The sequence below is a fragment of the Myotis yumanensis genome, unplaced genomic scaffold, assembly GCF_028538775.1.
Source record: "Myotis yumanensis isolate MYYU_CA2020_CCGP unplaced genomic scaffold, mMyoYum1.0.hap1 SCAF_3, whole genome shotgun sequence".
In the NCBI taxonomy this organism is placed as follows: Eukaryota; Metazoa; Chordata; class Mammalia; order Chiroptera; family Vespertilionidae; genus Myotis; species Myotis yumanensis.
The window spans coordinates 160216705-160288793 of NW_027223754.1; the positions used below are offsets into that span (position 1 = coordinate 160216705).

At 37.4% G+C, this 72089-nt stretch overlaps 4 protein-coding genes across 5 annotated transcripts; all 4 read right to left on the reverse strand.

Moving 5' to 3' along the window:
* Positions 1-3217: 3217 nt before the first annotated feature.
* On the reverse strand, positions 3218-4156 carry LOC139005463 (olfactory receptor 6C75-like). Its single transcript, XM_070407692.1, has one exon. It carries the CDS (start codon positions 4154-4156, stop codon positions 3218-3220), a length of 939 nt encoding a protein of 312 aa, XP_070263793.1.
* Positions 4157-26112: 21956 nt separating this feature from the next.
* Positions 26113-27051, reverse strand: LOC139005464 (olfactory receptor 6C3-like). Its single transcript, XM_070407693.1, has one exon. It carries the CDS (start codon positions 27049-27051, stop codon positions 26113-26115), a length of 939 nt encoding a protein of 312 aa, XP_070263794.1.
* A 9140-nt stretch (positions 27052-36191) lies between these two features.
* Positions 36192-45099, reverse strand: LOC139005465 (olfactory receptor 6C75-like). Of its 2 annotated transcripts, none has more exons than XM_070407694.1 (2): positions 44398-45099; positions 36192-36428 (listed from the first exon to the last, which is right to left on the reverse strand). In XM_070407694.1, the coding sequence occupies exons 1-2, from the start codon at positions 45097-45099 to the stop codon at positions 36192-36194; spliced, it is 939 nt and encodes a 312-aa protein (XP_070263795.1). The 2 variants fall into 2 exon arrangements, with proteins under 2 accessions (XP_070263795.1, XP_070263796.1); XM_070407695.1 differs by having other exon boundaries at positions 36192-36335; positions 44305-45099.
* A 13973-nt stretch (positions 45100-59072) lies between these two features.
* On the reverse strand, positions 59073-69859 carry LOC139005466 (olfactory receptor 6C74-like). The gene is made up of 2 exons (XM_070407696.1): positions 69607-69859; positions 59073-59755 (listed from the first exon to the last, which is right to left on the reverse strand). The coding sequence occupies exons 1-2, from the start codon at positions 69857-69859 to the stop codon at positions 59073-59075; spliced, it is 936 nt and encodes a 311-aa protein (XP_070263797.1).
* Between the last annotated feature and the right edge of the window lie 2230 nt (positions 69860-72089).

Genomic DNA, 72089 nt, shown 5'->3' on the forward strand with positions numbered 1-72089 from the left:
TTTCCCCCCTATTGACCCCTTCTAGCCCACCCCTGCCCCCACCCCAGGCCTTCACCACTCTATTGTCTGTGTCCATGGGTTATGCATATATGCATACAAGTTCTTTGACTGATCTCTTCCCACCGACTTCCCCTCGCCTGCCTGCCCTCTGAGATTTGACAGTCTGTTTGGTGCTTCTATGTCTCTGGATCAATTTTGTTCATCAGTTTATTTTATTCATTAGATCCCACATATGAGTGAAATCATGTGATACTTGTATTTTTCTAACTGGCTTATTATTTTTACATCTAAGACAAAAAAAGGGTTTCCAAACTTTTCTTATTGCTTGATTGCTACTGAGATTTTGTCATCAGTAGATTTTAATAATTATAACTTTTTCTTTAGCCAGTTATCACTTGTTATTTTGATACCAAGGGACTCAACAGTCCCTAAATGATTACCACCCTGTTGAGAGCATTCTGTAATATCCAGAATTTGAGGAATGACCCTTGGGAATATGAGTTAATGAAGTTCAAATTTGCAATAATATTAATAAACTTTTATTTTAAGTGACTATTTAACTTTATGTTTGTCAGAGTCAACTTTCAAGATGATTATTCACCAATGAAAATAAATAACTTTGTTTTCTATCATCATAACATAATAATGTGACAGTAATTCCATGTAATTAAAAAGTGTTATGGCACAAATGTATTTTGTGTAATCATTACATACATATAATTTCCCTATGGTTAAAGGACGAGTATTTTTGAAATAATATAATGTGATATTAAATATGAGTATACCTTTTGAAACCCTCTAAAAACATGACTTCCAAAATATATCTGATATATTTCTCACCACACATCACATTTGTAATCAAAGCTTTATTGTTTCACAATACTTCAAAATAGTATTTTACTTTGCCCTGGCCAGTGTGGCTCAGTTGGTTAGTCATCATCCCATGCACCAAGAGGATGCCAGTTCGATTCTTGGTCAGGGCACATGCCCAGGTTGCTGGCTGGATCCTCCATAGGGGGCATGCAGGAAGCAGCCGATTGATGTTCTGCTCTCACATCAATGCTTCTCTCTCTCTCTCCCTTTCCCTTCTTCTCTCTCTAAAAATCAATAAAAACATAGCAATTTACTTTAAAGCATAAAAATAATTCTTTTGGAAAGAGTTATAGTGATTTTCATATGTCTACATTTATTGACTTAGAATATGAGAATCAACTTCTTTAGATAATTTCTTATTGATCAGCAGGATCAACTTTTCTTACCCTCTTATTTTCCTCTCTTTATTTCTCTCCTGTCTACCTACATACCCACCCTATATAATAAAACCCTATTATGCAAATTGACTGAATGGCAGAATGACCAATGGAACTACCTGTTGCTATAACGTGCACTGACCACCAGCGTGCAGACACTCAACACAGGAGCTGGTGGTCAGTGGGCTCCCACAGGGGGAGCACTGCTCAGCCAGAAGCCAGACTCATGGCTGGGGAGTGCAGCAGCTGAGGTGGGAGTCTCTCCTGCCTCCTATGCAGGCAGGTGGTAAGGGATCCCATACTGTGAGTGTCCTGGACTGGTGGGTAGGAAGCCAAAGCCGGTAGGCAGATATCCCCCGAGGGGTCCCAGTCTGTGAGAGGGCACAGGCCAGGCTGAGGGACCACCCCACTCCAGTGCATGAATTTCATGCACTGAGCCTCTAGTCTATCATATGTATCATACATTTAATGTACATTCATTTAGTTAACATTTGCATATGCTTTTCCACTCTTGATTTTCACTTTTCATGTCCATTTACTTGTTTAACCTTATAAAAGCACACTTGTACTGTTTTATTTATTTATAGATAACTCTAATATAGAATACATAATCAATTGGTTTTAATTTTCATTTTGTAGTAGTATTATGCTAAGTATGTTGGGAAAAAAATGTAACTAATTCCTTGAAAGTACAATGGTCAAAAAGAGGTGAATGCTTAAGGACATTCTTGTCTATGAGCAATAAGAGAGGACATTTCTATTGTGGACTTGGAAAATATGTAGAATTTTTTATGTTAATGTATAAATCAGACCAAGCTGCAAATCAAGAAGTCAAATTCAGTTACCCTATATCTAGTTGGAATTATATCTACTGTTCCAAGACAACCATTTTTTTTTTAGTAATTTATTAGAGTCAAGGGACTCATCAACTATAGGAACTAGATGTGAACATATTTTTTACAGTTCTCAAAATCCTCCAAGAGTCATCTTTTCAGATATGAGTGAAGGAGATAGAACTATCTGTGAAAAAGACAATGGAAAGATAAAGATAGTATTGTAGATGTGTTAATAAACAGAACAAAACAAACCTAAGGCATAAGTAATTTACATATTATGATTTCCAGGATACACCCTGGAGTCAGTATCTCACACCATTCTGGGTTCTGAGTTTCTCATTTTCTTCATGTCAATAGAAAAGATTATTTTTTGTAATATTTGAAAGAGTCTGAATATAAAGTGAATTTTATCAAGATAACTTAATTTGCCTTTATAGACCACAGTTTTCCTTTTTAAACATGATTGGCAGACATAAGGAAATCTTTAGTTAAATAATCTATTATTTTAGAAAATATTATCAAAGGGAAAAAAGGCAAATTCTGTTTCCTCTATTACACTGGAACTTCACTATTTTTTTTCTAGGAAAACAAATACAAGAATCAATACAACCTCATTTTCAATTGCAAATATAATATTTCACAGCATATTTATTTAATTTCTACTTAATTTTTCTAATGTTTCAACTATATCTCATCGATAAATTCAAGTAGACATTTTAATAATTCTTTTAATCATATAACATATTTTCTTGGGAACAGAAGAAAACATTGGAGAGTTATCAATTAATGCTCATATTTTTATTTATTTCACATAAGTTTTATATTTGTATGAGGTTTTTAGTAGGTTTCTTATATGATAGCAATTTTTAAATGTTTTTAATGAATTTATAATCTACCTTACTGTAAGAAACAATGGAGATTATTACTTCATCTAAAATATTATTACAGAGGTAAGAGATTTACCGTCATCTATATAACTTTAAAGACTTAGGACCTAGTTTTTAGGCATTGATGGTATGTAAACATATCTACCTAAAAGGAAGAATTTAGGTGCTTGAAGAATTTACCTAGAGAAGAACAGAGAATTTTAATTCAGCTTTGCTTTCAGGGGTACATATCACACAATCACTTTTATTTATTTGAAGAAAAGGCGATTCTCTGGACCATGTTCTTGAAGGCTTGCTTCACTTGCTGATTTCTGAGTGTATATATGAAAGGATTCAAGAGAGGAGCCACTGAGGTATTGAGCACAGCTACTCCTTTGCTTAAAGTCACCCTCTCCCTTGCAGAAGGTTTAATGTACATGAAAATGCAGCTACCATAAGAGAGGGAGACAACTATCATGTGGGAGGAACAAGTGGAAAAAGCTTTTTTCCTTTGGCTCATGGAAGGAATTCTCAGAATTGTCCCAATGATATATGTATAGGAGAGAGTAACTAGTGTTAAGGAGACCATGATTGTTACAACAGCTAAACAAAATGCCATGATTTCTAGAAAGCGAGTGTTTGTGCAAGAAAGCTGCAGAATTGGAGAAGAGTCACAGAGGAAATGATCAATTATGTTGGAGGCACAGAAGTCCAATTTCAGTAGCAGAATTATTGGTGGACAGATGATCAGCAATCCTATAAACCAGGAGCTTAGGACAAAGAGCATACAAACTTTGGTGCTCATGATGGCGGTGTAATGTAGAGGTTTGCAGATGGCCACATAACGGTCATAGGACATGGCAGCCAGAAAGTAAAATTCGGTCACCCCAAATAAAATATAAAAGAATAGCTGAGTCACACATCCATTATAGGAAATGGTTCTGTCCCCCGTCACAATACTGACAAGGAATCTGGGAATGCAGACTGATGTAAATAATATTTCTAGGACTGAGAAATTTCGAAGGAAGAAGTACATTGGAGTCTGCAGATGGGGATCTGAAAGGGTGAGAGCAATAATGATCAGGTTCCCAGCCACACTGAGCACGTAGTTAGCAAGGAGAAACATGAAAAGTACAACCTGCCACTGTGGGTCACTTGTCAATCCGAGAAGAATAAACTCTGTTACTTCTGTGTAATTTCTCATTGTGTTCCTGCTTCTCAATGATATTCTTAGTTTTAGCTGTAAAATAGATGAAGAAATAAGGAAGTCATGACACCAACAAGGCACACACATGCACATACACTTTTTAAAAAACTCATTGCTGCCTTTTTCTTTTAGAGAAAAATAATTTTGTAGTCCCTAGAAACAAAATACTTTAAAAATTCTTTCATGTATTATGGCATATATTAGTTCATTATTCCTATATTTTCTTCATTGTATTGTTACACATTTCAGTATACATCTTTGTCCTCTGAATATTTCGATATATTCCTGAAAACAATAAAATAAGAGGTTATTACCTACTCAAATAAAGCTCTTGAAAGTTTCCTTACCATACCACAATAGTTGTTGAAGATATATATTCTTTGTTGCTCTCTATATACTTTTTTTGTTGTTGTTATTAATCCTCACCCAAGGACATTTTTCCATTGATTTTATTTTATTTTTTAGAAAGAGTAGAAAGGAGAGAGAGAGACATAGAGAGAGAAATATCGATGTGAGAGACATATAGATCGATTGCTTCATGCATGCACCCCGGCCAGAGCTGGGGATTGAGCCTGCAACCCAGGTACGTGCTCTTGACTAGGATCGAACCTGGGACGCTTCAGTCTGTGGTCCAGCGCTCTACCCAAAGAGCCAAACTGGCGAGGGCATACATTTTTTAACTGTACTATCTTAAATAAGCATTTCTTTTCTTTTCTCCATTCAAACTTACAATCTACAGAGACAACTAAGTTGCCCACCTGATACAGTAATGTGTTTCTGATAATAGTATACAGAGATATTTAATGAATGGGAGGGTACCCAATGTATTCCAATATCTGGCATGGCAAGGTATTCTGATTCTTGTTAATAATCTGTTTAATGGTCTTTTGTAAGATTGTAAGTATATTCTTGAGTGTATTTTTATTTACCATCTACCTATCCTGCGTCTGCTCCTGATGGTAAAGCGGGACCTTTACTTGTCTTAATTTTATTTTTGTAAACTGCAAGTGTTCTTACTTATTTCTAAAATGATTTAGAACTCTGCCACAATATTGCCTGTTATTTTTTTGAGGAGACCAAAAATGAAAAAAGGTAATAGCCCAATATTAAAGTTAAGTTTTGGGGAGGCAAAGATGATTACTTTTTTCTTTTTTATTTCATGTATAGCTTTCAAGATAATTATTTTTTTTTAAATATATTTTATTGATTTTTTACAGAGAGGAAGGGAGAGAGATAGAGAGTTAGAAACATCGATGAGAGAGAAACATCGATCAGCTGCCTCCTGCACATCTCCTCCTGGGGATGTGCCCGCAACCCAGGTACATGCCCTTGACCGGAATCAAACCTGGGACCCTTCAGTCCGCAGGCCGACACTCTATCCACTGAGCCAAACCGGTTTCGGCAAGATAATTATGTTTAATTATATTTTAATACATGTGCATGGGGTATTCACATAGACATTGACAAGTCCATAAAAATTCCCAAGACAATGAGGCAACAATAGATACATAAGACATTTTTGGACAAAGGAGAAAGGTGGGGAATGGGGTATTAGATTTCAGAAGTGAGAATGGGCAGTTTACAGGTACCTGAGGAAGAGTGGAACAAGTGCTAATTCTTGATCTTATACAAGATTTGCTTAATTATTTTCCTGTTTGAAGTTATTATTTTCCATAAAAGCTTTAGATGTGTTGTTATCTAAGATCATTTTTAAAAATACTTAAATGTTTAGACAGTCTGCCTAAGTCTGTATGACTTGTTTGTTTTCTATGTTCTTCGTGGGTTTCAGAGCTTTTAAAAGGAATAATATTTTCTCAGGCTTAGCCAATTAACTTAATATGTTAATGAACTTATTCAAAATTTTATCAATAAAATTTAGGGACAGATACAAGCCCACTTTCAAACATTAATTCTCTGTGCATTGTTTCTGTCTTTTCCCTTTATATGCTTCTCTATAAGCACATTAAATAAAGTTTCTGGAATCTTGTACAAAAATGATTACATGGTGTTCTTGAATGTATCATTATTTTCAAAATATATTTTTATTTATTTCAGATAGGAAGACACATATAAAACATCAGTGATGAAAGAGAATCATTGATAGGCTGCCCCTGAACCCCCCCACTGGAGGTTGAACCCCCAATCCGGGCATGTGACCTGACCAAGATCGAACCGTGACGTCCTGGTTCACAGGTCAATGCTCAACCACTGAGCCATATCAGTGGGCTTGAATTTATTTTTAAAATGGTATTAGAAGATATCTAGATAAGAACACAAAAATCATGCAGTGTTATTAATCACAAAATATTTGTCACAATGAATAATAATGTTGCATGAAATAAGTAAATTATAGTATTTTAAAATTTGCTTCATTTATATATTTTGTAAAATTTGAGAGGTTGAGTTTCTTTTTACATAGTGTTGTACATACTTCAGATTACTTTTTAAAAGCATAAATACTAGTATACACTTTTGAGGCAAAAATATATTCCTGAAAGAAACTATCAAAGGCGTACTTACGTTTTTGGTAAATATGACTGATATTTGTCAATGTCCTTTACAATGCCTCTTTGACTTGTTTAAACATCAGTGTGCTGGGATTTTTCAAAAGCCTTCGCGATGCTTCATCTCTGTCATTTGGTTTCTAACCAAATATCCAAAATGTTGATAATAAAAAATAATTCCAAGAGCTCCCCTACAATATTAACAAGAGAGGGCATACATCAACCCATTTCTATATACAAATCCAAATTTCTCTAAGGATCTAGGGTGCCAGAATTTTCTACCTACACCACTTAAAGAAGTATGATCTTGATACGTGAAATAAGCTATAGTTGCAATGAGTGCTTATGTCATTTTCTTCCAAGCTTGGTGGGCAAGATGATGTGATCTTTTGTACAGAAATAATGTTTATTGGGCTATCCATATTTTATATGCTCCTTTTACAATGGACTCGGGGGATCAGCTGATGAATAAACAAAAGGCACCGCAGAGATGGTGTCTCAAGACACCAAGCATTAAACAGTAGTCTGAATTGCTACACAATTTAGAATAGAATATTTAAGTGCTGGTAGCCTCAAATCAGAGCAAAAAAAAAAAAATATAGAAGGATTTGCATTTTCTTAATGACCGATAATTTCACAAGAAAAAACTTAATAACAATGAAACGGACATTAGCAATTTCTAAATGGCAACACCTAGATTGTGAACAAGCGGGATTTTCTCAAATCTTAGGGAAAATATTCATCAGTAACTGTGACGTTCTAGAAAGAGGCTGAGGTCTCCATTATTCTTCACCATCAGAGGTGTCAGATTGTCTTTAATGTTTTACATCTTTCCACTGAATGATTACATGTAAAACCTGATCATGATAAGAATCATTACCATATATTCATTAAAAATTATTTGTTGGATCTTTTTTATGTGTTGCCCTCAAGCTTAGTTTCTGAGAATTCAGAGATGATAAAGACAGCTCTTTGCATAATTTATTTTTTTCATTAAAAAAATTATTTATTGTTAAAAGTATTACATATGTCTTCTTTTCCCCCCATTGATCTCTTTGGATAATTTTTAGTTCTTACAGAAAAGTGTGAGAATTCTACTTTATAGTATTTTCAAAATCCCAGATTTCCTTTTTTCTGTGTAATATGACGTCTATTCTCCCTCAGCATCATCTTATTTTTCACTGCTTTGATCTTGGAAGACGTTTGTAATAGCCCATTTATGGTACATTCATTATTTGAGACATAGCTAGATTTTACTTAATATGTGAGTTTCATAAAACATTTTTTTTTTCATGAAATAGTTTAAAATAAATAGAAATGGTGGTTATTTAATGATCTTAAATGCTAGAAACTCTCTGCACAAAGATTTTAAGGTTATTTTTACTGTTTCTTTGGGAGATAAACGAAGTTATTCAATGTATATGGTTAAGCAATACAGAATTCATACTGAAGTAGAGACTATCTACGCTAATAATATGGGAATATACAAATTGTCAGGTATGCTGTCACAGTAAAATTAATGACTGAACAGCAGGCTGTGTGGGGCAACCAGGCCAGCAGGGGGGGAAGTTAGGGGTGACCAGGCTGGCAGGGGGTTCAGTTTGGGGTGACCAGGCTAGTTGGGGTGGGCAGTTGGGGGTGACCAGGCCAGCGGAGGGGCAGTTAGGGTAGACCAGGCCAACAGGAGGGGCAGTAAGGGGTGACAAAACTGGCAGGGGGGGCAGTTAGGGGTGACCTGGCAGGTAGGCAGAGGCGGGTAGGGGTGATCAGGCTGGCAGGGGCCTGTGTCTATTGGTTAGGCTTATATACATGCAGTTAGGGGTGATCAGGCAGGCAGGCAGGTGAGCAGTTAGGTAGCCAGCGGTTCTGGATTGTGAGAGGAATGTCCGACTGCTGGTTTAGGAGCAATCCCTGGTATTGGTCCTAAACCGTCAGTTGGACATCCCCTGAGGGGTCCCAGATTGGAGAGGGTGCAGGCTGGGCTTAGGAGACCCCCCAGCCTGTGCACAAATATCATGCATTGGGCCTCTAGTTAAAGCATAATGGCTGTTTAAACTCAAAATATATTGTTTTACTAAAATCAAAATCAAGAACTTGAATAATGTGCCATAAGCATGAGGTTGAATTACAAACATTGTCACAATAGTGTTTATTTGTTTATCTGTAGGCCTTGATATTATTTAAAATTAACATTATAGAGAACCTATTATAAAATAAAGATACATGCTTTAATTTTAATTTATTTAACTTTAAATAAATTGCTTTAATATATGAGATATCATCTGAACTTGAAGACATCTGCAAAGACCCTATTTACAAATAAGGTCTTATCTACAGATTCCAGGTGAACATGAATTTTTGAAGGGAACTATACAAACCTGTACATTACCCAAAGCACATTCTTCTTTTTAAATTAAATTTATTGTGGTATCATTAGTTAATAACATTATGTAAGTTTCATATGTATAATTTTATAATTAATTATCTTTATATTTCACTGTGTGCTCACCACCCCAAATCTAATCACATTCTGTCAACATATATTTGACAAACAAATATGTTTAATAGCAATTTTAAACAATAAAATATATCTCCATTGAGCATGGCAAATTATATGTTTTCAAAATTTTTACACAATTAGCTTTTATATCAATATTTTCAATAATGGATTATAGGAACATGCATAAAGATCACCAGAATATAAATAATTACATTAATTAATTAATTTTCATTTTATTTTGGAATTCGTTTTTTCTTTATTGATTAAGGTATTATATATGTGTACTTATCAACCCATTGCCCCCCTCCCCATTCATGCCCTCACCCGCCTGGTGTCTGTGTCCATTGGTTAGGTTTATATGCATGCATACAAGTCCTTTGGTTGGTCTCTCCCCCTCACCACCACCCTCCCCTATCTTCCCTCAGGTTTGATGGTCTGATCCATGCTTCTCTGTCTCTGGATCTGTTTTTGTTCACCAGTTTATGTTGTTCATTATATTCCACAAATGATTGAGATCATGTGATATTTATCTTTCTCTGACTGGCTTATTTCACTTAGCATAATGCTCTCCAGTACCATCCACACTGTTGCAAATGGTAAGAGTTCATTTTTTTTATATACCAGCATAGTATTCCATTGTGTAGATGTACCACAGTTTTTTAATCCACTCATTTGCTGATGGGCACTTAGGCTGTTTCCAAATCTTAGCTATGGTGAATTGTGCTGCTATGAACATTGGGGTGCATATATCCTTTCTAATTGGTGTTTCTAGTTTCTTGGGATATATTCCTAGAAGTGGGATCACTGAGTCAAATGGGAGTTACATATTTAGTTTTTTGAGGAAACTCCATACTGTCTTCCATAGTGGCTGCGCCAGTCTGCATTCTACCAGCAGTGCACAAGGGTTCCTTTTCTCCCCATCCTCGCCAACACTTATTTGTTGATTTGTTAATGACAGCCATTCTGACAGGTGTGAGATTGTTATTTTGATTTGCATCTCTCAGATGATTAGTGACTTTGAGCATGTTGTCATTAGCCTTCCTTATGTCCTCTTTCGAAAAGTATTTATTTAGGTACATTGCCCATTTTTGATTGGGTTATTTATCTTTCTTTTGTTAAGTTCTATGAGTTCCCTGTAAATGTTGGAGATTAAACCCTTAACGGAAATAACATTGGCAAATATGTTCTCCTATGCAGTGGGTTTTCTTGTTGTTTTGTTGATGGTTTATTTTGCTGTACAGAAGCTTTTTATTTTGATGTAGTCCCATTTGTTTATTTTCTCCTTAGTTTCCATTGCCCTAGGAGCTGTATCAGTGAAAATATTGCTTCGGCATATGTCTGAGATTTTGCGCCTGTGGATACCTCTAATATTTTTATGGTTTCCCATCTTATGTTTAAGTCCTTTATCCATTTTGAGTTTATTTTTGTGTATGGTGTAAGTTGGTGGTCTAGTTTCATTTTTTTGCATGTATCTGTCCAATTTTCCCAGCACCATTTATTGAAGAGACTGTCTTGATGCCATTGTATGTTCTCGCCTCCCTTGTCAAATATTAATTGAGCATTGTGATTTGGGTCATTTTCTGGGTTCTCTATTCTATTCCATTGGTCTATATGTTTGTTCTTGTGCCAGTATCAGGCAGTTTTGAGAACAGTGGCTTTGTAATCTGGTATTGAGATCCCTACTATTTTGTTCTTTCTCAGGATTGCTGCAGCTATTCAGGGTCTTTTTTTATTCCAGATGAATTTTTGAAAAGTTTGTTCTAGGTCTGTGAAATATGCCATTGGTATTTTAATGGGGAGTGAATTGAATCTATAGATTGCTTTGGGTAGTATGGATGTTTTAATGATGTTGATTCTACCAATCCATGAACACGGTATATTCTTCCATCTGTTTATGTCTTCCTCTAACCTATTTTTTCAGTGTCCTGTAGTTTTCCTAGTACAGGTCTTTTACCTCCTTAGTTAAGTTTATTCCTAGGTATCTTAATTTTTTTGCTGCAATGGTAAATGGGATTGTTTTTTTTAATCTCTCTTTCTGTAAGTTCACTATTGGTGTTTAAAAATGCCATTGATTTCTTGGTGTTAATTTTTGTATCCTGCTACATTGCCCAATTCATTTATTAAGTCTAATAATTTTTTGATTGAGTCTTTAGGATTTTCTATGTACAGTATCATGTCATCTGTGAATAAGAACAGTTTTACGTCTTCTTTTCCTATTTAGATGCCTTTTATTTCTTCTTCTTGTCCGATCATTATGGCTAGCACTTCCAGTACTATGTCGAACAGGAGTGTTGAAAGTGGGCATCCTTGTCTTGTTCCTGTTCTTAGGGGAAATGGTTTTAGATTTTGTCCATTGAGTATGATGTTGGCTGTAGGTTTGTCATATAAGGCTTTTATTATGTTGAGGTATTATCCTTCTATTCCCATTTTGCTGAGGGTTTTTATCAAGAAAGGGTGTTGGATTTTGTCAAAAGCATTTTCTGCATCAATTGATATGACTATGTGGTTTTTTTCTTTCAATTTGTTTATGTGATGTATCACGTTTATTGATTTGCTGATATTGTACCATCCTTGCATCCCTGGGATTAATCCTACTTTGTCATGGTGTATGATTTTTCTGATGTAATGCTGGATCTGATTTGCTAGAATTTTGTTGAGGATTTTGGCATCTATGTTCATGAGGGATATTGGCCTGTAATTCTCTTTCATTGTGTTGTCTTTATCTGGTTTTGGTATGAGGGTGATGCTGGCTTCATAGAATGAGCTTGGAAGTGTTCCTTCCTCTTGAATTTTTTGGCATAGTCTGAGGAAGATAGGTTTTAGCTCTTTGAATGTTTGGTAAAACTCCCCTGTGAAGCCGTCTGGCCCCAGACTTTTGTTTGCTGGAAGCTTTTTGGTGAATAATTACATTTATTAAATTAAGAATAACTCAATGAATAAAATGTGATTTAATGTTTCAATACATTTTTTAAAATTGTATTGAATTTATTGGAGTGACAAGCATAATCTAAATTATATAGGTTTCAAGTGTACAATTCTGTAATACATCACATGAATATTTCATTGTGTGTTTGCTACCCAAAGCCTCCTTCCATCACCATTTATCCCACCTTTACCTACTTCAACCACCTTCACCCCTTTTTTTCTGTTTTTGAGATTGTGCTTATCTACTTTCTTCATTTCTTTTGCATGTATTAATTAGTGCTCTTTTGCAAGAAAGTTAATTCTTGTCCTGGTCAGTGTGGCTATTTGGTTGAGCACCGACCCATGAGTCAAGAGGTTGCAGTTCAATTTCCAGTCAGGGCTCACGCCTGAGTTACCAGCTTGATCCCCAGTCCGGGGCATGCATGAAACAGCTAATAGATGCTTTTCTCTCCCTCTCCCTTCCTCTCTTTCTCTCTCAAGTCAATAAAAATATATTTTAAAAACAGAAAGTTAATCCTTTCCCACTTTTAATTAATTATTCAATTATTTATAACAGTATGCACTAATGATTATTAATTTTATTTTTTGGGTTATAATTCAACTAGAGGCCTGATGCACAAAATTCATGCAAGGGGCTTGGCCCTCACAGCCGTGGCGGCTTGCCTCAGCCCTCGCAGCTCTGTCTTTGTCCAGAAGGTTGTCTGGAGGGATGTCTGGAAGGTTGTTAGGCTGTCTGGTCTAATTAGCATATTATGCTTTTATTATTATAGATACTGCATTATTTATTTTGTTTTTCAAATTCTTCAGCATTGGCCATTGGCTGCTCTTTTAAGTAATTAGCCACTGTAAACTGACCATGAGATTCATTGCATGTGTGGGGTGGAACTGCAGGGTCTTTCATAAATTGTAACAGGACACTTTGCTTCACAGAAAGTGTTCTTTTCCCAGAAACTGATTCAAATCTGGATTGTATGAAAGTTTTTTTATTCAAATCAAGGTTCCATTAATAAGATTTGTTGTTATTATTATTAGTGTTATTGCTATTATTATTGAGTAAAAATTACCTCACTAGGTTTCCCATTTATTTTTGTTCTACACTTTCATGATTAATCTCCTATAATAAAGGTACATCTCTGTGAATTACCATTTTTATTACCACTTTACACAGGCTTCTGGAAGCTATACAATAACTTGGTTCCATCATTCCAAGACTTAAGGAAGACACTATCAGGGAAGCTTCAGGGAGGCTTCAATAGCAGCATGTCCCGCTTTCATCATCAACCCCAATTCCTCTTTTCCTCAGTTATAACGAAAGAAAATGTATTTATTTCTGGATATTTTAGGGAATATAGTTTGGAGATTAATAAATAGCTTGAAAATGTTGAATGCATTCCAACCTATCTATCTCATCAATGTATTGATTTAAACCTCTATATTAACTAATATTTCAATTTTTTATTATAGGATAACTCTGAATCATTCATTTATTAATTACCTGAGGAACTAGTGGATTGCCTCCCATCTACTCAAAGATGCATAGAGAATCCACAATTTCTGATAGATGCACTAAATTCAATAATTTCAGCTCAATGTAAAATTTATGTCTGCCCTAGACATGGGATATTAGAATTCATCCAAACATAAGTTTTCATATTTCTGTTAAAATAAATGAGCAAAACTCAGACAGTGTGGTTCAGTGGTTGAGCATCAACCCATAAACCAGGATGTTACAATTAGATTTCCAGTTAGGGCATATGCCTTGGTTGCAGGCTCCATCCCCAGTAGGGGGCATGCAGGAGGCAGTCAATCAATGATTCTCTCTCATCATTGATGTTTCTAGCCTTCTCTCCCTCTCCTTTCCTCTCTGAAATTAATTAAAATGTATTTAAATAAATAAATAAACAAACAAGCAAAATCTTGTAAAACTGTTAATATGTAAACTTTTTGTTTCTTCGTTTATGCATGCTTGCCATCTTCTGGTTAATGCCCAGTTATTCTGATACATGCAATAGGTCCTAAGATAGTCTAGTAGTGGTGAATGCAAACACAAGGAGGAATTTAAAGTTAACTCCTTTCTATGAGGTAATTACAGAGTTTCTAAACAATGCCTGAACCACTTCATGAGGCAGAGGAAGATGGATCCTTCTGTTGACAAGGCAGTCAGGTTGTGCTTTCAAATTCAGGACTCATTCTAATTATCAGTCATCACTCTTTCCCAATCAACACCCCAACATTCATTCACAGAAGACATATGGAGAGCTTGTGAATTAAATCAACTTCATAATTAAGGAATCTGTAGAATCAAGATTTAATAACTGACTAAGTCACCTCTTCCGTTGTAAGATGATTGAAACATTAAAGTTATATTTTCTTTCTTTAAGCTCTCTAATGCATATGGAAGCAGCCAGGCTACTGTATTAGCTTTGCATTTATTATTTAAGTTTATTCAAACTTGCTTTTAGTAGGCATTTAATTCTAGGGAAGCTCTAACTTCCTAATGTGTGAATGTAGACTACCAGCATTTAATTTCCTAATGGAATTTTTATTGACTTCAGTTCTAACCAGGTTAATAAATTGACCCCAGATTGTGACTGCTTTCAGAGTCTGTTACCTGGAAATGCTCTTTGTATATCAAGTGAAGTTTCTGAGAGCAGAATCCACCCTAGCTCTTTAAACATAAGTCTATTTAATACAGAGTAATGAATGGCTTAAGGAATTATCAAGAAAGCTGAAGGCAAATGTTAAGATGAACTTGCTAGAATGGTCTCAAAGCAAATTCACAAAATTGAGTCTTCATTTTTGTGAGAAAGGAAATATAGTGCTATGTTAGTTCTAGTCTTCAGGAAACTAGTACTCTATTTCTATAAGGTTTAGGATCATCTGAATCTGTTATGATCTAATATATATATATATATATATATATATATATATTATATATATACTAGAGGCCCGGTGCACAAAAATTTGTGCACTCAGGGGGGAGAGGGGGTCCCTCAGCCCGGCCTGTGCCCTCTCACAGTCTGGGACCCCTCGGGAGATAACGACCTGCTGGCTTAGGCCTGCTCTCGGGTGGCAGAGGGCAGGCCCAATCCCTAGGTGCAGCCCCTGGTCGGGCTCAGAGCAGGGCCGATTGGGGAGTTGGGGCGCCGCCCCATCATGCACAGCGCAGGGCAGATCGGGAGGTTGCGATGCCACCCCTAGTCACTCTCAGGGTAGGGCCGATTGGGGGGTTGGGGCACCACCCCCTGTCACACTCAAGGCAGGGTCGATAGGGAAGTTGCGACGCCACCCCCTGCCATGTACAGAGCAGGGCCGATCAGGGGGTTGGGGCGCTGCCCCCTGTCATGCACAGAGCAGGGCCCATCAGGGGGGTTGGGGCTCCGTACCCTGTCACACACAGAGCAGGGTCGATCAGGGGTTTGGGGAGCTCCCCCCTGTCACGCACAGAGTAGGGCCAATAGGGGAGTTGGGGCACCGCCCCCTGTCACACACAGAGCAGGGCTGATCAGGGGGTTGGGGCTCCGCCACTGTCACACTCAGGGCAGGGCCAATGGGGAGGTTATGGCTCTACTCCGTCTCACATAGAGCAGGGCCCGTGGGGGGTGGGGGGTTGGGGCGCCACCCTCTATCACCCACAGAGCAGGGCCGATCAGGGGGTTGGGGTGCTGCCCCCTGTCACACACAGAGCCGCAGGGCAATCAGGGGGTTTGGGCCCTGCCCCCTGTCACGCTGATCCCGGTGCCGGGAGGCCTTGCGACTCCGCTGATCCCGCCCAGCAGGGTCACAGATCTGGGTCCCAGACCCCAGACAGCCTTGCCTGCTGCCGCCTGCCTTCAGTATGCAAATTAGCCGCCACCTTGTTGCTTCAGGGTGGGGGTCCCCACTGGGGTGCCTGGCCAGTCTGGGTGAGGGGCTGAGGGCCGTTTTCAGGCTGGCAGGCGACTGGAGCTCCAAACCTCTCCTTTTTTTCTTTTATTTTTATTCTGGCATTTATTTACCTTCTATGGCTGTCACTGGAGCTGAGAGCCGGCTTTCTCTCTGAGGCTCGGCTGAAAGCAGGTTTCTGGCCTTTGTTTTCTGTATTCGAAACAATGTTGCGACTCCAGCTCTGAGATCCTGGCTGACTGACAGGAGGTTCTGGGGTTTTGTTTATCTTCTATAAATGTTACAATGTTTCCAACTGAAGCTCAGAGGCCGGCAAGGCAGGCAGGGAACGTTGGAGTCCTCCGTCACTGAAGGAAGCAAGCCTCCCTGTTCGCATCAGCTGCCTGGCTGCCGGCCGCCATCTTGTCTGACAGTTAATTTGCATATCTTCCTGATTAACCAATGGGAAGGGTAGCAGTCGTATGCTAATTACCATGTTTCTCTATTATTAGTGTAGTTACTTGACAACTAAGTTTAAAGTTCATATCTTTTATGAATGTACCTGATTGGCAGAACTAAAATCACATTTAGAATCCTACCAAAGACAACTGAAAATGTGGTCCTTGCAATCTCTGCACATGGATACACACATTTGAAGGAATTTGGAAGATGCAAAATGAGTACATTTATAATAAAATGGTTTCAGAATAGTAATATCCAAAAGAGAAGTCTAAATTATTTCCATCAATAAATTAAGTAAACATTATTGTAATCCCCAATTTACATACATTTCAGTGGGTACACATAATATACTAAACAAGGCCAGTTGTCCTCTTGATACTATTGTGATGCACAAAGATGAATTATTTTCAGTGAATTGTATGTGGATAGCTGTATGCCATTACTTTAAAACTGTTACTCTTTAAGATAATACTAATAGTTATAATTTATTAGCCACTTGGAAGGAACCACACTTGTTTGTAAGTCCCTTTTAAGCTTTATCTAAATAAATATTGACAACTGCTACTGAAGAAATTACTATCAATCTTCCTAATTTTGATGTTAGGAAACTGACTTATTAAGAGTCCACCTATCTCCCCAAGGTCACTCAAATGGATTTGTGCTTCTGAGATTATATGGAGTAGATGAGAGAGTAGATGAGCTGCTATTCAGACTTGAGGAAGCCCACCTCAAGGAAGCCCTGGGGAGTAATGGCAAGAGATCTTTCTTAAATTAATGATATTGTTGGGTATCATTGTGATATTTTACTACTATCTATACAAAAACATCTTAACTAAAAAAACACATTTAAAGTGTGATAGCCTAGGAATGTAATCACAGGGGTGCATCTGTTATCTTAACGATTAAAACATAGGATTTTGTTCTAAATATGTCCACAGTACAGATATTAGGAGGCAGAACTGAAAAGGAAAGAGTGGTTCTGTCTGTTGAATAAGGAGTTTAAGTAGTGATTAGTATTGTTGAAGGGTTACAGACATTTTTATCTATGGTTCCAAAAAACAAGAAGTCCTAGAAAAACCCAGACATATAAGCTCATTCAAATCAGATGTTCAGAGCAAAACAATGATCATTTCAAGGCAAGATATCTTAATAGTTTAATTAGGAAGTAGGCATTTAGAGACTACCATTGATTTTGTTGATTAATAATTTTTAGTCAATACTACATTACAGTAAGCCCTTTGGTAGACAATAATGAACAAACTGTCCTCTTTGCTTGAGAGATGCTTATAGTCCATTAAGATAGTCAAGAAAAATGAAATTCCAGGGAATTATGAAATTTTCTGTCATATTGGTAAACATACCACACTGTTCCCTGATGCTCATGTAATCTTATATGGACTGTAAAATATAGCAATGCAGGTCCAATTATAGAGATGAAGCAAAAAAGGCAACTTGAGTTTGGGAATTTTAGCACAGGAGACCTAACATTAGAAACAGATATAAGGCCTGATGAACATGAAAGAGCTTTGATTGCTTAAGAATACAAAAGTTTGTGGTGACTCAAATCAGACTGATGGAGAATGACTAAGTAATATGTATGAGGTAGATAGTGATTTACCAGCCATATATTCTACAGCTGTGACTGAGATTAGTGGTGTGGATAAGTCAGTGCTCAATTCAAATATGAGAGTCTTGCCCATAAGAGACTAAATTATCATGCAGGTATATATTACATCTGAGTTACCAATAGAAGAGCTGGGGGATTCTGAGTTTCTTTGCTAAAGTGATTTTCTGTGTTTAAGTTTAGAAATATAAGTTTTTTAAAATTAAATTTATTGGGGTGACATTGGTTAACAAGATTATATAAGTTTCAAATGTACAATTCTATGTCACTCATTGCATTGTGTGCCCACTACCCAAAGTCAAATTTTCTTCCATCTTCATATATTTTACCCTCTTACTCTTTACGACCCTCCAGCCCCCTTTCCTCTAGTAACCACCATGCTACTGTCTCTGTCTATGAGTTTTAATTCAAAAAGAGTAATTGTTCTCTGAATGTTTAATTTTTGGGTATATGAAATTGTCATAAACCAAACCTTGCACTATGGATAGGCCCATTTAGTACTTTTGTGAAAGAATAAATAACCTAAATAGCATTTTATTCTGAATTTCTAAGATTCCTTTGTATTTGTTTATTTTGTAAGGTTTTTCCCCTCCCCAGAGAGTTGGTACAATGGTTTATTTGGGGAGCATAACCCTGATTTGAATCACTGTTCCAATGTTTATTTGTCACATATAAGTTCCTATGAATTTTTATGTCTCATTCTTTAAATGGAAGAGAAAAATATGTTGACTTAAAGAGACTTAAAATCTTAGAGGTATAGGTAAAATATTTATGATACTTTAAAACAATATTCACAAGAGGGAAGTGAGTATTGGTGTCATAGAATTATTTCTTTACTAGAGGCCCGATGCACAAAATTCATGCAAGAGTATTCCCTCCTTCCCCCAGCTGCTGGCACCAGCTTTCCTCTGGAACCCAGGACCCAGGCTTCCCTCACAGCCCTGACTTCGTCCAGAAGGTCATCTATAAGGATGTCTGGTATAATTAGCATATTACATTGTTATTATTATAGATTATGTTTTTATTGATTTCAGAGAGAGGAACGGAGAGGGAGAGAGGTATAGAAACATCAATGTTGATGGCTTAGAATCATTGCTTGGCTGCCTCCTGCATGCCCCTTCGACTGGGGCCATGTGCCCTGACAGGGAATCGAACCTTGATGTCCTGGTTCATGGGTTGAAGCTTAACTACTGAGCCATACCAGTTGAGCAGAATTATTATTATTTGCATAATAAATGGAATCAATAAAATGGCTCTTTCATAGAAAGGAAATAATTGTTGCTCTTCTGTTTCTTTCCACGTGATTCAACATACACTTCTCTAATTTCAACAACTGTTATTTGCCATCATGATCCTCTTTGTCCAGAATATCCATTTAATTATATTTATTATTTTACCTGGAAATTCTTACTGGATTACTGCAAATGTTGTGGGCAAACCCATCTTTTATATTGATACTAGTGTCCTGGTGCACAGATTTGTGCACATTGAAAGGAAATTAGAATATTTTAATATCGCTATTTGCCCTTTCTCTATAATAGAAGTGTCAACCACATTCATGATCAACAATGACAGATCGAAACACATGCATGTGATTGGTGCCAGGGAGAGCTTTATATGTATGGTGCATGCATGAGTCAACTTAGCCTTTTATATATAAAGAGAGAGAAACTTGCTTAATTAGACCTGCTTTCTGACTTAGCTAAACTTTTTCCAGCCCAGTGAAGCACCCCGACTTCTCTTTCAGGTAATTGTCAGTAACATAGTAGTAAATATCTACATGAAGCAGATTATTATTGTAGATCATGAAGGGAGAAAAAACGGTAAAATATTTAACTGTAGCAGTGTTTGACTATATTCTGCACAGTTAGAAAACCTGAAGTCATTTTCAAGTTAAGTTCCACCATTTCTTACTTCTTTTCAGTCGGGTCAAGTTTCTAAACTTTCTAAATCTCCATTGTCTTGCTAATGAAAAAAAATAGGATTCTACTGAATCTCCTATCTGCCTACTCCAGGACTTCTGTGAGGATCAAATGAGATGAGGCATGGGAAAACGCTTCACAAACATTTGGTTAAAGTGTATAATGTTTGCACCTGGCTATAAAGCAAGTCAGGTTCCTGGGCTGAAGAAACTCCAAGGAGGCTAGTTGCTAGGTAGAGGCAGCTTGGCATTGCTATTTCATGTCATTACCTGGTGCCCACAGTAAACATGCTGGGAACCAATTACAGCATGTCATAATTTCAAGAGTTTCATTAAAAAGTTGATGAGACTTGGGGACTCAACAGGGTTGAGTCACACATGTAGTCACTTGTTGGGAATGGCTAAAGGCATTTCCCCAAACCTGAATAGGATACATTAAACTGATTGCTGACTGCCAGACAGTTAAAGGGCATCTTAATCTACATGTTATTACCTCCTACTGGCCAAACACCTGAACAGCCGTAGGCTAATTCCCCCATTCTGACAATGGACTCTGTACCAAACCCTGACCCTTTGAAGTGTATATCTCTGCCTCCCCTCAGGACAAATTGTGTTAATAAAAAGCATGGGTCCCTGGGGATGGAGAGAACCTAAGACCTTAGACTTAAGACCTTAGATCTTAGCTCCTTTAGCTAAGCTCCTCTGACCCCCAATGCCTTTCAAAATTATCTTTTGTCTCCAGACTCTTTATTAGTCTCTGGATTTCTATGTCAACTATGCACGGCCTTTTCCAGATTCCTGAACCCTTTTTGATGCTGGGACAAGAACCCCAGCACAGATGTTTCTGGGCTGGGCTGGGCTGTGGGCCGCATTTTGCACCATGGGGTCTTGGCAGCATTGACTGTGATTTGGTGGGGTGTCGCCCTAGGGTGGTGGTGGAGCCTGTGTCCCACTTGGGGGAAGCCGAGTGTTGGTTTGTCAACGCCAGGCCCATGGTGCCATTTACTTTTAAATGGCAATGTGAGTCATGGCAGCTCCTGTGTTGAGCATCTGCCCCCTGGTGGTCATTGTGCATCTTAGTTACTGGTCAGAGGGAAGGATGAACACTTAGCCTTTTATATATATAGACTAGCGGCCCAGTGCACAAAATTTGTGCACAGGGGAGGGGGGGGTGTCCCTCAGCCTGGCCTGCACCCCTGGGGCCCCTTGGGGAATGTCTGATTGCTGGTTTAGGCCCAATCCCTGTGGCCTAAATCAGCAGTAGGACATCTCCCACACAATCCGGAACCACTGGCTCCTAACCGCTTGCCTGCCTGCTTGATTTGCCCTAACTGCTTCTGCCTGCCAGTCTGATTGCCCCTAACTGCTCCCCTGCTGGCTTGATTGCCCCTAACCACCTCTGCCTCAGCCCTGTACCCAGGACCCAGGATTCCCTCCCTCTGGCTGGCTGGCTTCAGGCACCTGGAACCGGGCCAGCTTTGTCCAGGCTGGCTGCAGCCACAGGGGATGGTGGGCAAGTGGCTTTGCCTGGGACACAGGTGCTGGCTCCCAGGACTGCGGAGCAGGTGGCTTCTCTGTCTCCCAGGCTGCAGCCAGCCACAGGCACTGGTGCCCGGGACCGGCGGCAGGTGGCTTCGCCTGGGCCCGCCTTTGTCAGGAAGGACATGTGGATAGTCGTCCGGAAGACATCTGGTCTAATTAGCATACTACTCTTTTATTAGTATAGATCATGGTGTGTTTTTCTCACCATCATTAACCATAGTAACTGTTGCTTATGTATTAAAGTTCTATTCCTGCTAAGTCTAGAAGCAGCCTCAGAATCCTCCTCACCATTCATCTTAAAACTGATGCTTAGTTAATCAGAACTAATACCTGAGGTGAAGCCTCTTACTGCAGATGTATCCCAGAATGTATGGCATCCTCTCTGCTTTATGATCCAGCTAATAATACATTGCCTCAGTCATGCTGATTGAGGTCATTTTTCCCCTTTTAGTTTCTAGTAGTAGATTACCATCTACTGCCTAGGAAGCAAAATTGACTGTCTCCATGTAGATCTCAAAATAAGATATTTTTCTCATCAATACTATTTCATTCTTATAGCATGAATAGAGTAATTTTGTCAACAACATATTGAGGTAGTAACAGTTTATAACAAATTGAGTGAATTATTGTTTCAGGCACTGTGCTGTTTCATACACAGATTTCATTTTATCTTTGCAACAACTCTATACAGTAGGTACTATAATGACACAGATGAGAACACTGAGGTACAGAGAGATCAGGTAACTTGACCAGTAAAACCTGAAAGTGGCTGACTCTTGTTTCAAATCCATGAACCATGCCCTTTAACCATTACACTCCACTCAGTATTGTGCTAGAGCCTGCTCTTTCTGGCTCACAAATTTTTAGGAATATTTCAAGCTGGTTGTTAAACATGGTCATTATTAAAAATCAAATTATATAATCTTAAAATTGAATAAATTACATGAAAACCGAAGGTAATACATACTCTAAATTCATCACTCCTCAATTATTTACTACACTTTACTGTTCTGACTCTTGACATTATTTATATCTTTTGGATCTTTCTGGTGGAATATAATAGTGTTTTATTGCATGTTTCTCCTCAGCTCTGCATTTAGTGGCATCACATTAGCAGCCGAAATCAGCCATTGATGGAGTATTTATGCCACAGAAATTGGCCGATATTATAAATCAGGGTTTTGTTTTATTTGATTGAGAGCCAGTTGTTAAACATTTATCAGCACAACACTGACCACATTGGTGGCGGTGGTCTTGTCAAAATATGTTATATTATTCAGATGAAAATCTATTTAAACAGACTTGATATAGATACTTTCAAAGATGAAAGAATTGTCCCTGTCCACTATTTTAGTTGATTCATATCTTCACTGATTGTCATCATTGCAAAGTTGTCAGTACCCACATGGATTGCTGGATATAATATGTCTTGCCCTGTCCCTGTCCCCTCCCTTCTAGCCTTAGTTACCTTCAGGACTCTAGTTTTCCATTTATATAAGTACCAACCTTACCTGCTTAAAAATGTAAGCTTTTAACATTGCTCTCTCTGTTCCCTATCCTTCCGATGAAAAGTGGAGTTGGGTTGGAGCAGCAGAGAGAAATTCAGAAGGGGAATATTGGAGTAATGACTGCAGTGGGAGAAAAGGAACCTATCTGGTGCCCTGGACCACAGGGCTGGCGGCTTCTCCAGCTGCCTGAGCCTGGGACCTCAGGGTGGGCGGCTTCTCTGTCTTACCCCCTCTCCCGCAACCCCCCCCCCCATACACACACACACACACACACACACACACACACACACGGTATGGGCGGCTACTCAGGCTGGCTGAGGCCCAGGACTGCGGGACAGGTGGCTTCTCCGTTTCCTCCAGGACCGTGGGGCAGGCGGTTTCTCCATCTCCCAGGCTTCAGCCAGCCCCAGGCTCTGACGCCCGGGGCCACTGGCTGGTGGCTTCGCCTGGCTGGCTTTGTCAGGAAGGACTTCCCGATAGTTCGGAAGATGTCTGGTGTAGTAGCATACTACTCTTTTATTAGTAGATAGTACTTGATATGCTTTAAAAAAGATTAACTCATAAATGTTTACATTTTATCTGTTACCTGAAAGCCTATAGGATTGAATGGTATATTATATTAATCCAAAAGACTAGTATATGCCTGCAATAGATCTGAGAGAATACCAGATAAAAAGTGGTACACAGGTAAAACTGAATTGATGATCAATTCATGATTCACAATACAAGTTGGGGCTAGAGGGAGCTGTATTGGAGAAAGTTTTTCTATAATTCAATTCCCAGTAACCTTTTTTACTCAGAAATAATGTGATTGTTTAATAATACACAAGATAATGACCAACAGAGAAAATAGAAGTGAAAACTAAGATGACAGCCAAAGCAGACAAGGTTTATCAAATATTTGTGACTCAAGGGTTAAAATGATCAAATATTTAGCAATTATTGTGCAATCGACCATAATTCTGCTAGAAGAGGCAGTAAAATTGACATTTTTTGTCAATGGTAATATTATCAGGCTTATAGGCAACTTAGACCTAACTTGTTGCATTTATCAAATTAAATTTTAATTATGTTATATTTTGCTTCCTGTTAGAATTTGAGGTTATTTAGGGCAAGAATCATTATTTTTAAATTTATTTCTAATCCTCACCTGAGGATATTTTTTCATTGATTTTTAGAAAGAGAGTAGAACAGAGAGAAACATAGATGTGAGAGAAACACATTGATTGGTTGCCTCCTGCACAAGCCCTGACCAGGACCTGGGCCCAGGAGGAGCCCACAACCGAGGTACATGCCCTTGACTGGAATCGAACCAAGTACCTTCAGTCTGCAGGCGGATGCTCTACCACTACCAGTGGTTCTCAACCTTCTGGCCCTTTAAATACAATTCCTCATGTTGTGACCCAACCATAAAATTATTTTCGTTGCTACTTCATAACTGTAATTTTGCTACTGTTATGAATCGTAATTTAAATATCTGATATGTAGGATGGTGTTAGGCGACCCCTGTGAAAGGGTCGTTCAACTGCCAAAGGGGTTGCGACCCACAGGTTGAGAACCGCTGCGTGACTAAGCAAAACCATCTAGGGCAGTGGTTCTCAACCTTAGCTGTACATTAGAATCACCTGGGAATCTTTTTAAAATCCCCAAATCAGGATTTTAAAAAGATTCCCAGGTGATTCTAATGTGCAGCCAAAGTTGAGAACCACTGATCTAGGGCAAGAGTCATTATTTGTCATCACTATATCCCCAACACCTGTCATCAGTAAGTAAAACCTAAGTGAGTTCATCACACATCCAAAAGTCCTTTAACTATTCTAATATTTAACATGAACTTCTACACATAATTATTACTAGTGAAAGCCAGTACAAAAATGAAAGTAATCCTATTATTCTGGATTTTGAGATTAAAGAAAAGTGATTTAAATCCCAGTTTGAAAGCTACAATCTCTGTGACAAAAAACTCTGGACCTCAGTTTCCTCCTGTTCATTCACCTGTAAATTAGAAATAATAATACTCACTTTCTAAGAGGTTTTTTTAAAATAAATATTGCTTACAGTTTGCCTAATTGAAGTAGAGTGTGCAGAATATTTTAAACAGATGTTTAAAATTTCTCTTTCCTTAATTCTCAAATCCCTAAGTCATTTGTAGATCTTCCAACTAAAGTGCAGTTCTCCAGAAAGTTGAACTCTTACCAGTTTATTATAATTTCACGCATTTTACTTGATATATTTTACATTGTCTGTTCTCTACATACATTATTTACATTCATTTTAATTTTGGGAGGTAGTTAACCTAACTGAAGAAAAATACCTCTGACTAAAAGATGATAATAATTGTAGGTGCCTCATAAAGTTATTGGCAGGATTAAATGAGCCAATATAAAGAAAACAATAACTCTAGCATCTGGTAATTGCTGAAAAAATTTTTTTTCTACCTCTCTTTCTTCTCCTTCTCATTATATTATAATTATTATTAACTAGAGGTCCTAGTGCCTTTCGGCTGCCAGCTGCTGGCCAGGGCCTCCCTCCTTTCCCCCGGCCCGCCCTGCCCCCTGGTCGAACTCCCAGACAATTCCCAGTCGAGGGGACAATTTGCATACTATGCTTTTATTATATAGGATAAGAATTTTAATATAGGAGTTACAATCATTTAATATATTTATATAGATGTTTATATTTTGCTCCCAACCTCCTGGTGATGGTGACAATTTGATTTCATGCAAATGCCAAATAAAATCAAAAGTTTCTAATAGCATTCACTTTTATTACTTGTTAAGAATGGTAAGTTCAGAATTTCACATCTATCTTGACATTCTTTCCAATTAAATGCCCTATACATCTTCAAAAGAGGCTTTTACTTAAATCACAATCATTAGATTTTTTTTTTTACTTCACCAAAGTACATTTGAATAAAATATTTGGCAGAATACTCTGAAGCAATAACTAGCTTTTTCAAATTTATTGAGTATAACATTTGAGAAATTTTAATATGGAAATAACAAAGGGAAAATAACTGTAATGAAGCAAAGAGTGTTTTGAGAGAGTATGAATAATAGAAGTCATTGATAAGAACTTTATCCATTTAATGTTATTAGTACATTCACTTACCAGAGAAAAACATAACCTTTTGAAAAGCATCTTTAAAAGCTTGCTTTACTTGCTGGTTCCTCAGGGTATATATAAACGGATTCATCATAGGAGCAACCGAAGTATTCAGAATAGCTACTCCTTTGGTCAATGATGCCTTTTCTTTTGCTGAAGGGTTGGCATACATGAATATGCAGCTTCCGTAAGAGATGGAAATGACAATCATGTGAGAGGAGCATGTAGAAAATGCCTTTTTTCTCTGGCTGGCAGAAGGCAGTCTTAGAATTGTCCTAATGATGAACGTGTAGGATAGAATTATTAACGCCAAAGTGAAAAGCAGAATCACTATTGCAGAGTAAAAACCAATCACTTCCAGGAGCCAGGTGTCTGAGCAGGATAATTGCAAGAGGGGGAAATAGTCACAGGCAAAGTGATCGATGACATTGGAGCCACAGTAATCTAACTGGAGAAAAAGAATAACTGGTGGGAAGATATTTAAGAATCCTGCCAGCCAAGCACAAAAGACAAGCAAGATGCAGACTCTTTTGTTCATGATAGTTGTATAATGCAGGGGCTTGCAGATGGCTACATAGCGGTCATAGGACATGGCAGTTAGAAGGTAAAATTCAGTTATACCCATGAAGATGAAGAAAAACAATTGAGCTGTGCAAGTATTGTATGAAATAGTTTTGTCTCTGGTGATAATTGTGCCTAAAAATCTAGGAATACAGACAGTTGTAAAGGATATTTCTAATACAGAGAAGTTCCTGAGGAAGAAATACATAGGGGTCTGTAGATGAGAATCCACCAAGGTGAGAGTGATGATGGTGAAATTTCCAGAGACACTTAATATATATGTGATAACTAAAAAGAGAAAAATCACAATCTGAAGCTCGGGATCATCTGACAGCCCTAGAAGAATGAATTCTGAGGGTACTGTGCGATTTCTCATTGCGGATCCTTCCCCCTGCTTTACAACAGAAAATGTATTTCCCCTACGGAACATAAAAAAGTTAAAACAGGTTTGAGAATTGAGTATGGAATTTTAAAAATATCTATGATGATAAATAATCTATGAAATTCAAAAACACGTTTCCCTTCAGCCACTCTCTCCAATTTCATCAACCTTACATTGAAGTAATGAATATTAACTGAAATTAAATATAATCTCTTTTCTTTGAAAACACATAGACCATGGAAAAAATCTTGTGCTAATATTTAAACAAAAGCTATTTTTCTAATGTTTCTTTAAAATTAAGCTTGCAAGTATTTATTGAAATATTTAGCTCCTTTTAAAATATTCTAACAGATCGTTAGGAGGTATTCTAATATGGAATCACTTTTTATAATCTGATTTCTATAAAAGAATACCATTAAACTTAGAAAAAGTAATTGAACAACCCAAAACTTATTTCTGAATTCTTGCTGTAGGACTCCATTAATAGTCTTCTTGATATTAAACAATTACTTAACTTTTAATATAAAAAGGGATGTAAACCCACAAATACATATGCAAATAACATTTTTAAACATTTGAACAAAATAGAATATTATATTGAAGAATAACAAATTTACTTACTTCTTGGTTCTTCTTGACTTAGTCTCAAATTTAACTGTCTAATTGGCTTAAATATTTATATAACTTTAGAGTTGATAAATTGAGTTAGCAATTTATTTTATTTTTATTGTACGGTCAGAACAAGTGTGGAAACTTAACTTTTTCATGACTCTCGGGGATCATAGTCCTCTCTCTCTTTTTTTTTTTAGACTAGTAATATTTGACAATATCCTTTATTCCTGGTACTGTAAAATTTTTGGAACATATTATCATACAACTCATTTCTGCTTTTTGTCTCTCACCTGAGATCCAAATACACCTGGGTGGACAAGTAAATAAATAAATAAAAACATTTATTAAAGATTTTCCTTGTATTTATGGAAACATTTCAAATAAATATTTTGTAATTCTATGATTACACACTTATAAAACCTAAATATATTTCCCTTATACTTCAGAGACTGTGATATTTTCCTGCAAATGCTGTTTTAAGAAATAGGAAATAGGAATGTTCTTCTTTATATATGTCACACGAGTGGAACTGGACTTATTTTATCTGTGTCTTTCCTGTTGGCTCAGGGGAGTTCATTAAGTAAGCGGAGTGGCAAAGAGAGGCATCATTAACAGATACAGATGATTCATTTTTATAAATATTGATAAAGATTAAAAAACAAAATGGTTGAGAAAAATGAGGCAAATATATAAACAAGATGTATATTGAGTGTGTGAAAGTTTGATTTATAATATGACTCTTTTATCATTGTCCATTTTTTTCTCATAAAGATTCTGGACTTAAACCACAGGAAGGTTCATGTGCTTACAGGTCCTGAATTTTGGCAAACTAGAGAAGAGTTCTTTACTGTCCCAGAATGAAATGGTACAAAACACTGCATTGCATTTCTGGTATGACTTGATTGTCTTCTGAAATGAACAATATGTTAAAGACTGATGAGGAGTTTTATCCCAATATTGACTCTGAATTGACAGAAACCCTTCCCATGGCCCATTGCTACTAATATCATAGCAATATTTCCTATGAGTTGCTTTTATTGCATTTGACTACTTTCCTTCACCATATCATTTACTTTCATGCCCAGCCAGAGTGGCTCAGTGGTTGAGCATTGACCTATGAACCAGGAGGTCAAGGTTTGATTCCCAGTTAGGGCACATGCTTGGGTTGGGGGCTTGATCTCCAGTGTGGGGCCTACAAGAGGCAGCCAATCAATAGTTCTCTCTCATCATTGATGTTTCTATCTTTTTCTCCCTCTCCTTCCTCTCTGAAATCAATAAAAATAAAAAAACAAAAATCATTCATGGATAATAAACACCATTATAAACTTATGAACAATAATAGATACAGAGGCAGAGCTGCCTCAAACTGATTGTCAAACTGCAGCGGGAAGGCCAGGGAGGGTTGGGGGGCAGGAAGGAGGGGGGTAAGAGATCAACCGAAGGACTTGTACCCATGCATATAAGCATAACCAATGGACATAAGACACTGGGGGGTAGGGGAGGCCAGGGGATTGTCAAGGGTGGGGGGGAAAAAAAGGACACATATGTAATACCCTTTGTAATACTTTAAGCAATAAAACAATAAAAAAATGAAAAAAAACAAACAAAAAAATCTTTCATGAAATCCTAACATTACTAAATTCCTTTGCCTATATTTGTGAATATGACATCTTTTCATTGTGAGAATATTTATAAACCAAGAAAATAAATACTTGGAAATCAGGCATTGGATATTTTTAACTTGTTTATTTTCACATTTTCTGCAATGAGAGATATAACTTTTATAACTAGAATATAATATTCACATACTATATATACACATGTATAATATGAACTTTACATTTATCAAGTTAGTTTTATTTATTCACAATTATAAATAGGGACATAAACTATGTGTGCATTTAATGCCAGGAGTGAAAGATGAGAATATATGAAATTGGGGTAGGAGGAAAAAGAAAGAATGAACAAAGTACTAGTTACAACATAGGACAATATGTAGACATCAAGATGTGTTGAATTTATAATTGACATACATTAAAATAATCATTAAAATTATTAAACACTAGAGGCCCGGTGCACAAAATTCATGCATGGGGAAGGGGGGTGTCCCTCAACCCGGCCTGCACCCTCTCCAATCTGGGACCCCTCAGGGAACGTCCAACTGCCAGTTTAGGAAATCCCTCTCACAATCCTGCAGTCAGACATCCCTCTCACAATCTGGGACCGCTGGCTCCTAACTGCTCGCCTGCCTGCCTGCCAGATTGCCCCTAACTGCTTTTGTCTGCCAGCCTGATCGCCCCCTAACCGCTCCCCTGCCAGGCTGATCACCCCAACTGCCCTCCCCTGTTGGCCTGATCAACCACAACCTCCCTCCCCTGCCGCAAACTGCCTCCTCCACTGGGACCCGCCTCCTCCACACGAGGTGGTGGAGACACCAGGACTGGCCTCCTCTGCTCCACACAGAGCTGCAGGACCCCTGGGCCTCACAGCACAAAGCACCGCTATGTGCATGGCCATCTTGTGACATCGTCATGCGAGGGTGCTGCACAAGGGTGTGACTCCACCTAGGCATTGATTATATAGGATATTTCAGTAGAAATAGTGAAACAAATTGTCTACTTATGGAAATTCTTTTCATTTGCCTTTATTTTATCCAAATACTGAATCTATTTATATTTTGTATCTTAAACTCTTTTTTTTTTTTTAATTGATTTTTTACAGAGAGGAAGGGAGAGAGATAGAGAGTTAGAAACATCGATGAGAGAGAAACATCGATCAGCTGCCTCCTGCACATCTCCCACTGGGGATGTGCCCGCAACCCAGGTACATGCCCTTGACCGGAATCGAACCTGGGACCCTTCAGTCCGCAGGCCGACGCTCCATCCACTGAGCCAAACCGGTTTCGGCTGTATCTTAAACTCTTTAATAAGAATACCTTTAGCGATATTTTTTAAAGATTTTATTGATTACCAGACCTAGATTATAAACTTAAATTAGCTCATTTCCCTACCAAACAGACAACAAATAAGCTTTGAGGTATTATTATTTTTTATATTGAGTCGGACACAGGTAGATATTAAGTATCTTACCTTCACCGTATTCATATTTGTGAGTAATGCAGCCTTAATTGACTTTCTTAGAGAAAAGGAGAGTGAGTTTCTATCTCACAAAGCACTGCATTTCATTTGAAAATTGTTATTAGACATGTTTCTTTTCCATAATATATTTTCTCAGTCTCCTAGATGCTGAGTTGCCTGTCTCTCTTTCTTGATCACTTTCTCACTCCCTTATTTTCTACTTTTGTTATTTATTACTAGTTCCTAATAGCTTTCTAGCTTTAGACTGACTTATACCCATTACCCTTCTGTCCACACTCTAGTAGGACATCTGCTTTTTAATATTGTATCCAGTTATGTGCAAGTAATTATCAGGTTGATTAGTGGCTAGGTTTTATTTTTTAAGTATATTTTTATTGATTTCAGAGAGAAAAGGAGAGGGAGGGAGAGATAGAATCATCAATGATGAGAGAGAATCACTGATTGGCTGCCTCTTGCATGCCCCGACTGCAACCTGGACATGTGCTCTGACAGGGATTTGAACTGTGAACCACTGGTTTGTAATTGACTAGGTTTTAAACCAATGAAATGCATAGTTCAGCCCAGCAGGAGTAGCTCAGTTGGGTGGAGTGTCCTGCACCGAAAGGTTGTGGTTTTGATTCCCAGTCAGGACACATACCTGGTTTTTGGGTTTGATCCCCAGTAGGGGCACATGTGAAAGACAACTGATCTATGCTTCCCTCTCACTTCAATCTCTCTCTCTCTCTCTCTCTCTCTCTCTCTCTCTCCATCTCCTCCTCTTTCTAAACATGTCCTCTGGGAAGGATTTAAAAAGAAATACATAGTATAACTACCAGGTTTCACTCCTCACAGAAAATGGAGGAAGAAATTAAATTACAAATAACATTTTGCCATAGCATGTTAAAAATCCAAAAACAAAATTTATTAAATCGGAGTGAGTAAAAGATCCAAATATTTTAAGACTTCTCTGAAAACCATGCAAACTTATCACAATATTATTGACCATATTCCCCTTCACCTTTTTTGCCATCCCCCACCCCGCCCATCTGGTAACTATTCTCTTTGGTCTCTGTTTCTATGAGTGTGTTTTTGTTTTGTTTTGTATGTTCATTTGTTTTGTTTGTTTTTTTTTTAGATTCCACATATAAGTAAAACCATACAGTATTTGCCTTTCTCTGTCTGAGTTATTTCACCTAGCATAATACCCCCGAGGTTCATACTTGTTGTAGCAAATGGCAAGATTTCATTCTTTTCTATGCTGAGTAATATCCCACATGTACTTTATTCATTCATCTATTGATGGATATCTAGATTGCTTACATATCTTGGCTATTGTAAATAATGCTTCAGTGAACATAGGGGTGCATATAACTTTTCAAATTAGTGGCGGGGTGGTTCCTTCGGTTAAATACCGAGATGTGGGATTGCTGGGTCATATGAAAGATCTATTTTTAGTGCTTTGAGAAATCTCCATACTGGATTCCATAGTGGCAGCATCAACTTCCAATCCCACCACAGTGCACAAGGTCTCTCTTTTCTCTACATCCTCACCTACATGTGCTTTTTAACATTTTTATTTTTGTCACGATAACGTATGTCCCCAATTCTCCCTGTTCTTTATCCACCTTCACCCAGCCTCCCTTCTTTTCCTCTGGCCATCACCATATTACTGTGTGTGTCTATGCGTAATGCCTATATGTTCTTTGGTTAATCCCTTCACCTTCTCTCATCCAGCCAACATGTTCTTTGTTGAATTTTTGATGATACCCACTTTGACTGTGTGAGGTGATACTTCACTGTGGTTTTGATTGCATTCCCCTGATGATTAGTGATGTTTAACACCTTTTTACATATCTATCGGCCATTTCTCTAGTTCTCAGAGGTTATGTTTTAGCAAAACAATGGTACCTACAGCCCAAGATCTAAATGCTTGGTGGGCTCCTTGATGTTGGATTATTGTTATTCGTTGGAATTCCCATGCAACAGAGAAAAATGCATTTATAAAAATAGTCCTAAATTGACATTTTGTATTCCAGTACATTAACATATAATTTTTCTTCTCTTATACCACATTTGTATCTCTTTTCCTCTGCACTTAGAAGTCTGACTCCAACAATCTATTTACTTGTCAAGTACTCAATTCTACAACACACACACAAAATATTTTAATGGGAATTGTTACACTCCCATTATTATTTTTAAAAATTTACTAAATAAAGTTCAAAAAAATTTTGCAGTGTCTGTACTACTGATGACCAATTATCAAAATACTATCTTGAACAATTACTTGTATCAATTCTTTATTCTTTCCATAGTTATTGATTTATTTTATAATTATGTTCACTTACATAGAGGTTTTTCCCATTCTTGCTCATTTAAATTTGTCTGTGGAATATGTGAAACAATAAGAATATTTTATTTATTTATTTATTTTTTAAAATATATTTTATTGATTTTTTACAGAGAGGAAGAGAGAGGGAGAAGAATAGAGAATTAGAAACATCGATGAGAGAGAAACATTGATTCAGCTGCCTCCTGCACGCCCCCCACTGGGGATGTGCCCGCAACCCAGGCACATGCCCTTGGCGGAACCGAACCTCGGACCCTTGAGTCCACAGGCTGACGCTCCATCAGCTGAACCAAACCAGCCAGGGCAATAAGAATATTTTAAAAGTTAAAATTATTCAAATAAGTATACTTAAAATGCACCACTTATATTTTTACTACATTAATTTCTCACTCTTCATGCTTGAGTGCATAGTTTGATTATAGAAGCTTTATATTATACTTTAATATCTCTATGGTTAGCCCTCTCATATTGCTTGTTTTCCAAGATGACTTAATTATTACTGCATGCTTGATTTTCCCTATAACATTTAGTATTGATGTTAGTGTTAGTGTTCTTCCACTTGACCCAGATGATCAAGAAATTCTAATGCTACTTGAAGTGTCAATGACTAACAGGGATGCTGTATGGCACTTTGCTTTGCCACTATTGGAAGATTCATAGCACAGACTGTGATTATGGAGCAACGTATTGCAGAAATGCACTCTTCTTTTGAACAGCACCGTCTGGCTTATGACTGGCATCTAGTAGAGACTAAAGGTCAAACCATAGGGCATCATCAACTCATGATTAGGTTTGAGCTTGCTATAATGAACTGACTGTTATTGGACCCTCTGAGTTATAACGCTGGTCATTCTATCATAGCAGCAACCTATCATCAAAGGGAGATAGTCCTTAAGAGAGCAGATTTGAGCAGGTCCAGGAGGCTTATGAACAGGTGATTCAGACTCTTTTAAAACGAATTTCTCCTGATTTACATTCTCTTCCTCTATCCACATATATGGCCTTATTGGGAGGACCTAATAACAAAACAAGTTAACCCATAAATACAAGTATATACTTAGTTGCAGATGTTCTGTATAATATGCCAGTATCCACTCAAAAGTCAATGATTGAAAAAATAAAGTGTCAGTGATGTATATGTTATTTTTAAAAGCTAGTATAGTTATATCAATATTAGTCACTGTAGATGTTATTGATAAAAGTGCACTTCAGAAGGAGAGAAATTGGTGTTTTTTTCATAATGATAAGATAGGTTTGGTCACTAAAAATACATAACAGTTTTAAATTTGTGTCTGCACAAAAACAGTGATAATATTTTTTTAAATAAAAAATTGACATAACTACAAAGAGAAACCACTCCATAGCTCTATAAGGAGATTTCAATAACTCAGTAATGATAAAAACAGTAAAAGTACAAATTAAATCATATGGTTAATAAACTTAACCTAGTTGACTTATATAGAACACTGCACTCAACTAGCATTACCTATAAATTCCAAATGTACAAGAAACATTTACAAATCTCTGACCATCCTTTAGGCCAGTGGTCGGCAAACTGCGGCTCGCGAGCCACATGCGGCTCTTTGACCTCTTGAGTGTGGCTCTTCCACAAAATACCACATGCGGGCGCGCACGTACAGTGTGATTGAAACTTCGTGGCCCATGTGCAGAAGTCAGTATTTTGTGGAAGAGCCACACTTAAGGGGACAAAGAGCCGCATGTGGTTTGCCGACCACTGCTCTAGGCCATAAAGAGGTTCAACTAATTTAGAAAGATTAATGTAAAGAATGTATGTTTTATGACACTATGAAAGGAATTTTTGAAAATTTCATGCTTCATAGGACCTATTTACAGCAGCAGATTGAAGCCAATACAGCTTGTGGCCCCTCTCCCAGGAAGAAAACATGAGTGAAACCTGAGTCCAATGTTTGGGCTTTTCAGTGGCTGTTCTAGGACTGGTGTCCCTTTAGCCTGTCTTGGAGCCCTCATGGGACCTGACATACTCAGGATGCCTGAAAGCTGCTGAGAACATACTGAGCTGGGTGGCAGGCCATTGCTTCAAGGAGCTGAGTTACAGCAGACTGAAACAGAGCGAGCAAGAGATTAGGAGCGTCATCTTTTTATTTTTATTTGTTTACATGGGCAAGATCTTCTAATTAAGAATCTCCAAACACAAGTCTGAGATGCTTCATCCTCAGAAAAGGTTAGAGAGGCCCCAGAATCTCTAGGTGGACTGAATAGTGATGGTCCTCCCCTGTACGAATCCTGTTTAAAAAGACTGGGAGAGGTGGTTACTTTTTCTAATGTGTAGGTAAGTGTCCCAGTCAAAGAAACAAAACAAATCTCCATTAAACAGACTCTTAAAAAAATGGAGGAAAATGAATACCTAAGAAATAATTCAAAATAACTGTCATAAAGCTGCTGAGTGAGTTCAGGACAGCAACATGTGTTTTAGTTGTTTTGCATCTATTCTGAATGTTTTTAATGAAAATATTCTCTAAAATGCTAGAAACATAGAAATTCTATAAATAACACTTAACATTGTGATTTCTACTTACCTTGAAAATATGAAGTAATTTTCAGAAAGTATAAAGCACTGCATTTAAAGTGCAATGCACAAGTACATATTACCTCTTCGGACTTCATTTAATGTACAGTAATATTAGAACATTTAGATCCTTTAAATGTTAAAAATTATCAATCTTTTGATAATATACAAGAAATTACACACTCATTTGGAAATTCTACTTTTAATATACAATGTGATATTATATGCATCTTTTAGGGACTGATATTAACAGAATTAGACTTATTTTTTTACATTACACTCTAGAATACGAGTATATCTCAAATAAATACATTTCATTTCCAGAATATTCAGTAGAAGAAATAAACTTAAGTATATTTTTAAATAAGTCAATTAAGAATGTATTGGAGAAACAGTATGGAAGTGGAAATAATGAAAAAATATTAACTATAAAATGGCATATGAAGAGACTTTAGAAAAAATGCACACTTACATAGATGTTTAGGAATTTCAAGATTTCACTTAATTGCTCTTTGAGAGTGCCCTTTATTTCTGACAAAATAAAAAATCATTTATTTGTAGAAAATACTACTTTATGGACCATGTCTTTGAAAGCTTGTTTTACTTGCTGGTTTCTCAGGGTGTAAATGAAGGGGTTGAGCATGGGGGCAACAGAGGTATTGAGAATAGCTATTCCTTTGATCAATGATGCCTTTTCATTTGCAGAGGGATTAGCATACATGAATATACAGCTTCCATAAGAAATGGAAATGACAATCATATGAGAGGAACAAGTGGAGAAAGCCTTTTCCTCTGAATGGCAGATGGGATTCTCAAAATAGTCTTGATAATGTACACATACGATAAAATCACCAAACCCAAAGTGAATAGCAAAGAGAGAGACAGAAAGTTACCCATAAGGGATCTCCAAACAGACTATCAACTGATGTCTCAACAGAAACACATCAGACCAGAAGGTGATAGAATGAAATATACAAAGTGATGCAAAGCAAGGGACTGAATCCAAGAACACTATACCCAGCAAGGCTATCATTCAAAATTGAAGGTGAAATCAGGAGCTTCACAGATAAAAAAGGGCTAAGGGGGTTTATTACCACCAAACCAGCAATGCAAGAAATGCTAAAGGGACTGCAGTAAAAAGAAGAAATAGGAAGGGAAGAAGGAACACAGGCATAAAGAATAAAAATGGCAATAAACAAGTACCTATTAATAATAATCTTAAATGAAAATGGATTAAATGTTCTAATCAAAAGACAGAGGGAGCTGAATGGATAAGATAACATGACCCATATATCTTGTCTACAAGAAACCCACCTCAGAACAAAGGACTCACACAGATTGATAGTGAAGGGATGGAAATAAAATTTTCAGGCAAATGGAAATGAAAAAAAGCTGGGGTAGCAATACTTACATCTGACAAATTATTCCTTAAAGTGAAGGCCCTAACAAGAGAGAAGGAAGGCCACTTCATAATACTAGAGGGAGCAATTCTATAAGAGGATATAACTTTTGTAAACATATATGCACCCAATACAGGAGCACCCAAATGCATAAAAAAACTTCTGGAAGATATTAAGGGAGAGTACTACAGCAATATACTCACAGTAGGGGACTTTAGTAGTAATACCCCATTGACACCACTGGATAAATTCTCTAAACAAAAATCAGAAAGAAAAAAAAAAGAATTCCTAAATGACTCACTAGATCAGATGGAACCAACTGACATCTTCAGAACATTTCACATGGAAGCTACAGAATGTTCATTCTTCTCAAGTGCACATGGGACATTTTCAAAGACAGATGACATATTAGGGCACAGGCAAATTCACTTCAAATTCAAGAAGATAGAAATCATATCAAGCATCTTCTCAGATCAAAATCTCATAACATTAGAAATCAACTACAATAAAAAGAATGAAAAAACTCAAACACGTGGGGGCTAAGTAGCATGCTTAAACAATGATTGGATTACCAAAGAGATCAAAGAAGAAATAAAAGGTATCCTGGAAACAAATGGCAATGAAAACACAACAATCCAAAATCTATGGGATACAGCGAAAGCAGTCCTGCAAGGGAAGTTAGTAGCATTACAGGCCTACCTCAAAAAAAAACCCTCAAAAAAAAAAAACAACAAGAAAAACTGGTAATAAATTACCTAACTCTACAACTTAAAGAATTAGAAAGAGAGGTGCAAGAAAAGCCAAGAGTGACCAGTTGAAAGGAAATAATAAAGATCGGAGTGGAAATAATTGACATAGACCAAAAAACAATACAAAAGATCAATAAAAATAAAAGCTTGTTCTTTGAAAGGATAAAGATTTATGAACCTCTAGCCATGTTCATCAAGAAACAAAGAGAGAGGACCCAAATAAACAAAATCAGAAATGAAAGAGGTAAAATAACAACAGACCCCACAGAAATACAAAGGATTGTACAAAAATACTATGAACAACTCTATTCCAACAAACTGGTCATCCTAGAAGAAATGGACATATTCCTAGAAAAATAGGACCGTCCAAAGCTCAATCAGGAAGAATAAAAATACCTGAATTGGCCAACAACTACTGATGAAACTCAAACAGTGATCAAAGAACTTCCAGCAAACAAAAACCCTGGACCAGACGGCTTCAGAGGGGAGTTTTATCAAACCTTTAGGGAAGAACTAAAGGCTATCCTTCTCAGACTATTTCAAAAATTCAAGAGGAAGGCCAACTTCCAAGCTCTTTCTATGAAGCCAGCATCATCCTCATCCCAAATCCAGATAAAGAAACTACAAAGAAAGAGATTTAGAGGCCAATATCCCTGATGAAAACAGATGCTAAAAATCTTAACAAAATTCTAGCAAATCAGATCAGCATTACATTAGAAAGATCATACACCATGACCAAGTGGGATTTATTCCAGGAATACAAGACTGGTACAATATCCGCAAAACAATAAACGTGATACAGCACATAAACAGATTGCAAGATAAAAAACACATAAGCATATCCATTGGTGCAAAAAAAGCATTTGACAAAATCCAACACCCTTTCTTTTTTAAAAAAATATATTTTATTTATTTTTTACAGAGTTGAAGAGAGAGAGAGAGAGAGAGAGAGAGAGCTGCAAACATCAATCAGCTGCACAGGCGGACACTCTATCCACTGAGCCAAATGGGTTAGGGCACCTTTTCTTGATAAAAACTCTCAGCAAGAGGGATTAGAGGGATTATACCTCAACATAATAAAAGCCTTATTATGACAAACCTATAGCCAACATCATACTCAATGGGCAAAACCAAAACCACTTCCCCCTAAGAACAAGAACAAGACAGGGATGTCCACTTTCACCGCTCCTATTTGACATAGTACTGGAAGAGCTAGCCATAGTGATCAGACAAGAAGAAGAAATAAAAGGCATCCAAATTGGAAAAGAAGATTGAAACTTGTCATTATTCACAGACAGCAGGATATTGTACATAGAAATCCCCAAAGACTCCATTAAAAAAAATCTATTAGACTTAGCAAATGAATTCAGCAATGTAGCAGGATACAAAATTAACACCCAGAAATCTATGGCCTTTTTATACACCAATAATGAACTCTCAGAAAGAGAAGTGAAAAAAACAATCCCATTTACCATTGCACCAACAAAAGTAAGACACCTAGGAATAAACTTAACTAAGGATGTTAAAGACCTGAACTCAGAAAACGACAGCACATTGAAAAAAGAGATAGAAGAAGACATAAACAGATGGAAGAATATACCATGTTCATGGACTGGTAGAATCAACATCATTAAAATGTCCATACTACCCAAAGCAATCTATAGATTCAATGCACTCCCCATTAAAAAACCAATGGCATATTTCACAGACCTAGAACAAACTATCCAAAAATTTATATGGAATATAAAAAGACCCCAAATAGCCGCAGCAATGCTGAGAAAAAAGAACAAAGGAGGAGGGATCTCAATACCTAGCATCAAGCTGTATTACAAAGCCACTGTTCTTAAAATTGGCTGGTACTGGCACAAGAACAGACATACAGAGCAATGGAACAGAACAGAGAACCCAGAAATCGACCCAAGTCATTATGCTCAATTAATACTTGACAAAGGAGCCAAGAGCATACAATTGAGTCAAGACAGTTTCTTCAATAAGTGGTGCTGGGAAATTTGGTCAGATACATGCAAAAATGTGATACTGGACCACTAACTTACACCATACACAAAAATAAACTCAAAATGGATAAAGGACTTACATGTAAGACGGGAAACTATAAAAGTCTTAGAAGACTCCATAAGCAGCAAAATATCAGACATATGTCATAGGAATATCTTTACCAATAGAGCTCATAGGACAATGGAAACTAAAGAGAAAATAAACAAATGATACTACATCAAAATAAAAATCTTCTGCACAGCAAAATAAAACACCAACAAAATAACAAGAAAGCCACTGCATGGGAGAACATATTTACCAATGTGATTTCTTATAAGGGTTTAATCTCTAAAATTTACAAGGGACTCATAGAATTTAACAAAAGGAAGATACACAATCCAGTCAAAAAATGAGCAAAGGACCTAAATCAACACTTTTCAAAAGAGGATATACAGAAGGCCAAGAGACATATGAAAATATGCTCAAAGTCAGTAATTATCTGAGAGATGCAAACCAAAATGACAATGAGGTACCATCTTACACCTGTCAAAATGGCTATCATCAACAAATCAACAAATGACAAGTGCTGAAGAGGATGCAGAGAAAAAGGAACCCTTCTTCACTGCTGGTGGGAATACAGACTGGTGCAGCCACTGTGGAGAACAGTGTGGAGTTTCCTCAAAAAAGTTAAAAATGGAACTCCTATTTGACCCAGTAATCCCACTTCTAGGAATATATATCCCCAAAAATCAGAAATACCAATAGAAAAGGATATATGTACCCTTATGTTCATAACAGCACAATTTATAATAGCTAAGTTTTGGCCTTCCCAGGATTCACAGTTCTGTTGCGTATGCTCCTTTCAAAGGGCAGTTTCTAGTTCTTGGCCATGTGGAGTGTTGCTGACTTTTCATTCTAGGTTTGCACATGGGGCATCTTGGATTCTGTGAGGATGGTGACTCTGTCTGTTCTACAGCAAGCCTGTGAGCAAATAAATATGATCCCCATTTTACAACTACTCTCAGACTGTAGTAACATTTCCCCAAGTGGGACTGGATCCTATAAACCAGTTCCCACTTTCCACTACACTGAATAAGAATAAGGATTCAAGCTCACCTTTCACATGAGGAGCCAATGAGGCAGCCTCACATACCCGGCTGGGCTCCAGGTGGGAGGCAGCCTCATGTCCCAGATGGTGCAAGTCCCCGCCCATCCCTGCCTGCTGTGCATGCAGCCTGCTGATTGGTCATTATGTGACGGAGTCCTGACCAATTTGCATATTATCTACACTAATAAAAGAGAAACATGCAAATTAACCATCACTCCACCACTCTGCTACAACCACAAGCCACACCCACCAGCCAATCAGGAGTGAGTATGCAAATTAACCCAACAAAAATGGTGGCAGCCACGGAGCTGGAGTGAGCAGGAGGCTTGGGTTACCCCCGGCGATGGAGGAAGCCAACCTTCCCACCTGTCCTGGCCAGCCCTGGGCTCCACTCAAGGCTACAAAGTTTCAATTATAGAAGATAAACAAATCCCAGATACCTGCTTCCAGCCCACCCTGGCCTCCACTCAAGGAGTTGCTGGAAAAAAAAAAAAAAAAGGAGAAGCCGGGAGCTTGGATGGGATGGCAGTTGTGGGCGATCAGGCTGATGGGGAATAGGAGTAAGCAGACCAGCAGGGGGGCCAGTTGGGGGTGAGCAGGCCATCAGTGGGGGTCAGTTGGAGGTGATCAGGACAGCAGGGGGGCAATTTGGAGTGAGCAGGCCATCAGGGGGCAGTTGGGGATAAGCAGGCCAGTGGGCAGGGAAGGTGGGTGCTAGCAGGCCATCAGGGGGCAGTTGGGGGTGAGCAGGCTGGCAGGGGGGCAGCTGGGGGCAAGCACAGTGACACAGGGGGCAGTTGGGGGTGATAAGGCTGGTGGGGAGCATTTGGGGGTTAGCAGGTCGGTGGTGGGGGGCAATTGGGGGTGAGCAGGCCAGCAGGCAGAGTGGTTAAGGGCAATCAAGCAGGCAAGCAGGCAGGTGAGTGGTTAGGAGCCAGCAGTCCCGGATTATGAGAGGGATGTCTGACTGCCGGTTTAGGCCCAATACCTTTAAACTGGCAGTTGGACATCCTTCAAGGGGTCCCAGATTAGAGAGGGTGAAGGCTGGGCTGAGGGACACCCGCACCCCCATGCATGATTTACTAAACATTGAAGTCTGTATTCCATTGTGATCAAAATATATATATGGAGAGAGAGAGAGAGAGAGAGTGAGAGAGAGAGAGAGAGAGAGAAAGAGAGAGAAACCTCCAGCCCTAGCCAGTTTGGCTCAGTGAACAGAGCATTGGCCCATGGACTGAGGGTCGGGGTTCGATTCTGGCCAATGGCACATACCTGGGTTGCAAGTAGATCCCAAGCCCTGGTCGGGGTGCGTTCAGGGGGAGACAACCAATCAATGTGTCTCTCTCACATTGATGTTTCTCTCTCTCTCTCTTTCTCTCTCTCTCTCTCTTTCTGCCCCTGCCCCTTCCACCCTTTCTAAGAAATCAATGGAAAAATAAACTTGGGTGAGGATTAACAAAACAAACAAACAAAAACACCTCCCATATAATCACAGAAAACTACACAATAATATCTCATTTAATCCAAAAAAATTCTATTAACTATTAAGGCAGTGATCAATTGTTCTAAGCAATGCAAATATTCATTACTATGATAGTAAAAAGATGACTAATCTTGAAAGGCACTGTTTAAAAGGTTACTGAATTGGTGGCCTATAAACCAGTAAAAGATGGCTGAGAAGAGAATGTGAAGTGAAAGGTGGTGAGGGCAATAACAGCTAAATGTAGGCAAGATGATACTTTTCAAAATCAGATTTCTAAACAAGCAAGAAAATATATTTATTAGGAATGGAATATTTCAAGTATTTTGATCACAATGGAATACAGACTTCAATGTTTAGTAAATAATATCATGAATAATGAAAAATTCCAGGAAATTAAATAAGAAAAAAGGACACGCATAACTAAAATTTTCAAATTATGACTGACTAACTTAAAATTAGAGATTTTTTAGACAATCTGATTATAGTGATTGTGCCATGTTGGGAAATAGAGAGCACTAAAGATGATCAATATATTCTAAAACATAGGAACTTACATTTGAGATATTCAGAAATAAACCACATTTCTGCCTAGAACTTACACTTATGGGAGAATTATCTGTACGTTTTACAGATTCTAATCACATGCCAAGATGATTTCACCTTAAAAAATATTGGTGATCCTTATTAAAAGTCACAAACATCCTCTAAGGTAAATAACTTATAGAGGGCAGATATTGAAATACATATTAAGTAAAGCATTTCAGAATAGCTCAGTGATGAATTATCTGTTATATGTCAATCTGGATGAGTTCGCTTAACTCATCCTGATTGACATATGACAGAATCAAAATTAATCAGAATAGTAAGAGAAACTCAGGTTTTATTTTTATTAGTTTGGCTCAAATTATACATACATATTTTTTTCTCATTTCCTTGCTCTTAAAATTTCTAAAAGTTTGATAATGTTTTAGAATTATTAAATCTACTTTATCAAAATGGATAAAACAAAATTATGATGAAAAAATATAATAAATTGTTTAAGTAACCATTTTCCCTGAAATCATATTCATGACCTAAATATACCCTAAGTTCTAGTTCATTCTACAAATGCTACATAAATTTATATAATTGTCTACTCAATTATATACTATATGTGGTTTTCTTCCTGCCTGTTTTATTTTATTTCTTTGCTATTTTTCAAATATTACTTATGAATAACTAGCTTTTATAAAATGTACTGTAAAATAACAATCATATTTTTAATTAACAAACATTTTCAAAGATGAGCATCAACACTATTGCAAATCTGTTTCCTTTTCATTATTTTAAATAGAATGTGCACCAATAAATCAGTAGTATTACAGAAAATATAAATGAATATTAGTTTTAAATAAGTTACCAATAATCACAAATAAAGTACAATAACAAACTTTGCATTGCATGCTACATAAAACATAATTCAAATTAAATAATATTTCATAGTCTTGACTAATTAGAATTGAAAGATAGAAAAAGACAGATTAAAAATTTAGCTCAATTTCATTTACATATCCAGTGTGGGGAAAAAATGAGATCACAAAATATCTCTATTGAAGAAAATAAAGAAAATTAATGTAGAACGATTTCTGTGAAAATAAAGCTTCAAAGAGATAAAGGTAAACATCCTAGAAAAGAACGGGAAAAGAAGGAGAAACTATGAACTGGAAGATACTATTAGATATACTGTTATTATGAAGGGTTCCTTTGTTCATTTATTTTATATAGACAGAGCAATAGGACATTCATTTCTTTGTGAAAAAAATAACCCTGTGGATCATAATCATAAAGCCTTTTTTCACTTGTTGGTTCCGTAAAGTGTAGATGAAAGGGTTCAAAAGTGGCGCAACTGAAGTATTGAGCACAGAAATTCCCTTGGAAAAAGATACCTTTTGTTTGACTGATGGATTAACATACATGAAAATACAGCTGCCATAAGAAAGGGATATCACAATCATGTGAGAAGAACATGTCGAAAAAGCTTTTTTCCTCTGACTAGTTGAAGGGAATTTTAAAATGGTCAAGGCAATATAAGTATATGATATTATCACCATTATCAATGTGATCACAAGTGTCACCAAAGCAGAGATGAATCCCATCAGCTCAATAACCCATGTGTCTGTGCAGGAGATCTGCATAAGAGGAGTAGAGTCACAGTAGAAATGCTCCACAATATTGGAGGCACAGAAGTCAAGGTCCAGGCCTAAGATGAGTGGTGGAAAGATGACAAAAAAACCAGCCAGCCAACAACTGAGGACAAGCTGTGTGCAGATTTTATTGTTCATGATGACTGTGTAATGCAGGGGCTTACAGATGGCAACATAGCGGTCATAGGACATAGCAGCCAGCAAGTAAAATTCAGATGCTCCAAAAAGGAAGGCAAAAAACACCTGAGTCATACAACAATTATAGGAAATGGTTTTGTCCCCTGTTGCCACAGTAAGCAAAAATTTAGGAATGCATGTACTAGTATAGGAAATTTCTAAAAAGGAAAAATTCCGAAGGAAAAAATACATGGGGGTCTTGAGGTGAATATCCAGCAGGGTGAGTGTGATGATGATCAGATTGCCAGTGATGCTTAGCATGTAAATGAGAAGCAGGAAGATGAATAACACAACTTTCCAATGTGGGTCATCAGTCAAACCTGCTAGGATAAACACTGTCACTCTCGTATGATTTCCCATTGCTATACTTGCTATATCTGAATAGAAAAAAAAAGAAGAAAATGTTGATCCCAATGGAAAAATAACCATGATAATTAATGTTGAAAGTAAAGTTAGCAAAGTGATGTTTCAGATAGAAAAATACATTGCTCTTTTATGTTTTAAACATGGGTGTTTTGACAGGAAAAAAATAGTTAAAACTGTAGTTGAAAATTGTACTAGAGAATAACCTATATAGCAATAGTAATTGTTGATTGTTGTTATGTGGGTAAGTTCGAGGGATTAGAGAGATTTTCAAAGCATAGGAAAATGTTTTTTTTTTCTCTTGTTAATACTCAAGAGTCAGGGTGGCATGCCATTTCCTGACTGAATAAAGAAGTTTTCATCCTAGAACCAAAATTATGTCACTGCAAGCTCATAATTTACCCCCCCACACACACACACACGTACCCCAAACCTAGCCATCATCAATAAACAAGGCTAGTATACATTTACTATTTTACTCAACTGAGCAAATTCAAAAGCCTGATTCTTGTCTCATTTATTTTCATGGTTAATGAGATCCAATTCCAGGTAAGTGATTAGGAGGTATTGGGGGAAAATATTCTGTTCTCAAGAGTATTTCCATCCCCTCCATCTCTGTTGCAACCAAGCACTTACCAATTTGTACCCTAAAACAAAATCAGCAAGTACAGTCTGGTAATGTCAGTCTGTGCAAGAAGAAACTGCAGTTTTGTGAGAATAAGGAATATAAAAGCTGAGAGAAATAGCCTTGGCTGGGTAGGTCAGTTGGTTAGAGTGTTATCTTAATACACCAAGGTTGAGGGTTCAGTCCCCAGTCAGGGCCCATAGAAGAATCAACCAAGGAATGCATAAGTAAGTGGAACAACAAATAAATGATTCTTTCTCTCAAAACAATTTTTAAAATTTTAATTTAAAAAAGAAGCAGAGAGAAGTATACAAATATGGATTCATGAAATCATATGAGTTGAAAGGAGTAAAGAGAAAAATAAAGGCAAAGATAAAGCTTTATGGAAGCCTAGAGAGGTAAGAAGGGTTTTTGAGAGCTAGGATAGTGAATTTGAGGGAAAAAATAAAAAGACTAAAAATATGTAAATTAGTAAGAAAAAATTGTAAAGCGGAACTATTTACCAGTGAAACTTCTCTCCATCTGCTTGCCTTTCTTATACTTACCTTTTTGTTCTCTGTCTAAAATACAGACTGAAACACAAACAGTTTGGAGATCATCATAGCCTAAAAGAGATGAGAATTATTTGGCAAATTTCAAACACATAATAAATCACAAAATAGTGTGACACAAATTTTAAAAGGTATATATCTTCTTATAAGACTATTCAAATGTTTGGCAAACACACAGTTAAAGAAATGTGTATAGATAGCTGGTCTCACCATGAGGCATATATTAAGTGAGACAGACTGTTCAGGTTTGCACAGCTAGTAAGTTCAACACCAGCATTAAGATTTCCAAAGTTGTCTCCTTAAAAGTACAGCATTTTGTACAACATACTACAGTCCAGATAATAGCTTATTTCTTTAAAATAAAAAAGTTTAACAATATCTCTTAGGAAAATTTCTTTCCTCAGTATCCTCATCCTCTAACACATAAAATAATTAAGGTCTTATGATAAAATAATGTTTTCTGTTTGAGAATATAAAAATTATTATTTCTAACTTATTTAAAACATGTGTTATCATTAAAAAGGGATGTATAGGAATAAAAATAAACTTTTAAGGATAAATAAACGTTGGTTCCAATAATATCTAGGTGAGTTCACAGGAGGAAAGTTAGGTCTTAGAATATAAAAAAATGAGAGAAGGTATTCATTCATTAGAGAGGAAACAGCCTGAACAGTGTAAAGTGAAGAGTACATGCATGACTTCATTAAAGGAAATTATTAGAGTTTTATTATCAACATCATGTATGTTTAATATATAGACATTGATGAGGAAAACAAAGTAGTCTTTCTCCCTGGATATTTCTTTCACATTCAGATAATTGTGAAGCTGCCTGTTATAAAATTTTTCTCATTTACACAACTTACCATAATGGCAACACTGTAGGAAAGTTATATTTAAATCACCCAAATAAGAATTTTATCACGTCAAATCATTTCTTTGTCCAACTTCAACAATTGTGCACACCAACTGTCTCCCAACACACACTGTAACATAAACAACAACAAAGTTTACAAATTGAAGCCATTAGAAGTCAGGCCTATGAATGCAGGTATATTTCTTTGTATTAGATACTGTCAATATTAGATAGATTTCAAAAGGAAAAAGGATTTCAATAGTAAACGTTCATTATATTTCATTTGTCTTCTTCACCATTTTCCCTATGTTAAAATTTAAAAGGTTGGTGAAATAAAGTTAAAGGTGGAAATAGAACAAATGTGAGATAAAATATATGTAACAGGAAACATTGTTGTTTCTTTTGAGAAATATTGTTTTCATCTTTTTGAGTCTACCAAAAACACTTAAAAATTCAAACAACTTTTAAAATAAGATATACTCACAGATTTATTCTGACAAAAAGTCTCTGTTTCAATATTTAGATCTCTTATCATCAGCTGAACAGAACAGACCAGTGTTCCATTTTTTAAATGGATTTCACTCTATTCTACAATCTATGATTTTTTTTTAACCCCTACTTTGGAAAGAGTTTGATTAACTATTTTATTACAAATTTTTAGGCAGTGAATTAAATTTTCCTATTATGTGTTGAATATTCTAAGTATTACAGATTAATCAACACTTGATCCTGTATAGTATTTATGCTTTCTGTACTCTAAAGGAAAATTATCTAGATTACAAAGAATTCTCATGTGGATATGAGATTCTTGATCACCATTTCCCAAAGCAAACCAATTTATATGTTGTTATAGAAGTGTTCTCCCCAGGCACTAAATTACTTTTAAAGTATAAATATATATTTAAAAAAATAGTTTTTACTATGTCTCCAGATAATTCGGTATAAATTTCCCTAATATATGTGTGACCTACCACACATTTGTGTCTTGAAATCCCCATTAAAGATCTGAAAGAAAAAGTAAAGTTTATGTTAGTTAGTAATAAAATGTGGGAATATGAGATGGAAAGTTTAGCCTGGCAGAAAATATTGTACCTCAAGCTAACTGCACCATCCTCTATAATAGAAGGGTAATATGTAAATTGACCCTAACAGCAGAATGACCAGAACAACCACTCGACCAGTCACTATGAGGCACACTGACCACCTCTCAGTCCCTTTCCCCGAACTGCAGGCTCTGATCACCCAATGGTGAACAGGGAACTTGGGGTGGGTGGCAGGTGACAAGGGTGGTACCAGGCCAAGGCCCCCACCCCACAAGTTGCCCCCACACACAGAGGGAAACCTGCGGTGAGGGCGGGGCCGTCAAGTGGATAGAACAGCCAACCCCTCTTTCCTCCCCTGGCCAGCAGGCTCTGATCACCCAATGGCCAATGGGGAACTGGTGGTGGGTGGCGGCAGGGGCAGGGCCACTGTGGGCAGCTGGGGAAGTTGGCCCTGATCACAGGCCAGGTCTAGAGATCATACCCGTGCATGAATTTCGTGCGCTGAGCCTCTAGTTATTTATTTATTTTTTTTGCCTCTAGTTATTTTATAATTCTCTAGATATACTTCAAAGAATGCCCTTGGTTTGCAGGGCCAAGTCTCCATCCTAAGCTCATTAGGATTGGATGCAGAGACCAGGCAAGGACCTTGAGAAGCCACTGGCAACCAGGAGCTCATCAGGCTCACATCAGATGGGGAAGAAACATACAACAGATGCCCCTTCATTACAGAATTATAGAACACTCAATTCAACTTAGGTTTTAGGTGAGATGACTGGGATGACTGAGGCTGTAGCTGGGACTCAAAACGGGAAATTTCCTGGCTGCTGTGATTAAAAGAGTCCAGGCCTCAGCCCCAGGAACCCAAAGTGCAAGCAGAAAATGGGATTCCTGCTACTCACCCCAGAGGAGTCACTCCCCCAGAGTTGCCAGAAAATGAAACTGGACAACCAGTTGACTTGAGCCAATTAAGCAGAAGCAGGTTGAATCATACATGAGTGTTTATTCCAGTAATGCTGGCAGAATTGGAGACCAGCAGGTCATCCACAAAAATCTGCTCTATCCCACCCCCATAAGGCAGCTGCTTACATTGGGTAGAAGGATAAAGGTTACATGGGAAAGTGGGAATTACAGGCATGGGAAAGCAGACAGGTATAATGGTTGCAGGGATACGGATTGGGGGTGGGGGTCACAATGGAAAGGCACCTCTAGGACCAGATTGTTTCAGCAACAATGTTGTTCATCTTTACATGATTACAGGCAGTTCTTGGGAAAGGAGCTTAATTTAACTCCCATGTCCTGGGGCATTCAACTCCCAGCCAGGTTAGAATGTGCTTTCTCTAATCAGAACAGAACAATTAGAGTTAACAGAGCCTAATTAATATTTCACAGAGCATGATTCATATTTCTTATAATTATAGCCAGTCTCCACTATTCTATTTCTGCTCCTAGCACTTTTGCCTTTTGAGAAAAGCTGGACATGCTGTGTCACAATAGGGATGGAGATAAACAGGCCTTCAGTGTGAGGGTTTATGTTATTATCTCTAGGACTTGAGCTGTGTTTAATGTTTTCTGTAGCTATACATGCCAGAGGCTCCTACGTCCTCTAGTGTCCTTATTTTTCTTTCCCCTTTTGACGTTGTGTTTTTGTAAGAGCTCCTTCTCTGGAGTGAGCCCGAGTCTTAGAACCTTTCAACTATAATTCACTGTTATTATCCTGGTTTCTCTGTTGGTGAGGTGGTACCGTGTGAGGAAGCCAGAGTGATACTGTTGTAATTAGCAAGTTATTAATAATAGGAAAGGAACAGAGAAAAGGCCAGACATTATAGGCATGTTCCCTGTAAAACATTGTGGGGAGGGGACTGGACAAAGGGAAGATAGAAGCTTGCCTAGTAAAGCTGGGGTGACACCTGGAACGTGCTTGCTGTCAATCATACCTGGGGACAGAGATAATTTGCCAGAATGGGAATGGCCCTGCAAAGGCATGAGGATTTGGGACACATAGCCCGCTAATCAAAGGAGTTAACTCTCTGGCTCTCTTGGGACTCACGTGACTCTGGGTTTGTGGGGCTCTTTTTATCCAGCTTCTCTGCATCTGCTCACATGGGGCACATGGCCTTGTGAACCACACACACATGGACTAATGTAACTAGCCTGATGCTGAATGGGCCCAGCTTCAACATATGAAGGAAGCTCTGGACACAGGCTCTGATTTTAGCGTTACTGAAACCCCAGCAATACTCTATGATTGGCCTAAGAGAAATGGGACTTTTGAATCTCAGGGGTATCATTCCACAAAAAATAAGCTTTATCTTATCTCATCCTCCATGGGGGCCTTCAGAAATGCTCTTCCTGCAGTACCCCAAAAACTCCCCTCCCACTAGCAATGGGGACGATAAGGAACATTTTTTCTCCTATAATGAAAGAACATTTTATAATATTCCAATTAAATATTGGCCTTTTAGTGAGTCTTTGTCCATGGGCTCTGACTTTCACAAACATTTCTCCAGAATGAAGAGAAAGAAAAAGCAAAGGGTGTTCAACAATGACTCTTTCTCATGGATTAGTGACAATCAAGAATGTGGTCATAGCTAGGCCATTGTGACTCAGTGGTTGAGCATCACCTCAATCACTGAGAGATTTCTAGTTATATTCATGGTCAGGGCACAGGACTGGGTAGTGGGTGTGCAGGAGACAGCTGATCACTGTTTCTCTCTCAGCTATATTTCTATCTCTCTCTCCTTCTCCTTCCCTCTCTCTCTAAAAATCAATAAATACATGTATATATTTTTTAAGAATGGGGTCATAGAATTCTCTCAGGAAGAATAAAATGGACTGGACACAGCTCAGAGGGCTTCATACAGAGATGTGATCCTGGAGAGCTACAGAAACCTGCTCTTCCTGGGAATTTCTCTTCCTGATCTGATTATTATCTCCACTAGAGGCCCGTTGCAGGAAGATTCCTGCAAGAATAGGGCTTTCTAAGACTGGAGCAAAGCAGAGAAGGGAGTGAAACCCGCTTAGGGGGGCTTCGCTCCTGCTCCCAGCCACTGTGGCTGGGTTTTTCCTCCCGCTCCAAGCCGCTGAGGCTGGGTTTCCCCTCACCCGACCCGCCACTGCAGCTGGGTTTCCCCTCCCACCTCCCGCCTCCGCAACCTTGGATCCATTCCTGTCTCTGCTGCCTCTACTTAGCTCGCTTCTGTAGCGCTTCACTTCCATGTTGTCTTCAGTCTTTGCTCCCAGCTGGTATATGCAAATTAACCACCATCTTTGTTAGTGGTTAATTTTCATATCACGCTGATTAGCCAATGGGAGGCATAGCGAAAGTATGGTTAATTACCATGTTTGTCTATTATTAGATAGGATTTTGGAGCAAGGGAAAGAACCCTGAACTCTGGAGAGTAAATTGAATATAGCAAAACAAAACAAACAAATAACACAACAAGTTAGTGGGAATGAAACAAAGGTGTGAGAACAGGGCTTATTGCCAATGGCAGTCATAGAAGATTGATCACACAAAATGCTACTGGTAAGATATGAAAGCTTGGCCTGAGAATGTATACTTAATGAAAGACTGGGAATTGAGTGGAATTGTGAAGGGCAGAAAGATCCTATGATGGACATAGCCATGCTGGGAGACTTACTAATAATAAAATCCTTGTTGCCAAAAGAGATCAAAGATACACAACATTTTAGAGAAACTATCCCTGTAAAAGAGTTTCATTAGCAAAACACTGTGTTCTGAATGCAAAGACTCAGAACAATTTTTTTAAAACACACATATTCTCTTAAAGGAAATTTTGAAAATCTGAAAAGTCATCTAGTCTGTGCTACAAATAATCATTTTGACCACTTAAAATGTAGTATCAGATTAAACAAGAGTCACATTTCTGAAAACCAGAGATTTAAAAATAAGGACAGAAATTCTAAAGGTGATCCATTTGAGAATCTATTAACAAGGGATTCCTTATTCTTTTACTGAGACAAAAGCCCTCCTTATTCCAAAGACTATAATTTTTATAAACTTGGGGTGGTCTTTATACCACCGTCATGATTCAATAGGTGTCATAGGATAGTTATTTGGTAATAAATGTACATGTTTAAAGGAATTAAAGCCCTCATTAAATGAAGTTAATGGCCTTTCTTTTATCAGTTATTACCATCCTATGTGTAATGGAGAGAGAAGTAATCATTTCAATGAATCTTGGAAAAACTTGAAGGGTCAAATCCTAATAAATGTCTGAGAACTCACTTTCCAGAGAACCATTATAAATGTGGGAAGTCTTTAGTCAAAGCTCAAATCTATTATTATACATCATAGTCATAGTGCAGATAAGATAAACAAATGTAGCGAATGTGACAAATCTTTGAACCAATCTTTAAATCTTAGTGGTTATGAAAGTATTCATACCAGGGAAGATGTTTACAAATGTCATCAGTGTGTGAAAGTCTTTACTCAATTTTCCGGTCTCAATAGATATAAAAAAAATCCATACCGGAGAGAAGCCTTACAAATGTGAAGAAGGTGTCAAAGTCTTTAATCAGAATGGACATCTTACTCAACATGGAAGAATTCATACCAGAAAAAACAAAGCCTTGCAAATATAGAAAATGTGGAAAAGCCTTTATTCACCATTCACAATTTACTCGACACATGAATATTCATAATGGAGGGAAACCTTATAAGTGTAAAGAATATGGGAAACCCTATATCTGGAACGATAGCCTCACTCAATATCAGAGAATGCATATTGAGGCAAAATTCTACACTAATAATACATAAGAAAAGATCTTTGTCCAAAATATATACTTTGAAAAACCTTATAGAATTCTTGCTGTGAAGTGACTTTAAAGGTGTTTTTTTAAAAATGTGGAGAAATATTTGATTGAAAATAAAATCTGAAATGTTGGAGAATTCACATTAAAAACAATAACACTTTTCAGATATTATGCTAAATTAGAATACGTAGAGAATAATCCAAAGTTTTAAAACTTAGATAATTTTTAGTATGCTTCAAAGTATTAGGAAGACAGTTGTCTGGACAGGTGTAATTACTTACAATGTATCCTTTTTATATTGACGCTATTTGGAATTATTCTAAAAGAAAATATTAATGTGATTTTACTATGAAATCGCTTGATGCTACATCTTTATCCCTAGTGCATTTGTGAAATCACGGGGTTGATTGTTGCTGCCTCAGGGACCTGAAAGCCCTTGTATTTTGGGGGTTGGGGAGATTCACTCACATCTATTCCCTTGAAGATTAAGGGTAATGTGATGTGCAACCTCTGAAGAAAATATAAATGGATATGCTGTTTGTGGTTGACTTACGTTGTTAATGTAAGTCACCATGAGGTAGATATTCAGAGCATTGTTCCTTGCATTAATGTAAGACAGAGGAACATTTTACATTTTAAGAAAAATAAGGTTGCAGTTCATTAAAATCCTGATGTATCTTCATAGTAGTTACAGACAGAAGTCATGAATATTGTCTGATGTGGTTAGAATAACAAAATCTTTAGAAATATCTTAGAAAGTATGGACAACTCATCCCTAAATGCATAAAATTATTGTATATCCATGTTCACCAAATAATGCACCATAGTCTTAAAAATCCTAGAAAAGCACTGCTCTCAGATCATTGTATCAGGAGAACAGGAATGCTTGAATGCTTGTAATGTGTATTTTAAGAAATAGTCAAACATGGTTTGCAATGCTTTATTTACTAGACTATGTGTGAACTGAATATATTTTTGTTAATAAAGCTGAATGAATTTTTTAAATAGATGTATGTATGTACAATGAAATACTACTTAGCCATCAGACAAGGTGAAATACTGCCATTTGCTGTGACAAAATGGAAAGATCTTCACATGAACATGCTCAGAGAAATAAGTCAGATGAAAAAAGCAAAAAACCATATGATTTCACTCATGTGTGAAATATAAAATTTAAAGCAACCAAAGAACAAACAAGACGAACAAACAAAAATTATAGACATAGAAAACAATATGGTGGTTACCAGAGGAAAATGGTGGTACGGAGGTAAGAAGAGGGTAAAGGTATTCAAATATATGGTGACAGAAGGAGACTTGTTTTTGGATAGTGAACACACAATGAAATATACATATGATGCATCATAGAATTGTACATTTGAAGCCCATATAATTTTATTAACAAATGTCACCCCAATATATTTAATAAAATTTAAAAACCAAACAACACCAAAAGCTTTTCATTAATACAGAGGAATGTTCATAGTGTATTTTTAGCTTACAAGCTTTTAAACATAAAAAAGATTATAAATTAAAAACAATACAATAAGCTAAGATTAATCATTATTTTTAAATATATTTTTACTAGAGGCCCAGTGCACGAAATTCATGCACTCGGGGGGAAGGTCCCTCAACCCAGATTGCTAGAGGGTGCAGGCTAGGTCGAAGGATCCCACCAGTGCACGATTGGGACCGGGGAGGGATGCGGGAGGTTGACCAGCCAGGGAGGGACCCTTATTGGGCTCCAGGGCGTGTCTGGCCCTTGTCTCTCAGTTCTGATTGGCTGGATCCCAGCAGCAAGCTAACCTACACATTGGAGCATATACCCCATGGTGGTCAGTGCATGTCATAGAGACTGGTCAACTGTTTGATTGCCCCCTCATGGTCAGTGCACATCATAGCGAGCAGTTGAGCAGCCTTACCATAACATTAGCATATTACACTTTGATTGGTGGAACGGATGACTTGACGACCAGACACTTAGCATATTAGGCTCTTTATAGGATTATTGATAGTATTACAGATAGATTAATTTATTACTAAAGAAAAATGATTTTTATAAATTTAGTGTGGCTTAAGTGTACAGTGTTCATAAAGTCTGCAGCAGTGTACAGTCATGTCCCAGGCCTTCACATTCACTGCTCACTCACTCACTGACTCACTCAGAACAACTTCCAGTCCTATAAGCTCCATTCAGACTAAGTGTCATATACAGGTGTACCATGTTTTATTTTTTATGCTGTATGTTTACTTTACTTTTTCTATGTTTAGATGTTTAAATACACAAAAAATTATTATTATGCTACAATTGCCTATAGAGTTCAGTAATATGCTGTACAAATTTGTAGTTTAGGAGCAGTAGACTGTACCATATATCTTAGGTGTGTCATAGGCTATGCTATCAAGGTTTGTATAAGTGCATTCTATGATGTTCATATATTGATGAAATCATGTAATGCATTTTCACAATGTATCCTGTCTGTAAGAGACACATGATTGTATTTGTTTATAGTATAATAAAACTGAGCATGTATATAATTAAGCTGACACTTAGGATAATTAAGTTTTATTGATTAAGATAACTTGTGCTCCAAACACTTAGAAGAAATGCACTGAGCTAACTGGGGTTAGAGTGTTTTTTATTGTATACAGGATTGACTATTATGTTATATGAAATTATGACTTTGTTAATTTCTTTATTTGGAGACTAAGTAAGGTTTAAGAAAATGTTTATGAGAGTCAAATTGACAAGGTCTAGACTTGAGATGGTTAATTTTATGTATCAACTAGTGGCCCGGTGCACAAAATTCACACACTCGGGGGGGGTGGGCCCTCAGCCCGGCCTGTACCCTCTCACAGTCTGGGAACCCTCAGGTGATGTCCGACTGATGCCTTACCCAGCTCAATGGGCCTAAGCCGTCAGTCAGACATCCTTAGTGCTTCAACGGAAGCGGGAGAAGCTCCTGCCACTGTTGCTGCACTCACCACTGTGCCGGGCAGCTGTGAGCCTGGCTTTTGGCTGAGCGGCGCTCCCCCAGTAGGAGTGCACTGACCACCAGGGGGCAGCTACTGCGTTACCTTAATTAGTTTTCAGATTATTAAAACCTTAGAATATTTTAGCTTAATTTATCTCTTCTTACCACTTATGTTATTGTTGTTGTGCATTTCAATTCTACATATCTTAAAGTCTTCCTGAATCTATTATCTTCTTACACCATTACTATTAAATCAATATTCATTTATTTTATCTAATTTTTACAATTGCCCTTCTTGCATCTCTGTGCTGCCTTCTAACTGATATTTTTCTTTAATGACACAACTGTTTACAATACACTTTTGAGCTACACATCTTTATTTTATTATAAATATTTTATTTGAATATTGAATTCTAGATTTTTCATTTTGTGTTATTACATATGTGTTCTGATTAATTAGTTTTAAAAATTCCTAATAATTATCTTTTCAACTAAACCTTTTGTCCTATGTTTTTCTGTTCTTTGTGTCCTAGGACTGATATTATTTTACTAAGTCCCATAGTAAAGAATATGTATTCTGTGCACTTTCTATAAAAATAATTCTGGATATTTCTCCTAACCATTTTTCCAGTACATAATCCCCTCTTCTGCTGTCAATTATTGTATGAATATTTCTTGAATTCTCAATACCAATTATTTTCGATATTAATTTATATCAATTTTATGAAATAATGTTCTAATTGTTTTTACAGACTGTGCTGAATACATGTAGATCTTCTTGATCTCTATTTCTGTTATTTTCATGGTTTTTTGTCATTTAAAACTCCTTTGGTATGCTTGTGACTTTTTTACTGTATACTCAAAACTATACAAGTGTTAAAGGCTCTGGACGATGACCTATTCCCACAAACAGGATTTGTTTTACTGTGGCACACAGGTACAGGCAGACATCCTTGACCAAAACAATAAATAAGATTATTCAAATCTGTTTTCCTTTATTATAAACATTACCATTATTGCCTTAGTCACTTCTTTTAGAGCAATTAAAATGAGAAAAAAAATATTATACTTAACTTCCCCTTATTCTAGTTTTCAAGCTCTTCATTTCATAGAGAAAATTTAATTTTTTCATTTAAAATACTAGAGGCCCAGAGTGCGAAATCGTGTGTGGTAGCCCGCCTCTGCTTGCAGGCCTGCTCACTGGCCCAGCGCTGCTCATTGCGTTCACCGCCCCGCCCGCCCACCGGCCATGCTCCCAGCTCCATCCACCTGCCCACTGCCCCCTGCACTGGTAGCCCCACCTACTTGCCAGCCCTTGGCTGCTGGCTATGCTCTCTATGCTCACTGACCCGCCTGCAACCGCTTGCCTCCCTGCTAATGGAGCCTGTGGTGTGCAGGGCAGGGACTGAGAAGTGCTCAATGCACCTCATGGTGACCGGTCGTTTGGTCGTCCTGCTTGTCACAGACTCTGGCTTTTTATATATTTAAATTTTGTTTCTGTCAGTAGGAAATCCTTTAACGTTTCTTGTAAGGTAGGTTTGTTGACAATGCATTCCCTTGGTTTTCATCTATCTGAGTTTTTATTTCTCTTTTTCTTTGAATGAGAATTCTAGGTTGTGACTTACATATCTTTTTTGCTTGTATTGCTTCTGATGAGAAGTCAGGACTAATTGTTATTCATATTTATATGTAGTAAATATGTTTGTCCCCTTGCATGCCTTCAAGATTTCCTTTTTGCCTTGTTATTTTTTCAGCTTTAAATGGTTGTGCCTAGTTGTTTTCCTCTTCTTGTGTTCTCTGAGTTTCTTCAACTTATGTTTTGCCATTTCTCAATACTTTCAGAAGATTTTCAGCCATTTACACACTCACATACACATATACATACACTTACTATTGGAATTAGATGTGATCCATAATTAGGGAAAGTGAGTGAATTACAAAGATAATAAAGAGAAGAGCATTAGGGATTCTAATATTTGGGAATCAAGCACAGGAGGAATCAGCAAAAAAGAAGGAAAGAGATACAGATGATAGAGATAGAGATAGAGATAGAGATAGAGATAGAGATAGAGATAGAGATAGAGATAGAGAAAGAAAAACCTCCAGCCCAAGCTAGTTTGGCTCAGTGGACAGAGCGTTGGCCCATGGACTGAAGGGACCTGGGTTTGATTCTGGCCAATGCCCATATCTGGGTTGCAAGTGGATCCCCAGCCCTGGTAGGGGTGCATTCGGAGGGAGGCAACCAATCAATGTGTCTCTCTCACATTGATGTTTCTCTCTCTCTGCCTCCCCCCACCTCTTCCACTCTTTCTAAGAAATCAATGGAAAAATAACCTTGGGTGAGGATTAACAAAACAAACAAACAAACAAACAAAAACATCTTCCATATAATCACAGAAAATCACACAATAATATCTCATTTAATCCAAAAAATAAATTCTTTTAACTATTAAGGCAGTGATCAATTGTTCTAAGTAATGCTGATATTCATTACAGTAAAAAGATGACTAATCTTGAAGGCACTGTTTAAAAGAGGTTACTGAATTGGTGGCTTATAAACCAGTAAAAGATGGCTGTGAAGAGAATGTGAAGTGAAAGGTGATGAAGGCAATAACAGCTAAATGTAGGCAAGATGATACTTTTCAAATTCAGACTAAAAAACAAGCAAGAAAATATATTTATTAGGAATGGAATATTTCAAGTATTTTGATCACAATGGAAAACGTATTACAATGTTTAGTAAATAATATCATGCATAATGAAAAATTCTAGTAAATTAAATAAGAATAAAGGACATGCATAACTAAAAATTTCAAATTATGACTGACTAACTTAAAATTAGAGATTTCTTTAGACAATCTGATTATAGTGATTATGCCACATTGGGAAAAAGAGAGCATTAAAGATGATAAATATATTCTAAAACGAAGAAACTTCCATCAGAAAAAAAATATCTCTATTGAAGAAAATAAAGAAAATTAATGTATAACTACGATTTCTGTGAAAATAAAGCATCAAAAACATAAAGGTAAACATCGTAGAAAAGAAAGGGAAAAAAGGAGAAACTATGAACTGAAAGATACTATTAGATATACTGTTATTAAGGGCTCCATTGTTCATTTATTTTATATAGACAGAGCAATAGGACATTCATTTCTTTGAGAAAAAAATAACCCTGTGTATCATAAAAATGAAGGCTTTTTTCACTTGTTGGTTCCGTAAAGTGTAGATAAAAGGGTTCAAAAGTGGCGCAACTGAAGTATTGAGCACAGAAATTCCCTTGGAAAAAGATACCGTTTGTTTGACTGATGGATTAACATACATGAAAATACAGCTGCCATAAGAAAGGGTTATCACAATCATGTGAGAAGAACATGTTGAAAAAGCTTTTTTCCTCTGACTAGTTGAAGGGAATTTTAAAATGGTCAAGGCAATATAAGTATATGATATTATCACCATTATCAATGTGATCAAAAGTGTCACCAAAGCAGAGATGAATCCCATCAGCTCAAGAGTCTGTGTGTCTGTGCAGGAGATCTGCATAAGAGGAGTAGTGTCACAGTAGAAATGCTCAATAATATTGGAGGCACAGAAGTCAAGGTCCAGGCCTAAGATGAGTGGTGGAAAGATGACAAAAAAACCAGCCAGCCAACAACTGAGGACAAGCTGTGTGCAGATTTTATTGTTCATGATGACTGTATAATGCAGAGGCTTACAGATGGCAACATAGCGGTCATAGGACATAGCAGCCAGCAAGTAAAATTCAGATGCTCCAAAAAGGAAGGCAAAAAACACCTGAGTGACGCAACAATTATAAGTAATGGTTTTGTCCCCTGTTGCCACAGTAAGCAAAAATTTAGGAATGCATGTACTAGTATAGGAAATTTCTAAAAAGGAAAAGTTCCGAAGGAAAAAATACATGGGGGTCTTGAGGTGAATATCTAGCAGGGTGAGTGTGATGATGATCAGATTGCCAGTGATGCTTAGAATGTAAATGAGAAGCAGGAAGATGAATAACACAACTTTCCAATGTGGGTCATCAGTCAAACCTGCTAGGATAAACACTGTCACTCTTGTATGATTTCCCATTGCTATACTTGCTATATCTGAACAGAAAAAAAGAAGAAAATGATGATCCCAATGGAAAAGATAACCATGATAATTAATGTTGAAAGTAAAATTAGCAAAGTGATGTTTCAGATAGAAAAAAACATTGCTTTTTTATGTTTTAAAAATATTTTTTGGTAGAAAAAAGTAGTTAAAGCTGTAGTTGAAAATTGTACTAGAGAATAACCTATATAACAATAGTAGTTGCTGATTGTTTTTATCTGGGTAAATTAGAGGGATTAGAGAGATTTTTGAAGCATAGGAAAATGTGGTGTTTTTTTTCCCTCTTGTTAATATTCAAGAGTTGGGGTGGCATGCCATTTCCTGTCTGAATAAAGTTTTCATCCTAGAACCAAAATAATGTCACTACAAGCTCATAATTTGCCCCCCTCCACACACACACGTACCACAAACCTAGTCATCGTCAATAAACAGGGCTAGTATACATTTACTATTTTACTCAACTAAACAAATTCAAATGCCTGATTCTTGTCTCATTTATTTTCATGGTTAATGAGATCCAATTCCAGGTAAGTGATTAGGAGGTATTGGGGGAAAATATTCTGTTCTCAAGAGTATTTCCATCCCCTCCATCTCTGTTGCAACCAAGCACTTACCAATTTGTACCCTAAAACAAAATCAGCAAGTACAGTCTGGTAATGTCAGTCTGTGCAAGAAGAAACTGCAGTTTTGTGAGAATAAGGAATATAAAAGCTGAGAGAAATAGTGCAGGCTGGGTGGGTGAGTTGGTTAGAGTGTTATCTTAATACACCAAGGTTGAGGGTTCAGTCCCCAGTCAGGGCCCATAAAAGAATCAACCAAGGAATGCATAAGTAAGTGGAACCACAAATCATTGTTTCTTTCTCTCAAAACAATTTTTAAAATTTTAATTAAAAAAAGAAGCGGAGAGAAGTATACAAATTGGATTCATGAAATAATATTAGTTGAAAGGAGTAAAGAGAAAAATAAAGGCAAAGATAAAGCTTTATGGAAGCCTAGAGAAGTAAGAAGGGTTTTTGAGAGCTAGGATAGTGAATTTGAGGGAAAAAGTGAAAAGACTAAAAATATGTAAATTAGTAAGAAAAAAATTGTAAAGCGGAACTATTTACCAGTGAAACTTCTCTCCATCTGCTTGCCTTTCTTATACTTACCTTTTTGTTCTCTGTCTAAAATACAGACTGAAACATAAACAGTTTTGAGATCATCATAGCCTAAAAGAGATGAGAATTATTTGGCAAATTTCAAACACATAATAAATCACAAAATAGTGTGACACAAATTTTAAAAGGTATATATCTTCTTATAAGACTATTCAAATGTTTGGCAAACACACAGTTAAAGAAATATGTATAGATAGCTGGTCTCACCATGAGGCATATATTAAGTGAGACAGGCTGTTCAGGTTTGTACAGCTAGTAAGTTCAACACCAGCATTAAGATTTCCAAAGTTGTCTCCTTAAAAGTACAGCATTTTGTACAACATACTACAGGCCAGATAATAGCTTATTTCTTTAAAATAAAAAAGTTTAACAATATCTCTTAGGAAAATTTCTTTCCTCAGTATCCTCATCCTCTAACACATAAAATAATTAAGGTCTTATGATAAAATAATGTTTTCTGTTTGAGAATATAAAAATTATTATTTCTAACTTATTTAAAACATGTGTTATCATTAAAAAGGAATGTATAGGGATAAAAATAAACTTTTAAGGATAAATAAACGTTGGTTCCAATAATATCTAGGTGAGTTCACAGGAGGAAAGTTAGGTCTTAGAATATAAAAAAATGAGAGAAGGTATTCATTCATTAGAGAGGAAACAGCCTGAACAGTGTAAAGTGAAGAGTACATGCATGACTTCATTAAAGGAAATTATTAGAGTTTTATTATCAACATCATGTATGTTTAATATATAGACATTTATGAGGAAAACAAAGTAGTCTTTCTCCCTGGATATTTCTTTCACATTCAGATAATTGTGAAGCTGCCTATTATAAAATTTTTCTCATTTACACAACTTACCATAATGGCAACACTGTAGGAAAGTTATATTTAAATCACCCAAATAAGAATTTTATCACGTCAAATCATTTCTTTGTCCAACTTCAACAATTGTGCACACCAACTGTCTCCCAACACACACTGTAACATAAACAACAACAAAGTTTACAAATTGAAGCCATTAGAAGTCAGGCCTATGAATTCAGGTATATTTCTTTGTATTAGATACTGTCAATATTAGATAGATTTCAAAAGGAAAAAGGATTTCAATAGTAAATGTTCATTATATTTCATTTGTTTTCTTCACCATTTTCCCTATGTTAAAATTTAAAAGGTTGGTGAAATAAAGTTAAAGGTGGAAATAGAACAAATGTGAGATAAAATATATGTAACAGGAAACATTGTGGTTACTTTTGAGAAATATTGTTTTCATCTTTTTGAGTCTACCAAAAACACTTAAAAATTCAAACAACTTTTAAAATAAGATATACTCACAGATTTATTCTGACAAAAAGTCTCTGTTTCAATATTTAGATCTCTTATCATCAGCTGAACAGAACAGACCAGTGTTCCATTTTTTAAATGGATTTCACTCTATTCTACAATCTATGATTTTTTTTTAACCCCTACTTTGGAAAGAGTTTGATTAACTATTTTATTACAAATTTTTAGGCAGTGAATTAAATTTTCCTATTATGTGTTGAATATTCTAAGTATTACAGATTAATCAACACTTGATCCTGTATAGTATTTATGCTTTCTGTACTCTAAAGGAAAATTATCTAGATTACAAAGAATTCTCATGTGGATATGAGATTCTTGATCACCATTTCCCAAAGCAAACCAATTTATATGTTGTTATAGAAGTGTTCTCCCCAGGCACTAAATTACTTTTAAAGTATAAATATATATTTAAAAAAATAGTTTTTACTATGTCTCCAGATAATTCGGTATAAGTTTCTCTAATATATGTGTGACCTACCACACATTTGTGTCTTGAAATCCCCATTAAAGATCTGAAAGAAAAAGTAAAGTTTATGTTAGTTAATAATAAAATGTGAGAATATGAGATCGAAAGTTTAGCCTGGCAGAAAATATTGTACCTCAAGCTAACTGCACCATCCTTTATAATAGAAGGGTAATATGTAAATTGACCCTAACAGCAGAATGACCAGAATGACTACTCGACCAGTCACTATGAGGCACACTGACCACCTCTCGGTCCCTTTCCCTGAACTGCGGGGTCTGATCGCCCAATGGTGAACAGGGAACTGGGGGTGGGTGGCGGGTGACACAGGTGGTGCCAGGCCAAGGCCCCCACCCCACAAGTTGCCCCCCCACACAGAGGGAATCCTGGGGTGAGGGCGGGGCTGGCAAGTGGGCGGAACAGCCAACCTCTCTTTCCCTCCCCTGACCAGCAGGCTCAGATCACCCAATGGCCAATGGGGAACTGGTTGTGGGTGGCGGCAGGGGCAGGGCCACTGTGGGCAGCTGGGGAAGTTGGCCCTGATCACAGGCCAGGTCTAGAGATCATACCCGTGCACAAATTTTGTACGCTAAGCCTCTAGTTATTTATTTATTTTTTTGCCTCTAGTTATTTTATAATTCTCTAGATATACTTCAAAGAATGCCCTTGGTTTGCACGGCCAAGTCTCCATCCTAAGCTCATTAGGATTGGATGCAGAGACCAGGCAAGGACCTTGAGAAGCCACTGGCAACCAGGAGCTCATCAGGCTCACATCAGATGGGGAAGAAACATACAACAGATGCCCCTTCATTACAGAATTATAGAACACTCAATTCAACTTAGGTTTTAGGTGAGATGACTGGGATGACTGAGGCTATAGCTGGGACTCAAAACGGGAAATTTCCTGGCTCCTGTGATTAAAAGAGTCCAGGCCTCAGCCCCAGGAACCCAAAGTGCAAGCAGAAAATGGGATTCCTGCTACTCACCCCAGAGGAGTCACTCCCCCAGAGTTGCCAGAAAATGAAACTGGACATCTAGTTGACTTGAGCCAATTAAGCAGAAGCAGGTTGAATCATACATGAGTGTTTATTCCAGTAATGCTGGCAGAATTGGAGAGCAGCAGGTCATCCACAAAAATCTGCTCTATCCCACCCCCATAAGGCAGCTGCTTACATTGGGTAGAAGGATAAAGGTTACATGGGAAAGTGGGAATTACAGGCATGGGAAAGCAGACAGGTATAATGGTTACAGGGATACGGATTGGGGGTGGGGGTCACAATGGAAAGGCACCTCTAGGACCAGATTGTTTCAGCAACAATGTTGTTCATCTTTACATGATGACAGGCAGTTCTTGGGAAAGGAGCTTAATTTAACTCCCAGGTCCCGGGGCATTCAACTCCCAGCCAGGTTAGAATGTGCTTTCTCTAATCAGAACAGAACAATTAGAGTTAACAGAGCCTAACTAATATTTCACAGAGCATGATTCATATTTCTTATAATTATAGCCAGTCTCCACTATTCTATTTCTGCTCCTAGCACTTTTGCCTTTTGAGAAAAGCTGGACATGCTGTGTCACAATAGGGATGGAGATAAACAGGCCTTCAGTGTGAGGGTTTATGTTATTATCTCTAGGACTTGAGCTGTGTTTAATGTTTTCTGTAGCTATACATGCCAGAGGCTCCTACGTCCTCTAGTGTCCTTATTTTTCTTTCCCCTTTTGACGTTGTGTTTTTGTAAGAGCTCCTTCTCTGGAGTGAGCCCGAGTCTTAGAACCTTTCAACTATAATTCACTGTTATTATCCTGGATCCTCTGTTGGTGAGGCGGTACCGTGTGAGGGAGTCAGAGTGATACTGTTGTAATTAGCAAGTTATTAATAATAGGAAAGGAACAGAGAAAAGGCCAGACATTATAGGCATGTTTCCTGTAAAACATTGTGGGGAGGGGACTGGACAAAAGGGAAGATAGACGCTTGCCTAGTTAAGCTGGGGTGACACCTGGAACGTGCTTGCTGTCAATCATACCTGGGGACAGAGATAATTTGCCAGAATGGGAATGGCCCTGCAAAGGCATGAGGATTTGGGACACATAGCCCCCTAATCAAAGGAGTTAACTCACTTGGCTCTCTTGGGACTCATGTGACTCTGGGCTTGTGGGGCTCTTCTGCTCCTGCTTCTCTGCATCTGCTCACATGGCACATGGCCTTGTGAACCGCACACACATGGACTAATGTAACTAGCCTGATGCTGAAAGGGCCCAGCTCCAACATATGAAGGAAGCTCTGGACACTGGCTCTGATTTTAGCTTTACTGAAACCCCAGCGATACTTCTATGGTTGGACTAAGGGAAATGGGACTTTGGAAACTCAGGGGTATCCTTCCACAAAAAATAAGCTTTATCTTATCTCATCCTCTATGGGGGCCTCCAGAAATGCTCTTCCCGCAGTACCCCAGAACCCCCACTCCCACTAGCAATGGGGGGAGATGAGGAATATTTTTCTCCTATAATAAAAGAGCATCCTATGATCTTCCAATTAAATATTGGCCTTTTAGTGAGCCTTTGTCCCTGGGCTCTGACTTTCCCAAGCATTTCTCCAGTGGTTTATCCTTTTCCCTCACTGGCCTCTAGTCCTTTCCCTGCCTGCAGCTCAATCTAGTTCCTTGAAGGCATGGCACCCATTGACTATGCTCCTTCCCCTATTATCTGAGAGAACAGAGTGAGAGGATGTCCTTTGTCCACAGACACTGGCAAATTCTTTTCCCCTAGACAGTGGTTCTTTGCTATGCTGAAGGCTCCGGGTATATTTCACAGTGATTGCTCTTCACGTCTCTTGCCGAAAAGCACAAAGGTTGGTTTTTTTTTCCCCTCAAATACTCACCATGAGAACCTGGAGCAGTTTTTTTGAGGTAAAGCTCGTAAAATGTTGGGGCTCCCTTAATATTGTGGCCTCTAGAAGTTTCTCTCATTCTGATCAACATTCATGCTCCAGAGTTCATCCAAAATAAGTGTTGTTGCTCGATTACTGTTGCAGGGGTTTCTGTGCCAAGTAAGCAGATCTCAACTGTGACTCCCAGAATTCAAGTCTGTCCACATTTCAGGGCAGCAGTTTCTCCCTGCAGCCTTAGTTCTCTAATGGGTACGAGAAAAGTAGTCGTTTTACAGTTGTCCAGCTTTCTGGTCATACATTTGGGAGTGATAACTTTCAAGCACTTTCCATGTTGGCGTTAAAACTAGAAGTCATGGGCATAATTACTGTTCATTATGAGTAGTCAGATGTTTACCTGTGGGTCATACAAACATCCGATATTGCATTACACCCAACGCCAGGTGTGGGGAGGCTTTGGCCCTTCCTCCTTCCTACAAAGGAGTGAGCAACAACAAAAAGGAGTGCTCAGGTAGCTAGTTTCAATCCTACCTACTTGCCCTTAGCTTCGTTGACTGTTGTGACAGTGGGGCACCCTTATCCTCCTCACTCAGCACTTGTGCAAGAAAATCCACAACTGGATATAAGAGCCTTTCATATCCCTAACCTTGCACATGGAAGGCCCTTGTGCCCTCTCTCTTCCAGCAAGTCATCCTCTACAACAAAATGGCCCAGAACTGCAAGGGCTATAGTAGGTCAACCAGCCAAAGTTTCATAGATTCTGGCAAAAAGCACAAGACTCCTGAGTCAAAGACAATAAATGTTATTACAGCACAGGAAGTTTAATGTGTTTCATGTTAGCTCAGTTCCACCTGCCTCCTCATCCCCAGCAGGGGCAATGTAAAGAGGACCCACGTGATGTTGCACATATATAATCAGTTCATGTCACAGTTGAGGACCCCAAACTTAAGAGACTGACAATATTACTAGCAAATCTGCCCAACCTTGCCACATTGAGAGGCAATATCTTTGTAACACTGGTCAGGGAAGAAATCTGCTGTTTTCTCTATCTTCCAAGACTAAGTAACAAAAAAATATGTTGTGAAAATAACCCAAAACAAGAGCTAAAACAGGATAGATAGAAATACCCTGAAAAATGTCATTCCTGAACTGCTGTTCACATAAAATATACCCTTAAGAGGGGATTTTGAAATCAGTTATCTGACCTTCTGAAGGCAATATTGTGACCATAAGAAGATGAGAATGTCAGAAGTCCATCGCTTCAAGTGTTGACAGAGTTACTTAAATCATCTCTTGGAAAGAGCATGGCATTAAAGGCTGACCTTTCTCAACTGAATGTAGGTCATACAGAGCCATATGATAAGCATGTAAAATACAATCACTACAAGTGCTACCAGGAAGGAAGTCTATTTCTAACAGCACTGAGAATCTACAGAAAGAAAATGACAAACTCAGGGATTTAAATTCTTACATTGAGTAATGATCAGCAAACCATGGCATTTCCATGCTACCTTAAATAAATTTATCTCATGAAAGAATTACCGCCCAATATCCTACATAAACATAGATGCCAAAATCCTCAACAAAATTCTAGCAAATCAGATCCAGCATTACATCAGAAAGATCATACACCATGACCAAGTAGGATTTATCCCGGGGATGCAAGGATGGTACAATATCTGCAAATCAATATACATGATGCATCAAATAAACAAATTGAGAGATAAAAATCACATAAATCATATAGTCATATCAATTGATGCAGAAAAGGCATTTGACAAAATCCAACACCGTTTCTTGATAAAAAAAAAAAAAAACTATCAGCAAGGTGGGAATAGAAGAATCATACCTCAACATAATAAAAGACTTATATGACAAACCCACAGCAATCATCATACTCAATAGGCAAAACCTAAAACCATTTCCCTTAAGAACAGGGACAAGACAGGGATGCCCACTCTCACCCTCCTGTTTGACATAGTACTGGAAGTGCTAGCCATTTTGATCAGACAAGAAGAAGAAATAAAAGGCACCCAAATTGGAAAAGAAGAAGTAAAACTGTTCTTATTCACAGATGACATGATACTGTTCATAGAAAACCCTAAAGACTCCATCAAAAAATTATTTGACTTAACAAATAATTCAGCAATGTAGCAGGATACAAAATTAACACCAAGAAATGTATGGCATTGTTATACACCAATACTGAACTTACAGAAAGAGAGACTAAAAAAGCAATTTCATTTACCATCGCACCAAAAAAATTAAGATACCTAGAAATAAACTTAACTAAGGAGGTAAAAGACCTATACCTGGAAAACTACAGAAATCTAAGGCATATTTTGAGCCTAATAACTTGCTGACGACAGAAAAAACACACCTCACTGATGACAAAATACAGTCCTTGGTTGTCCATGCATCTTTTATATTTTGTTAACAAAATGAAGTGGAAATCCCTTCAATCCCCAATGCCATTTAGGAGGCAAATGAAATTAGATCTTTTAAGAAATTTCCATTAAGTTAAGGAAATGACCTATATAAAAGTAGGCCTCATGAAATCTAGTACAGTACTTGGTTTTTCAAATTAGGTGATTTGAGCATTTAAAATTAGATATAATGACTGATCTTGTGCAAAACAAAATATTTTTATCCTTTCCCAAATTGTTATACCTCAATGGGACCAAAAGAAAATATTTTTCTGACTAATATAAATTTCCTTGATAAATATTTATCTAGCACTTGTTTCTGTACAATGTAAACAGTGACTTTATGAATAATTTGTGACTTGTAGGATTATCACTTTTTTGATGTATCAAAATGTTACATAAATTATCCCATACATTTAAAAGGAATATATTACTTTGTTAGATGTCCACGTTAGCAAGAAATTTAACATTAACTTTGTGAATATTAGTGAAATTTTAAAATCTATATATCTAACCTTACAACCCACCTCCACTCTGACAGCTACCCGTTTGTTCTCACAATATAATATACAGATGATGTATTATAGAGTTGTACACATGAAACCTATGTAATTTTATTAACCAATGTCACTCCAATAAATTCAATTAAAAATAAGTAAAAAGATAAAGCTATATTTCTAAATAAATAATAAATGAGGCATTGAGAAGAGGTAGAAAGACTCAAATTTACATTTCAAATAGGGACCGTGTTTGTGTAAGTGGTTTCCATAAAACCTTAATAACATTTTAAGAATATTTTATTTGATAATAAAAATTGACATATAAAAAATGTACCCTTCAACTTCCCTATTCAAGTTTCTTAAAAATTGAATTGAGGAGAACCAAGCTGGCAGCATAGGTAAACACCTGTACTTGCTGTCTCCCACAACCATATCAAAATTACAGCTACAATACATAACAACTATCGTCCAGAACTGTGGGAAATCTGGCTGAGTAGAAGAACTACAGCTAGAAAAAATAAAGAAGAAAGAACATTGAGACTGGTAGGAGGTGCGGAGGTGTGGAGGTGCGGAGGTGCAGAAGGGGCTGGCACCTGGGTGTGCCGCTTTTTAATTGGGAGGGAGATACAAGCTCCCGCGTGCTCTGAGCTCCAGTGCCGGGTGAGATTTTGGGGGAGAAACTAGACACATACGGGGCAGGCTCTGCCACTCATGATGGTGGTGTAATGCAAGGCTGCACCCAAGAGAATAGTAAAAAAAAACAGCTGGGCTGCACAAGTTGTTATAAGAAATGGATTTATCACCTGTTGCCATGCTGACAAGAAATTTGGGGATGCATACAGTTGTGAATGACATTTCTAAAAGTGAGATATTTCGGAGGAAGAAATACTTGGGCATCTTCAGGTGTGGATCCAGGAGGGTGAGAGTGATGATCGTTAGGTTCCCGGTGACACTCAACATGTAGGTGATAAGAAGAAGAAAAATGACAGCCTGTAAGTGTGGATCATCAGTCAGTCCTAGAAGAATAAAGGCTGTCACTCTCGTGTGGTTTCTCATAACCGACTTCTATTTAAAAAAGAAAAAGAGGAAGAAATGAAAATTAAAGGGGAAAAGGCTGCATGAGATGTTTACTTGCTTAAAATCTTCCATAAACACGTTGCTTCCCATATCCAACGCCCTTCTCTGTTCTGCTATTCAGCACTAACAGCCTATCAAAATTCACTCATATTACTGTAGCCATTTTGTATTTATTTTTACAAACATAAAAATAAATAAAGCCAATACCCTTTTTGCAGTTCAAAAAAAAAAACTCACTCATATACTTTTGTTTTAAATAAAATTTAAACAAAGTTTTTATTTGGTAGAGATGGAAAATTATAGTGGCTTGGTGTGCAGGTTTAGTCATGTGCTTGTTTATTGATAGTTATGTCACTTTTAAATAAGAAGTACACAAGCAAGCCAGATTTTTAAATGACAAAGTCCATAAATAACTGGAAAATTTTTGTTGTCTGTTGTTCAGTTGAAATGTATAACCATGTATCACTTTTTAATTTTTAATTTTATTTTTTTATTTATTAAGGTATTACATATGTGTCCTTATCTCCCTATTGCCCCCAAACCCTCCCACTCATGCTCTCATCCCCCTGTTGTCCGTGTCCATTGGTTAGGCCTATATGCATGCATACAAGTCCTTTGGTTAATCTCTCCCCCTTACCCCACTCCCTATCCTACCTTCCCTCTGAGGTTTGACAATCTGAAAGATGCTTCTCTGTCTCTGGATCTGTTTTTGTTCACCAGTTTATGTTTTTTCATTATTTTCCATAAATCAGTGAGATCATGTGATATTTATCTTTCTCTGAGTGGCTTATTTCACTTAGTATAATGCTCTCCAGTTCCATCCACGCCCTTGCAAATGGTAAGAATTCCTTCTCTTTTACCGCAGCGTAGTATTCCACTGTGTGGATGTACCACAGTTTTTTAATCCATTCATCTGCTGATGGGAACTTAGGCTGTTTCCAAATCTTAGCTATGGTGAATTGTGCTGCTATGAACATAGGGGTGCATATATTCCTTTATTTTTTTATTATTTAAAATATTACAAATAGTAGTACATATGTCACCTTTTTTCCCCATTGACCTTCCCCCAGCCTCCCCTACCCCCCGACACATGTCCTTACCGCCCCCATGTGTCTTGCATCCATTAGTTATGCTTATATGCATGCATACAAGTCCTTCGGTTGATCTCTTACCTCCCCCACCCAACCCTCCTCAGCCTTCCCACAGTAATTAATCAGTCTGTTCGATGCTTCTCTGCCTCTGTATCTGACTTTTCTTTTAAATATATTTTTATTGATTTCAGAGAGGAAGGGAGAGGGAAAGAGAGATAGAAACATCAATGATGAGAAAGAATCATTGATTGGCTGCCTTCTGCTCACCCCCCATTGGGGATCGAGCCTGCAACCCAGGAATGTGCCCTTGACTGGAATTGAACCCAGGACCATTCTGTCCGCAGGTCCATGCTCTAGCCAGTGAGCCAAACCAGCTAGGGCTGTATCTATCTTTTTGTTCATCAGGTTATAATGTTCTTTATTATCCATAAATGAGTGAGATCATGTGCTATTTTTCTTTCACAGACTGGCTTATTTCACTTAGCATAATGCTCTCCAGTTCCATCCATGTTGTTGCAATGGTAAGAGTTCCTTCTTTTTTACAGCAGCATAGTATTCCATCATGTAGATGTACCACAGTTTTCTAATCCATTCATCTACTGATGGGCACTTAGGCTGTTTCCAGATCTTAGCTATGGTGAATTGTGCTGCTATGAACATAGGGGTGCATATATCCTTTCTGATTGGCGTTTCTAGTTTCTTGGGATATATTCCCAGAAGTGGGATCACTGGGTCAAATGGGAGTTTCACTTTTAGTTTGTTGAGGAAACTCCATACTGTTTTCCTCAGTGGCTGCACCAGTCTGCATTCCCACCAGCAATGAAGGAGGATTTCTTTTTCTCCGCATCCTTGTCAGCACTTGTTTGTTAATTTGTTGATGATAGCCATTCTGACAGGTGTGAAATTGTACCTCATTGTCGTTTTGATTTGCACCTCTCGGATGATTAATGACTTTGAGTGTGTTTTCATATGTCTCTTGGCCTTCCTTATGTCTTCTTTCGAAAAATATTTATTTAGGTCCACTGGCCATTTTTTTTATTGGGTTGTTTAGCTTCCTTTTGTTAAGTTGTATGAGTTCCCTGTAAATGTTGAAGATCAAATCCTTATCATTGATAACA

Bases quoted from the DNA above. Each gene is read 5' to 3' on its own strand.
- LOC139005464 (XM_070407693.1), bottom strand. From the start codon at position 27,051: ATGAGAAATCGCACAGTACCCTCAGAATTCATTCTTCTAGGGCTGTCA.
- LOC139005465 (XM_070407694.1), bottom strand. From the start codon at position 45,099: ATGGGAAATCATACGAGAGTGACAGTGTTTATCCTAGCAGGTTTGACT. The intron at 36,429-44,397 runs GCTTTTTCGACA...TCAGAGGAAAAG, and splicing joins CAACTAGTCAGAGGAAAAAA to GCTTTCTCCACTTGTTCCTC.
- LOC139005463 (XM_070407692.1), bottom strand. From the start codon at position 4,156: ATGAGAAATTACACAGAAGTAACAGAGTTTATTCTTCTCGGATTGACA.
- LOC139005466 (XM_070407696.1), bottom strand. From the start codon at position 69,859: ATGAGAAACCACACGAGAGTGACAGCCTTTATTCTTCTAGGACTGACT. The intron at 59,756-69,606 runs GTGATAAATCCA...CTGTGGCAACAG, and splicing joins TCTTGTCAGCATGGCAACAG to GGGACAAAACCATTACTTAT.